Source organism: Canis lupus, chromosome 25 (assembly GCF_003254725.2).
Source record: "Canis lupus dingo isolate Sandy chromosome 25, ASM325472v2, whole genome shotgun sequence".
NCBI lineage: Eukaryota > Metazoa > Chordata > Mammalia > Carnivora > Canidae > Canis > Canis lupus.
Window position 1 is genome coordinate 37,246,120 of NC_064267.1, and position 71,345 is coordinate 37,317,464.

General features: G+C 47.7%; 2 protein-coding genes and 1 long non-coding RNA gene across 18 annotated transcripts in view; 2 read left to right on the forward strand and 1 right to left on the reverse strand.

Moving 5' to 3' along the window:
* The first annotated feature begins 23,724 nt into the window (after positions 1-23,724).
* On the forward strand, positions 23,725-31,128 carry LOC112669795 (uncharacterized). 5 transcript variants are annotated; one of them, XR_003142525.3, is made up of 4 exons: positions 23,741-24,199; positions 28,290-28,627; positions 28,877-28,976; positions 29,693-31,128. It is a non-coding gene; the product is annotated as an uncharacterized LOC112669795 (long non-coding RNA). The 5 variants fall into 5 exon arrangements; XR_003142527.3 differs by having other exon boundaries at positions 29,696-31,128; XR_007405836.1 differs by having other exon boundaries at positions 23,725-24,199; positions 28,290-28,976.
* Positions 31,129-53,317: 22,189 nt separating this feature from the next.
* LOC112670054 (uncharacterized) lies at positions 53,318-67,774 on the reverse strand. Its single transcript, XM_049101283.1, has 5 exons — positions 67,604-67,774; positions 60,921-60,997; positions 59,199-59,620; positions 55,084-55,208; positions 53,318-53,829 (listed from the first exon to the last, which is right to left on the reverse strand). The coding sequence occupies exons 1-5, from the start codon at positions 67,772-67,774 to the stop codon at positions 53,659-53,661; spliced, it is 966 nt and encodes a 321-aa protein (XP_048957240.1). The 3' UTR covers positions 53,318-53,658.
* ZNF596 (zinc finger protein 596) overlaps positions 59,104-71,345 on the forward strand; it is a 15,525-nt gene continuing 3,283 nt past the window's right edge. For 2 of the 12 annotated variants that reach the window (XM_025463207.3, XM_049101132.1), the window contains exons 1-3: positions 59,104-59,235; positions 67,723-67,805; positions 70,121-70,247. In XM_025463207.3, coding sequence (XP_025318992.3) covers positions 67,773-67,805; positions 70,121-70,247 — 160 coding nt within the window. In that variant the 5' untranslated portion in view covers positions 59,104-59,235; positions 67,723-67,772. Of the gene's footprint in view, positions 59,236-59,549; positions 60,060-61,372; positions 61,444-62,441; positions 62,486-67,722; positions 67,806-70,081; positions 70,248-71,345 lie in introns of those variants that run through there. The other 10 variants (XM_049101134.1, XM_049101126.1, XM_049101129.1 and 7 more) reach the window with 10 other exon arrangements.

Genomic DNA, 71,345 nt, shown 5'->3' on the forward strand with positions numbered 1-71,345 from the left:
GAGAGAGAGAGAGCGAGGCAGAGACATAGGCAGAGGGAGAAGCAGGCTCCATGCACCGGGAGCCCGACGTGGGATTCGATCCCGGGTCTCCAGGATCACGTCCTGGGCCAAAGGCAGGCGCCAAACCGCTGCGCCACCCAGGGATCCCTCTGAGTGATTTTTTTTAATGCTTTTAGTATCTGTGGTAGGGGGAAACTGAAGTCTTCCATTCTTCTCTCAAGCTCAGAGAGCATCCTTATGATTGTTGCTTTAAATTCTCCATCAGGCATATTCCTTATATTATTAATTTACACTGCCTGTGAACTTTTCTTGTTTCATTTAGTATGTGTCAAAGCATAAGGAAAGTGACATTCATTTAACTCTGAGAAACAAATCTGTGTAGAAATCACCTTTCAAATAACATCTTTTTAATGAAGATAGAAGTATTTTCAAATGTATATATGGGGGACGCTTGGGTGGCTTAGCGGTTTAGTGCCTGCCTTCAGCCTAAGGCATGATCCTGGATCCCTGAATCCAGTGCCATATCGGGCTCCCTGCATGGAACCTGCTTCTGCCTCTGCCTATGTCTCTGCCTCTCTTTATCTCTGTGTCTCTCATGAATAAATACATAAAATCTTTTTTTTAATGTATATATGGAAACTCGAGGAAAGTTCCGTGTACTAAACTCAAAGAAAGAACACTTTTTAGAAATTGACATTCAACTAACATCATCTTTCATGATGACTGAAGAGTTTTCAAACCTATGAGTGAAAGCATAAGGAAAGTACATATAGTTAAACATGAGAAACAATTCTATGAAGAAATCGTCCTTAAACAAAATCTTTCATGAAGACAAAAGCATTTTCAAATGTATGTGTGGAAGCAAAAGGAACCTGCCACATACCTTACTCTGAGAAACAAGTCTGCTTTCATCATATTTCAACTAATAACTTCATTCATTCATGAAGATGCAATTTCAAATGTATATTTGAAAGCATAAATATACTGTCACATACCTACTTCTGACAGTAAGTCTGTGTAGATAGCATCTTTCAGCTATCATATTCTTTAATGAAGATAGAAGATGTTTCTCAGATATGTATATAGCTATTTGCATATGGTTTGAAACATATATTTGAAAATGATTCCATCTTCACAAAAGAACATGTTAGTTGAAAGATGCTTTCTATACTTTTCTTTCTCAGAGTTAACTGTATGGAACTTTATGCCTTCAATCATACATTTGAAAAAGTTTCTATCTTCATAAAAGAAAATATTAGTTGAAAAATAGTTTCTATACATTGTTCTTTCTAAGAGTTAAGTATAAGACACTGTCTTTATGGTTCCACACATATATTTTAAAACGTTTCTATCTTTATGAAAGAAGATAGTTAAAAGATAGTTTGCATACGTGTTATTTTTTAAATACATGGCATTTTCCTTATTCTTCCTCACAATCACTTGAAAATGCTTCTGTATTCATGAAGGAAGATGTTAGTTGTAGATACTTTCTAAACAGACTCATTTCTCAAAGTTAAGTATGTGGTACCTTCCCGTATGCTTCCAGATACAATTGAAAACCATTCTAATTTCATGAAGGAAGATCTTAGTTAAAATATGCTTTCTGGGCAGCCCGGGTGGCTTAGCGGTTTAGTGCCGCCTGCAGCCCATGGCGTGCTCCTGGAGACCCAGGATGGAGTCCCACATCGGGCTCCCTGCATGGAGCCTGCTCCTCCCTTTGCCTGTGTGTGTGTGTGTGTGTGTGTGTGTGTGTGTGTGTGTCATGAATAAATAAAATCTTCAAAAAATATATGCTTTCTGGGGGTGCCTCGGTGGCTCAGCGGTTGAGAGTCTGCCTTTGGTGCAGGTCATGATCCCGGGGTCCTGGAATCAAATTCTGCATCAGACTCTCTGCAGGAAACCTGCTTCTCCCTCTGCCTATGTCTCTGCCTCTCTCTGTGTGTCTCTCATGAATAAATAAATAAAATATTTTTTTAAATTATGCTTTCTGCACAGACTTGTTTCTCAGAAATGTATATGGCACTTCCCTTATGGTTCCAAACATATATTTGAAAAAGATTCTATCTTCAAGAAAGATGTTAGTTGGAAGATGATTTCTACACAGATTTGTTTCACAGAGCAAAGTATATGGCAGTTTATTCATGCTTTCAGATGTATATTTGAAAAAGATTCTATCTTCATGAAAGAAGATATTGGTGGAAAGATGCTTTCTACACAGACTTTTTTCACACAGTTAAGTATATGGCACTTTTTATGCTCTCAAGTATACATTTGAAAAAGCTTCTATTCATCGGTGTGTGTTCATTGAAAGATGGTTTCTACCAGTGTTCTTTCATAGATGTAGTGTATGTCGCTATCGTCATGGTACCACTCACACATTTGAAAATGTGTGAATGTGCCATATACTTAATTTGAAATTAAGTATATGGCACATTCCATGGGCTTTCACACAAACGTTTGAAAAAACTACTACCTACATAAAAGAAGATGTTAGTTGAAAGATGCTTTCTACACAGACTTACTTCTCAGAGTTAAGTATTTGGCTTTTTCCTTAAAAGCCTACACATACATTACAGGATGCTTCTATCTTCATGAACAAGATGCTAGTTGAAAGATGTTATCTACATGGACCTGTTTCTTAGAGTTCGGTATATGACACTTTCCTTATGTTTCCAAACATACATTTGATAAGGCTTCCATCTTTCATGAAACAAAATGCTAGTTGAAAGATGCTTTCAACCCAGAATTGTTTCTCAGGGTTAGGTATATGGCATTTTACTTAGGCTTTCACACATACATTTGAAAATGCTTCTATCTGGATAAAGAAGATGTGGTTTATGTATACAATGGAATATTCCTCAGCCATTAGAAACAATAAATACCCACCATTTGCTTCGACGTGGATGGAACTGGAGGGTATTATGCTGAATGAAGTAAGTCAATCGGAGAAGGACAAACATTGTATGTTCTCATTCATTTGGGGAATATAAATAATAGTGAAAGGGAATATAAGGGAAGGGAGAAGAAATGGGTAGGAAATATCAGAAAGGGAGACAGAACATGAAGACTGGGAAACGAACTAGGGGTGGTGGAAGGGGAGGAGGGCGGGGGGTGGGGGTGAATGGGTGACGGGCACTGAGGGGGGCACTTGACGGGATGAGCACTGGGTGTTATTCTGTATTTTGGCAAATTGAACACCAATAAAAAATAAATTTATTATTTAAAAAAATGCTTCTATCTTCATGAAACAAGATTCTAGTTGAAAGATACTTTCTACACAGACTTGTTTCTCGGAGTTAAGTATAGGGCACTTTCCTTGCATTTCCATACTTTAAAAACGCTTCCAACACCATGACGTAAGATGTTAGTTGAAAGATGTTTTGTATGGACTTGATTGTCATTGTTAAGTATATGACATTTTTCTTATGTTTTAACACAGATATTTTAATATCTTTCTATCCATATGAAACAAGATGCTTATTGGAAAGTGTTTTATATACACACTTGTTTCACATAGTTAAGTATAGTACCCTCCTTATAATTCCACACATACATTAAAAACATTTCTAACTTTAGGAACAAGCTGCTATTTGAAAGACGCTTTCTACATAGAGTTGTTTCTCAGAGGAGACTATATGGCAGTCTCCTTATATTTCCACACATACATTTGAAAATGCTAACTTCATGTAACAAGATGCTAGTTGAAAGATGTTTTCTACACAGACTTGATTGTCAGTGTTAAGTATATGACACTTTCCTTATGCTTCCACATACACATTTGAAAAGGTATCTATCTTCATGAAACAAGGTGCTAGTTGAAAGATACTTTCAACACAGACTTGTTTTTCAGAGTTAAAAATATGACACTTTCCTTATGTTTGCATTTATACTTTTGTAAACACTTTTATCTGCATGAATCAAGATGCTAGTTGAAAGATGCTTTCTAAACAGACTTTTTTCTCAGACATGAGTATATGGCACTTTTCTTATTTTTCCACACATAGATTTAGAAAAACTTTTATCTTCGTGAAATAATGTGATCATTGAGGATGGTTTCTACAAAGACTTCTTTCTCGGTGTTAAGTGTTTGACACTTTCCTTAGACTTGCACACGTACATCTGAAAATGCTCTTATCTTCTTGAAACAGGATGGCTTTTGTGAGAAGCTTTCTGATTGGACTTGTTTCTCAAAGAGAAGTATACACAATGGAATATTACTCAGCTATCAGAAATGACAAATACCCACCATTTGCTTCAACGTGGATGGAACTGGAGGGTATTATGCTGAGTGAAGTAAGTCAGTCGGAGAAGGACAAACATTATATGTTCTCATTCATTTGGGGAATATAAATAATAGTGAAAGGGAATATAAGGGAATGGAGAAGAAATGTGTGGGAAATATCAGAAAGGGAGACAGAACGTAAAGACTGCTAACTCTGGGAAACGAACTAGGGGTGGTAGAAGGGGAGGAGGGCGGGGGGTGGGAGTGAATGGGTGACGGGCACTGGGTGTTATTCTGTATGTTAGTAAATTGAACACCAATAAAAAATAAATTAAAAAAAAAAAAAAAGAGAAGTATACAGCGCTTCACTTAGGTTTCAACACAAACATTTGAAAACGTTTCTACTTTCTTGAAAGAGTATACCTGTTGTAAGAAGCTTTCTGAACAGACTTGTTTCTCAGAGTTAAGTTTGTGACATCTTCCTTATGTTTCCAACATAAATTTGAAAATGCTTCAATTTACATGAAACAAGATGCTAGTTGAGAGCTGCTTTCTACACAGACTTGTTTCTCAGTTAAGTATATGGCACTTTCCTTACATTTCCACATCAGCTAGGTGAGATAATTCCATTGTGCCTTTAAGACTTAGGATTTTGGCCAGTAAGCACCACAGCCAGTGCTAGGGTTGGTTAGGCTTTTGGTTCTTGAGGAAGTAGGATCCTGTATGATGCCAGGGCAGAGAACTCCCCAGGATGCTGAATTGAGGACTCATTTTGGAGTGAGTCTCTGGATTCCTCTTTGGGCTCACAGAGATGCTGACAGTGTTGAAAATGTTTAGGTTTTTCACAAGAAACATGCTATCCTGCTTCATTCAGGGGGTTGCACGTGGCAGGGTTTCCATCTATATTCCTGCCTAAATAGTCTGGTAGTGGCCACCACTCCCAAATAAATTGTTCCCTCAGACTTAGTGTTCAGGAAAGGTGAGTGCTATAGGCAGACCTAGGGTTAAGGTTCCAGTGTAGGAGATGGTAGAGTCCTAACCAATGGCAGTGCAGAAACCTTCCCTGTGGGCTGAGCTGAGGAAATGCCTTAGAGGGATTCTATAGCTTTCCCTTTGGCCTCAGGGGAATACTGCTGTGTTGGAGATGTTTAGGTATTCCACTAGAATCATGCTCTCCTGATAAAATCTGGGAAATGCTCGTGGCACAAGTTCTTAATGTGCTCCTGAGGGAGTACTATGTCATCAGCCAGGTGGCCCAAATCCGTTGTGCCTTCAGACTTGGGCTTCAGGCCAAAGGAGGGCCACACCAAGGACTAGGGTCTGTGTTCCAGTTGAGGAGACATTAAGGTCTTATTCAATGGCAGAGAAGGGACATGATCTGGTGGCTGAGTTGAGAACTAGCTTAAGGGTGAGTCTCTAGGTTTCCCTTTGGCCTCGGAGAGATGCTGATTATTCATAAAGTTTAGGTTTTTTGCTAGAATCATCTTCTTCCCCTCCATTCTTGGGGTCATTGTGGCATGGGTTCCTTCTGTGCTCTTGCCTGAGTCATCTGACACAGGCCAGGTATGATAATCCCATTGTGCCATCAGGCTTAGGGTTTAGGCCAGGTCAGTGCCAGAGCCAGGGCAAGGGTTAGGGGTCTGCTGTGGGACACAGTAGGGTCCTATTCAATGGCAGTGAGGTAACCTGCCCTGAGGACTAATTTGAGGAGTAGCTTTAAGGTGAGAGTCCATCTTCCAGTTTTGCCTCAGTGGGATGGTGATTTTGGTGGTGAACATTCAGTTTTCACTAGAATTCTTCTCTCCTGCTACATTCCAGATCTGAAATGTGGCATGGTTTCCTCTGAATTCCTGCCAAGATAGTGTGGCATTGGCCTTGTGTCCCAAGTCCATTGCTCCCTCAGACCGAATGTACTGGCCAGGTCAATGCCAAAGCCAGGGTTAAAGTTAGGGTTCCTGTCCTGGGAATGGTAGGGTCTTAGCTGTTGGCAATGCAAAGACCTCTCCTGGGGACTGATAGGAGGACTTGCTTCAGAGGAAGTCTCTGGCTTCCCTTTTCTCCTCAGGGCAATGCTCACAGTGTTGTAAATGGTTAGGTTTCTCATTAGAATCTTGCTCTCCCACTCCATTCAGGGGGTTACATGTGGCAAGGTTTCCTCCTGTCTTCCTGCCTGAGTAGTCTTCATTGGGCAGGTGTCCCAAATCCATTGCTCCCTCAGATATTGTGTTCAGTCCAGGTCAGTGCCTCAGCCAGAGCTTGGTTTAAGGTCCCAGTCCAGGAAATTTAGGGGCCTACCTGATGGTACTGGAAAGACTTCCCCTGGAGTTGAGTTAAGGCCTCACTGTGGAGTTAGTCTCAGGCTTTCCCTTTAGCCTCAGGGAAATGCTGATGTGTTGGGAATGGTTAGATTTTTCCATAGATTCATGCTCTCATACTCAATTCTAGGAGATGTTTCTCTCATACTTTCCTTCTCTATTTCTATTTGTGTAGTCTGACATCACCCAAATGGCACAAATCCATTGTCCCCATAGACTTGGTGTTCGGGATAAGTGAGTGCTATGGTCAGGGTTAGGGTTTGATTTCTAGTTGAGGAGACTTTAGGGTCCTGTTCAATAGCAGTACAGAGACCTAACCTGGGGGCTCACTGGAGGACTAGGTTAAGGGTGAGTCTTCAGCTTCCCTTATGGATTCAGGAAGATGCTGATACTACTGTTAAAAATCAGGGGGTTTGGGATCCCTGGGTGGCGCAGCGGTTTGCGCCTGCCTTTGGCCCAGGGCGCGATCCTGGAGACCCAGGATCGAATCCCACATCAGGCTCCCGGTGCATGGAGCCTGCTTCTCCCTCTGCCTATGTCTCTGCCTCTCTCTCTCTCTGTGACTATCATAAATAAATAAAAAAATTTAAAAAAATTTTAAAAAAATTAAAAAAAAAAATCAGGGGGTTTTGCTACAATCATGCTCTCTGTCTCGACTCTGTGGTTGCATGTAACATGATTTCCTAATGTGTGAATCATCTGACGTGCTCCAGGTGTGACAAATCCATTGTACCATCAGATTTAGTGTTTAGGCCAAGTCAATACCATTACCAGGTCTGGGGTTAGAGTTCTGGTCTGGGAAGTAGTAGAGTCCTATCCGATGACATTGGAATAAACTTCCCTGTGGGTTGAGTTGAGGAGTAACTTTAGGGTGGAGCTTTGTCTCTAACTTTGCCTTAGTGGGATGATGAGGTTCACAGTGAAGGTTAGTTTTTGCTAGAACCCTGCTCTCTTGATCCATTCTGTGGCTTTTATGTGTCAATGTTTCCTTCTATATTCTTGTCTGGGTAGTGTGGCTTTGATGGTGTCCCACATCTATTGTTTCCTCAGATTTAGTGTTCAGGCCAGGTCAGTGCCACTCTTCATGAATGTAGACTTTCACACATACATCTGAAAATACTTCTATCTTCATCAGAGAAGATGTTTCTTTAAAGATACATCTATGCTGGGACGCCTGGGTGGTGCAGTAGTTGAGCATCTCTGCCTTTGGCTCAGGGCGTGATCCCAGTCCAGGGATCAAGTTCCGCATTGGGGTCCCCGCAGGGGACCTGCCTGCCTCTGCCTCTGCCTATGTCTCTGCCTCTCTCTCTATGTCTTTCATGAATAAATAAATAAAATCTTTATTTAAAAAAAGATACATCTATGCTGACTCCTTCTCAAAGTTAAATATATGGCACTTTGCTTAGGCTTTCACACATGCATTTATAAACACTTCTATTTTCATGATAGAAGATATTAGATGAAAGATATTTTCTACACATTTTTTCCTCAGAATTAAGCATATGGCAGTTTCCTTAGGCTTTAACACAGACATTTGAAAACAGTTAAATCTCCCTGAAAGAAGATGTTAGTTGAAAGATGCTTTCTACACAGACATGTTTCACACAGATAAATATAAGGCACTTTCTTTAGGCTTTCATACATATATTTGAAAACATTTCTATCTTCATGAGAGAAGTTGTTAGTTGAAAGATATTTTCTACACACAGTTATCAGAGTTAAGTATTTGGCATTTTCTTTAGGCTTTAAGTCATACTTTTGAAAACACTGATAACTTCCTGAAAGAAGATATTAGTTGAAAGAAGCTTTCCACATAGTCTTGTTTCTCAGAATTAAGTATATGGCACTTTCTTTAGGATTTCACACACACATACTTTAGAAAATACTTCTATCTTCATTAAATAAAATTTTTATTGTAAGATAGATATGTCCTACCAACACTTGTTTCTCAGAGTTAAGTATATGGCACTTTCCTTAGGCTTTCACGCATAAAAACACTTGTATCTTCCTGAAAGAAGATGTTATTTGAAAGATGCTTTGTACACACACTTGTTTCTCATAGTTAAGCATATGCCACTTTCCTTAGGCTTTCACACATAGATTTGAGAATGCTCTATTTCTGTGATAGAACATGTTAGATGAAAGATGCTTTCTACATAGATTTGATTCTCAGAGTTAAATACATCAGGGCTTCCCACATACATTTGAAAATGCTGCTATATCCCTGATAGAAGAGGTTAGATGAAAGATGCTTTCTCCACAGACTTATATCTGAGTTAAGTGTGTGGCACTCTCTTTAGGCTTTCACACATACATTTAAAATGCGTGTATCTTCCTGAAAGAAGGTATTAGTTGAAGATTATTTCTACACAGATATTTCTGAGTTAAGTATATCACCCTTTCCTTAGTCTTATCAGACTAAATGTTTTAGTTTTCCTCACAGACTTATTTTTCAGAATTATGTATATAGTAGTTTCCTCTGGCTCTCACACATACATTTGAAATCACTTGTATCTTCATGAAAGTATATGTAAGTTGAAAAATGGTTTTCTCCACAGACTTGTTTTTCAGAATTAAGTATATGGGACTTTCCTTATGCTTTCACACAGACATTTAAAAATGTGTGTATCAGAGGAGAGGCAAGATGGAGGAAGAATATTATTTCTTGTTTCATCTGGTCCACCAAATTTAGCTAGATAACTATCAAAGTGTTTTGAACACCTATGAATTCAACCTGAGATGTAAGGAAATAATGGCTGAAACTCTACAAATAGAAAAATGGCCACTTCTTGCAAAAGAAGTGTGGCCTCTTGGAACAAAGACCTCACACCACAAACTGCTTACACTGAGCCCTGCCACCTGGCAAGGGGAGATGCAACTCCACCCAGGCACAGACACCTGAGAATCAGCACAGCAGGCCCCTTCCCCAGAAGACCAACTGGAAGAACAGGGGAAAAGCAAGTTTACTAACCAAACAGGACTGGAAAAGTCCAAGACTAGGGGAAAATAGTATATAGAACTTGAGATTTTTTCTTATGATTCATTTATCTTTCAGGTTAAAATTTTCCGATATTCTTTTTGATCCCATCCTAACTATAATATTTTATCAACTCTTCATTTTTAAGTTTTTTCTTTTATAACTTCCATATTTTACAATTATGTGTTATAGATATATTCTCCATTTTTGGCTTCCTTTCACCATATTCAATTTTAGTTTTGTATGTATTTGGTATGAAGTTTTGCTTTTTTCTATAATTCTAGAATTTAGTACCTTTTAACATATAGACCAAAATACACTCAGAACCAAGTGGATCACTGTTTTGGTCCTGTCTGTGATACTACATTCTCTCTACGCCTCCATTCCCCCCTTTTTCTTTTTCTTTTTTGTTGTTGTATCTCTATATAAGTTTTGCTTTTTTCTATAATTTTGGAATTTAGTACCTTCTAGTATACAAACCAAAATATACTCAGAACCAAGTGGATCACCATCTTAGTCTACTTTATGAGATTATATTCTCTCTATCCCTCCATTCCCCCCTTTTTCTTTTTTGTTGTTATTGTTCCTCTATATAAGTTTTCCTTTTTATATAATTTTGGAATTTAGTACCTTCTAACATACAAACCAAAATGCACTCAGCATCAAGTGGATCATCGTTTTGGTTCACTCTGTGAAATTATATTGTCTGTCCCCCACCATCTCGCCCCCCCCCCTTTTTTTTCTTTTTTTTCCTTTCTCTTTTTTCTTTTATTTTTTGTTCCCTGACCTCCTTAGAATTGTCTAGTGTGTATTTTTGGGTCGTGGTTGATATTTTTTACTCTGCTCACTCATACAGCCATTCTGCACTGGACAAAATGACTAGAAGGAAGAACTCACCACAAAAGGAAGAACTAGGGGTATAACTCTCTGCCACAGAGCTAATTTAAGTAAATTTAAGTAAAATGGATTTAAGTAAAATGTTGAAGATAGAATTCAGGATTACACTTACAAAGTTACTATTTGAACTTGAAAAAAGCTTAAAAGACTCTACAGAATCTCTTAGTGCAGAAGTGAACTAATTTAGGTCAAAAATTAAAAATACTCTGTGCAAAAATTAAAAACTAATTTAGATCAAAAATTAAAAATAGGGCAGCCCCAGTGGCGCAGCGGTTTAGCGCCGCCTGCAGCCTGGGGTGTGATCCTGGAGACCCGGGATCGAGTCCCACATCAGGCTCCCTGCATGGAGCCTGCTTCTCTCTCTGCCTGTGTCTCTGCCTCTCTCTTCGCTCTCTCTGAATGAATGAATAAATAAATCTTAAAAAAAATTAAAATACTCTACTGAGGAGCAATCTAAACTGGATACCCTAGCACCTAAGGTAAATGAGGCAAAATAGAGAATAAGTGACATAGAAGACAAATTGATGAAAAGTAAGGAAGCTGAGGAAAAGAGAGAAAAACAACTAAGAGCCCACGAGAGGCTCCAAGAATTAAGTGACAGTTTGAAAAAAAATAACAGTCTTATTATTGGAATTTCAGAGGGCATGGAGAGGATCAGAAGGTATCACACTTAAAGCATCTATCCAACAAGAAGACCTAACAATTATGAATATTTATGCCCCTAAGGTGGGATCCACCAATTATATCAACCAACTAATAACCAAAGTAAGGAAACATATAGATAATAATATATTAAGAGTAGGAGACTTCAACACTCCACTCTCAGCAAAGGACAGATAATCTAAGCAGAAAATCAACAAAGAAACAAGGGCTTTGAATGACATACTTTGAATGACCAGATGGACTTCATGGATTTATACAGAACATTCTATACTAATGCAATAGAATACACATTCTTCTCAACTGTACTTGGAACTTTCTCCAGAATAGACCACATACGGGGTCACAAATCAGGTCTCAATGGATATCAAAAAAAATGGAATGTTCTCCACGTATTTTCAGACCACAATGCTTTGAAACTAGAACTCAGTCACAAGAAGAAATTTGGAAGGAACTCAAACACTTGGAGGTTAAAGAGCATCCTACTAAAAAGCAAATAGATCAACCATGAAATTAGAGAATTAAAAAGATTCATGTAAACTAACAAAAATGAAAGCACAACTGTTCAAAATCTTTGCGATACAGCAAAAGTGGTCCTAAGAGAGAAGTACCTTGCCATACAAGCCTCTTTCAAAAAATCGGAAAAATCTCAAACACACAAGCTAATCCCACACCTAAGGTAACTGAAGAAAGAACAGCAAATAAAGCCTAAACCAAGCAAGAGAATAGAATTAATAAAGATTACAGCAAAATTCAATGAAATAGAGACCAGAAGAACAGTAGAAGAGATCAATGAAACTATGAGCTGGTTCTCTGAAAGATTTAATAAGATAGATAAAACCCTAACCAGACTTATCTAAAACAAAAGACTCAAATTAACAAAATCATGATGAAAGTGGAGAGATCACAACCAACACTAAGGAAATATAAATGATTTTAGGAACCTATTATTAGCAACTGTCTGCCAAAAAATTAGGCAATCTGGAAGAAATGGATGCATTCCTGGAAACCAATAAATTACCAAAATTGAAACAGGAAGATATAGGATACCTGAACAGATCAATAACCAGCAAGGAAATTGAAGCAGTTATCAAAAGCTTCCCAAGAAACAGAAGTCCAGCACCAGAAGGCTTCCAGGGGAATTCTACGAAACATTTAAGGAAGAAATAATACTTATTATACTGAAGCTGTTTCAAAGGATAGAAATGGAAAGAAAACTTCCAAACCCATTCTATGAGGCCAGCATTACCTTGATCCCAAAACCAAAGACTCCATCAATCAAAACCACAATGAGATACCATCTCACACCAGTGAGAATGGTGAAAATTAACAAGACAGGAAACAACAAATGTTGGAGAAGATGTGGAGAAAGGGGAACCCTCTTGCACTGGTGGGAATGTGAACTGGTGCAGCCACTCTGGAAAACTGTGTGGAGGTTCCTCAAAGAGTTAAAAATAGATCTGCCCTACGACCCAGCAATTGCACTGCTGGGGATTTACCCCAAAGATACAGACGCAGTGAAAAACTGAGACACCTGCACCCCAATGTTTATAGCAGCAATGTGCACAATAGCCAAACTGTGGAAGGAGCCTCGGTGTCCATCGAAAGATGAGTGGATAAAGAAGATGTGGTCTGTTTATACAACGGAATAAATATTACTCAGCCATTAGAAAGGACAAATACCCACCATTTGCTTCAACGTGGATGGGACTGGAGGGTGTTATGCTGAGTGAAGTTAGTCAATTGGAGAAGGACAAACATTATATGGTCTCATTCATTTGAGGAATATAAAAAATAGTGAAAGGGATTATAGGGGAAAGGAGAGAAGTGAGTGGGAAATATCAAAGAGGGTGAGAGAGCATGAGAGACTCCTAACTCTGGGAAACGACACATTCAATTGAACCCTTATCAAAATACCATGGACTATCTTCACAGAGTTGGAACAAATAATCCTAAGATTTGTATGGAACCAGCAAAGACCCCCAAATAGCCATAGGAACGCTGAGAAAGGAAACCAAAGCTCGTAGTATCACAATGCCTGACTTCAAGCTATATTACAAAACTATGATCATCAAAAGAGTATGGTACTGGCACAAAAACAGACACATAAATCAATGGAACAGAATAGAGAACCTAGAAATGGACCTCAACTCTATGGCCAACTAATCTTTGACAAAGCCGGAAAGACTATCCAATGGTAAAAAGAAAAAAAGTCTCTTCAATGAATGGTTTTGAAAAAATTGGACAGCCACAGTCAGAAGAATGAAACTACACCACTTTCATACACCATACACAAAGATAAACTGAAAATGGATGAAAGATCTAAATGTGAGACAGTAATCCATCAAAATTCTCGAGGAGAAAACAGGCAGCAACCTCTGTGACCTGGCTAAAGCAACTTCTTGCTACACACATTGTTGGAAACATGAGGTCCCCCCATGGAGGACAGATATGATCCTCAAGCTCCTGGGCCCTTACCTAACCATGAAACCCGAGGGACTGACGACATATGAGGGACACCAGAAAGCTTGGCCATCCACCCAGGAGGATAGGGTACCATTTTTATGAAGGGCGGGTAAGAGGAGTCCGAGAAATCCGAAGGACTCCCTGAACCACTTAAAACGTTCAGGGCGCCTGTGTACATCAGCCAGGAGCCTGAGGCTCACACTAATATTCACCCTCAACCCAGTCCTTCGGAAAGGTCTCCCCCATGCCAACAGATAAGACCCTCTACACTCCTGGGCCTTAAACCTAACCCAAGATTGGGTTCTGACCCAACCCAGCCCCTGAGCCTGGACCCAAAACCTGAGAAACTGATGACACATACAAAACCAGAAAGCTCAGTCGCCCACCCAGGAGGAAATGGTACTATTTGGAAGACTGGAAGATAGCTAGAGCCCAAGAAATAGGAAGAGTCTCCTGAGCCTAGTCTCACATTCAGCCTCAACCTATACACCAGCTGTGCACCTAAGCCTCATGCTAAGATTTGGCTTCAACTCAGGCTTCGGGGGAGGCCTCTCCAATGGTGGCAGATACAACCCTCCAAGTTCCTGGGTGCTAACCAAAACTCTAGATTGGGCTATGACCTGACCCAGCCCCAGAGCCTGGCCCTGAAACCCAAGGGATTGATGACACATGAGCGACACCAGAAAGCTCTGCCACCCACCCAGAAGGAAATGGTGCCATTTTTATGAAGGGCTGATACCAGGAGCCAGAGAAATCCAAAAGGCTCCCTGACCCCCAGACAATGTTCAGGTACCCCACACCACTCAAAAGCCTGAGTCTCACGCTAAGCTTCATCTTCAACTCAACCCACCAAGGAGGTCTCCCCTAAGGTGCCAGTTAGGACCCTCCAAGCTCCTGGGCCCTAATCCCAACCCTAGATTGGGTTCTGACCCAATCCATCCCCAGAGCCTGGCCCTGAAACCCGAGGGACTGACGACACATGAACAACACCAGAAAGCTCGCCCACCCACCCAGGATGAAATGGTCTCATTTGGAAGACCAACAGATAGCTAGAGCCTCAACAATCCAAAGGGCTACCTGAGCCCAGAGCCCCGTTTGCTGCCACCCTGTCCTGCAGCCATGCACCTGAGCCTCACAATTAGCCTTGTCCTCACCTCAGCCCTCTGGAGATGAGGCAGCAGATAGGACCCTCCAAGCTCCTGGGCCCTAACCCTAACTTTATATTGGGTCCTCACCCAAACCAGCCCCAAAGCCTGGCCCAGAAACCCAAGGAACTAACAACAGGTGAGCAACACAAGAATTCTCGGCCACCTACCCAAAAGGAAATGGTGCCATTTGGAATTCCAGCAGATGCTTTCAGCCTGAAATATCCAAAGGGCCTCCTGATCCAACCCACATTTGTTACTCCCTTCCACATAAGCAAGCCCAAGGATCACACTGAGCCTTGGCCTCTCTTCAGACCTCCTACATGGTCTCCACCATGTGGACAGATAGGACCCTCCAAGTTCCTTGAGTTCTCACCTGACCCAGCCCCAGAGCCTGGTTCTTAAACCAAATGTTTCAGGACATGTGAATGGCACCAGAATGTTTGGCCATCCACCCAGGAAGTAATGGTAACCATTTGTAAGGGCAGATCCCTGGAGCCCATGAATATTGAAGGGCTTACTCAGCCTATCCAATCGTTCATCACACCCTTGAACAGTGCTGTGAACCTGAGCCTCAAGGTAAGCCTGACCCTCACATCCACCCTCTAAGAGTTCTCCACAGTGTCAGCAGATAGGACTCTCTAAGCTCAGCCAACCACCCAGTAGAAAATGGTACCTTTGGAAGGGTGGCCAGTAAGTAGAGCTAGAGAAATCCAAAAGTCCCCCTGAGCCCAACTGTATGTTCAGCATCCCACCACCAAACCCCTTCCCTGACCCTAAGCCTCAACTAAACCTGGCCCTCAACTTAGCCCTGAGGGCAATTCTCCACCTCCCGGCAGATAGGACCCTCCTAGCTTCTGGACCCTAACCCCAATTGTACTCATGTATCTGGAATTACCCACTCCCAAACCCAAGGTCTGAAAAACAAGGAATTTGGCACAACTGAGTGATGCCAGATTATTCAGTATGGAACATAGAAGGAAAGTGTGGTGTTTGCACCATCAGTAATAGACCTAGGTACTCTGGTTCTGAGATTAAAGCTAACCATAGCCTACAGCCTCAGCCTCTCTCTGATACCTAACCCTATGTCTGACCCTCATCTTAATTTTTTCCCTCAACTCAGTCCTTGGAATAGATCTCTGCACACCCTGTGGTTCCGCCCCTATCAGCATCTAAGCCTTCATGGTATCCATAGCTATAGCTGCAGCCAAAGCCAGGCCAAGGGCCTAGTTGTGAGATCAGTGTGGATCTGGACACTTGACCAACACAAGATGACCTAGCAAGCAACACTGAAGGAAGCGTGGCTTTATAAGACTGAATTGCAGCTGGAAGAGATGATTCTAAATAAAAACCTGACACTAACCCACACTAACATCTTCCCCACTGAACCCAAATCCTAAGGCTGAATTTCTCCCTAACCCTCACCCTCAACTCAGGATATCGGGTTGCTTGCTACCCTGCCAGTAGTTAGGCCCTTAAAAGCTCCCAAATCCTAACCCTAACCCTAGCCATGGCTGCAACCTTACATGGTCCCCATCACAACTTCTGTGGGAACAATGGATACGGAACACCTGAGCATGTCAGACTACTCAGCCATGAGGACAGAAGGAAATAATGTCATTTGCAAGGATCCAGATGGAGATAGACACAAAGCTTCTGAGTGAAAACCAAGCCTTAAACAGAGCATTAGCCTCCTCATGAGCCTTTAAGCCCAGCACTGACCAATCCCCTAGTAATATTATTTAGGGGAAGATAATTATGAGATAATACTTGTTTTAAGGTTTTATAGTTTGAGATATGAAGTTTGCAGAGATAAGAAGATTTTAATGAAAAACTTGAGAGAATTTTGGAAGAGTTTAGAAAATGAATGATATATGTGAGTGCTTGCTTCAGCAGCACATATTACTAAAAAAAGATATATGTAAGTGATGGCAATGGAAATAAAGAAGGAATTAATCAAAATTTTAGAAAAAGGGGCAGCCCCAGTGGTGCAGCGGTTTGGCGCCGCCTGCAGGCTGGGGTGTGATCATAGAGACTCAGGATCGAGTCCCATATCGGGCTCTCTGCATGGAGCCTGCTTCTCCCTCTGTCTGCGTCTCTGCCTCTCTCTCTGTGTGTCAATAAATAAATAAAATCTTTAAAAAAATAAAAAATAAATAAAAATTTTTTTAAAAACCACATACATACAGCCCTCCAGGGTGGTCCCCACACTGCTAGCAGATAGATCCCAAAGATCTCCCAGTCCCTGACCCTAACCCTAACCCTAATCCTACCCTGGCCCGAAACCTAGGTTTCAAGAACATTGAACATGTCATACCTGACCAACACTCGATGATGCATCCAGGAGCACAGAGGCAACCATGACATTTGAAAGGATCAAGTTGGAGCCAGAGAGAATCATTTCCAGCAAAAACCCAACACTAACCCTAATCATCGGCCACCCCCAGAATCTGAACCCTAAGCCTGACCCAGTGCCCTAACCAATGCTCTCAAATCAACCCACCTCAAAGATCTCTAAATGACAAGAAACAAACCCCTACCTGATCTCAGGCCCTAATCCTAACCGTAACCATGGCTCTGGCCCACCCAGGCCCCAACCCTAAGTCTGAGGAGCACAGAAGAGAACTGTGATGTTAGTAACAACCAGGATGGAGATAGACACAAAGTTTCAGAGTGAAAACCTAAACACATCATGAGCCTCACCCTGAAACTGCCCCCTAAGCCAGACACTCACCAAAACCCTGGCCCTCATCTCAGCCCTCTGGGGAAATCTCTGCACTGCAGGTGGATAGGCTCCCCCTCCTTCTCTGGCCCTAACCCCAATCCTAGTCATGGCTCTGGCTCTACCAGGGCCCAAAACCTAGGTTGAAGGAAACAAGTATTTGGGAGACCTGAACAACTGCCAGGAACACAGAAGGAAACTATGCCATTTCAACCACCAAGTAGCAGCTACAGAATATGTTCCTGAATGAAATACTGTGACCCACACCATTAGGACCCCCCTTCACCAGAACCCTAAGCCTGACCCTCACTGTACCACTCACTCTCAACTCTGCCCTCCAGAGTGGTCTCCACACTGCTGGCAAATAGGCCCCCTACCACCTCCCAAGTCCCAACCTCAGCCCCAGGCATGGCTCTGGCCCAACCTGGGACAGAATCCGAAGTCTGAGAATACAAAGGATTTGGACCACGTGACTGTTGCAGGGTTACTCAGCCAGGAACCCAGGAAACTGTGCCAATGGCAAGGATGGGATGGAGAGCAGGATTCTGAGCAATAAACTAACCCTAATCCACACATCAGCCTTATTTCAATCTTAAATTTATAGAGAATTGTTTTGTGCCACAACAGGTTATCATTCTTGGAAAAAGTTTCCTATGTATTTGAAAAGAGTGTGTATTTTGGTGGTTCGCAGTGAAGTATTCTGTAGAGATCTGTTAGGCCCATCTGTTCTAATGAGTCCTTCGAAGGCATCGTTTCCCCATGGAAACGATAGACTTCCTGTCTGGATGACGGATCCATTGATGTAAGCTGGGTGTTAAAAAGTCTCCTACTATTATTGTATTTCTGTCAATTTCTCCCTTTGTGTCTTTTACTATTTGCTTCATATGTTTAGGTGCCACTCCTGTGGATTCACAGAAGCTTACAATGGCTGTAGAATTTTGCTAGATGGATCCCTTGGTCTTGATGTAATGCCCTTATTTGTCTCTCATTGCAGTCTTCGTTTTAAAGTTTACCCCAAAGATAGAGATGCAGTGAAATGCCGGGACACCAGCACCCCAATGTTTTGTGGGTTTTTTTGTTTATTTGTTTTTTTTTTCAGCACCCCGATGTTTCTAGCAGCCAATGTCCACAATAGCCAAACTGTGGAAGGAGCCTCGGCGTCCATCGAAAGATGAATGGATAAAGAAGCTGTGGTCTATGTATACAATGGAATATTCCTCAGCCATTAGAAACGACAAATACCCAACATTTGCTTCAACGTGGATGGAACTGGAGGGTATTATGCTGAGTGAAGTAAGTCAATCAGAGAAGGACAAACATTATATGGTCTCATTCATTTGGGGAATATAAAAAATAGTGAAAGGGAATAGAGGGGAAAGGAGAAAAAATGAGTGGGAAATATCAGAAAGGGAGACAGAACATGAGAGACTCGTAACTCTGGGAAACGAACAAGGGGTGGTAGAAAGGGAGGTGGGTGGGGGGTGGGGGTGACTGGGTGATGGGCACTGAGAGGGGCACTTGACGGGATGAGCACTGGGTGTTATTCTGTATGTTGGCAAATTGAACATAGGCATTGACCCTCCTAATATGGAGCTATGTGCTATAATGACCATTGTCCTGAGACCAAAACTACAGGCTAATATCTCTGATGAACATAAATCTAAAAATTCTCAACAAAGTATTAGCAAACCCTATGCAACAATTCATTAAAAGAATCATTCCAGTTCATCAGGTGGGATTTATTTTGAGAAGGCAAAGTTGGTTCACTACCTGCACATCAATCAATTTGATACAGCACTTTAATAAAATGAAGGGGGAAGGGGATCCCTGGGTGGCTCAGCAGTTTGGCGCCTGCCTTTAGCCCAGGGCGTGATCCTGGAGTCCCAGGATCGAGTCCCGCATCGGGCTCCCTGCATGGAGCCTGCTTCTCCCTCTGCCTATGTCTCTGCCTCTCTCTCTCTCTCTCTCTCTGTCTCTGTCTCTCTCTCTCTCTCTCTTACTGATAAAAATCTTTTTAAAAAATGAAGGGGGAAAATCAAAGAATCACCTCTAAAGATGGAGAAGACATTTAACATCATTGAATATCAACTAATGATAAAAAGTCCCAACAAAATGGGCTCAGTGAAAACATACTTCAACATAATAAAGGCCATAAAGACATATATGTCAAGCCCACAGCAAACATCATACTCCATGGTGCAAAGTTGCATGCTTTTCTTTTAAGATTGGGAACAAGACAAAAAAACCTGAGTTGAGATCAAGAGTCAGAGACACTTAACCAACTGAGCCAGCCAGGTGCCCTAGAACCAGACTGTTTTAATTCTGTGACTCTGTAACATACTTTGAAATGGAAAGTGCTGTGTCCAGCTCTGTTCTTCGTCAATATTGTTTTTGCTGTCCAGGGTCATTTGTGGGGGCTTATGAATGTTAGGGTAGTTTTGTCTATTTTTAAAAACTGCCATGTGGCATGTCCTGGGACAGTAGCTGGGAGGGTGATCTGTAGGTGGGCGAGCTACACAGAATGGAGTGCCCGTGTGTATCCACCAGCCCAGCATGTCCCCCTCGGAGCTGTAGAATTGTCTCCATGCTCTGGGCAGACAGATGGGGATCTGCCAACAGGAAGCAGACAGACCCACGTGTTCTCTGAAGGTTTGCATGCAGTATCATAGTTGGATGTGTTTGGTTTGCAGCACCATGCAAGAGGAACTGGAGACCCTGCTGGCCTTGGAAAGGGCTGATATAATAGCCAAATACCATCAGGTGAGGCCCAGAGAGGTACCACAGATGCTAGAACACCCACTAGAGGTGGGGACCATACCTGCAAGAATAGGTGAGACCCAGTTGGGGATCAGAGTCAAGGATGAGCCAGGTCAGCCCAGACAAGGACCATATCATCAAGAACAAGTGAGACCCTGGGGACGGTCCTGGACATCAGTAGCAAGTGAGGGTCCATCCTGGATCATAGTCATCGGCAGTAGATGAGCCCAGGGATGGGGATCATAGTCACCAGGTCCAGGTGAGGCCCAGGCGGTGATCATAGCCAGGTATGTAGGAGCCGGTATGGCCCAAATGTTATCATAAGCAGCAACAGCAGTTACGTGCCAGGTGGGGATCATAGCCAGAGTCCAGCAGATGAGACCCAAGCGGGTATTGCTGCCAGTAGGAGCAGGTAAAGCCCAGGTGGGGATCATAGTCCTCAGAAGCACCCGATGTCCAGATGGGTGTTTTAGCCAGCAAGTGTAGGTGAGACCTAATCAGGGATCCGAATCTAAGCTGAGCAGGTAAGGCCCAGGCAGAAATGAAAACAGGAGGCGCAGAGCCTCAGGAAAATACTGGAGGCATCAGAGTCAAGTGAGACGCAGGTGGGGATCAGAGCCAAGGATGAGCCAGACAGTCCAGACAAGGACCATAGTCATCAGGAACACGTGAGACCCTGGGGACGGTCCTGGGCATCAGTAGCAAGTGAGGGTCCAGCCTGGATCATAGTCATCGGTAGCAGATGATCCCAGGTGGGGATCATGGGCAGAGGAGCAGCGAGGCCCAGGTGGGGACCACATTCACCAGGTCAGGTCAGGCCCAGGTGGGGATCGTCGCTGGTAGAAGCAGGTGAGGCTGTCAGGCTGCTCCCATTGGGCAGACAGGCCCTTCCTCTCGTGCCGGGCCAATCTCAGAGGGTCCTGGGCTCCCTCAGGATTCAGGGGAGAGAGGAGCCATTCTGTTCCCTCTTTTCCCCATGTCCCTAAATCTGACCGGTCCCCACCACGGGGCCCCGTCTGTTTCAGGCACGCCAAGCAGGTTTCCACGGGACTGTTGGGACGATGCTGACCTGTCACTGTGGAAGGCCACGGCTTTCTGCAGTGAGTCCCCTGGACACCCCTTCGTCCATCTCAGGGGTGGTTTGCATTTGCAAGAATGCCTCTCTGGAGGCTGACCCATCCCCCCAGGTCAGGATCTTGTCCCCTGGAACCCTCTGAGGGCCACGTCTTTGCTGGGCTGGAACTGAGGGACCCAGAAGGCAAACCCGGGAAGTGGGCAGGAATGGCGCTGGGCCCTGGGGCAGGCCCGTGGGCACTCAGAGGAGTGGCCTCCACGCCTGCTTCAGGGAGGGCCGGGTGTCTGCCTCCTGCATTCAGAGGGTGGGTCCAGTCCGTCCAGCAGGGGATCCAGAGGGTGAAGGGCACTGGGACAGTGGCTTCCTTTCCGTAGAAGGACAGTCTGGTCTGGGGCGAGGCCGGAGGGGTGCTCCTCACTGACACCCCCAGGCCAGGGCCTCCACAGTCCTGATGGCTTCTTCGGGGCTGCAGGTAGATGCCAGGGACAAGGCAAGATCAGGGAGGGAGGGCGCGCAGGCAGGAGGGAAGACGAAGAGGACGCTGCCCTGGGACGGGAACGAGGGAAGGGGGACAGCCCAGTGGCCTTGGTCAGAGGGAAGGAGGATGCGGGGTCGATGGCCCCAGAAGAACCTCGCCGAGGCCCGAGGCTGCGTGTGGGGCCAGCAGGGCAGCTCCTGGCCCCGTCAGTCCCTGCTCACTGCCCAGTGGCAAGGAGCTGCTTGGATGGGGCAGGCGTGGGTCGTGCTCAGGGACTCTGACAAGACAAGAGGTGAAAATGGGCCAGAGTGGTAGAGGTGACAGCAAGAGGGGTGGAGTCAGGGGACAGCCCAGGGGACGGCCAGGGTGCAGGGAGGGGCAGGCTGGATGCTGGGCAGTCAAGCCCTGGGAAGGCGGGGGGACCTCAGCCGGATGGTCACAGGGGTAGTGGCAGGTCACCTCCTGGGGGTGCTGAGGGGCCCAGCCCACCACCAGCAACAACCCTTCTCAGGCCCCCCCAGAACACTGCTCCCACCCAACCCCCAACCACAGCAGCTGGCAGCCCCTGCCCTCCCAGGGGCGTCCTCCCCTCCCGAGTCCCCTGGGCAGGGACATGGGGGCTGTGGGGCCGGGGGACTCTGCTTCTCTGGCCTTCCAGGGAGAGGAGCTGCCCAGCCCCAGCCCCCACGAGGCAAAGGTGGGAGCCCGTCCTGGGCACCGGGCAGGACGGGGTCCGTGGTCATGGGCCCAGCTGTGTGCAGACCAGGCCCCAGGACGTCCCCAGGGGCATCTCAGCAAACCCCAGTCCCAGCACCACCCGGAGCCGCCCGGCGTGAGCGGCCTGTGCCTTTCTGGCTCCTCGGAGTCCCCGCAGGGCGACTGGACACGGCATCCAGCACCGACTACCGCGGCTGGAGGCTCATCTGCTGCCCCCACTTGCCCTTTTCCAGAAACAACACCCGGAGACCCGGCAAGCAGATAAGTGGGTGATGGTGCTCAGGAAATGGGGCCAATGCCATCAGAGCGAGAAGGTGGGGCGCCGGGTGCTCCCCAAGGGCACTCTGTCCCAACGGGGGTGGGGTGGCGCCCACAGTCTCCTGCCTGGGGAGAGTCTGCTGCCAGAGCCAAAGCCTCCCCAGACCCAAGGATGGCAGCAGGGGGTGGGTCAGGTCAGGGACACAGTCCCCTGCTCCTTGTGGGGGACGGGACCCAGCTCTAGGGAGGCCCAGCTTCTCTGGAGACATCATGCAGCCAAAGCCAGAATCTTCTAGATGCCTCTGGCTCCCTGAGCTCCCTGGTGCCGCTCTGGGGCTCTCTCACCAGCACTGCCTTCCTTCCTGCAGCTGCGTCACCGGGCCTATAAGGGGGTCCTTCCCCAGGTGCGGGGACAGGTGTGGTTGCATTTGCTGGACATCGAGAAGGTTAAAGCCAGGAACCCGGGGAAATACCAGGTAGGGCCCTTGCACTCCCGGCAGAGCACGGTCCTTAGTGGAGGCCTGGGCAGGAGCTGAGGGGAACCCGTGGGGAGGGTGTGAGGTCACCTGCCTGGGGACCCAGGGTGGCCCCAGCATCTCCTGAAGCCTCTCCAACCTGAGGGCCCTGCCCACCTCTCTGCTGCCCCCACTGTCCCTGGAGCAGGTAGGCCAGGGTCCAGAGAGGGACAGCGCTGCAGGGCTCTGAGCCCCTCCTGGGCAGGGTGAGCTTCAGGGTGATGGGTGCTACCCTGGACAGGCCTGGAGCCCCAGCAGCCCTCCTGACCCTGGAGCCCAGAGTGGGGCTGAGCAGGTTGGCTGGTGTCAGGTTCCTGCTACATGAAGCAGAACGAGCTCTCGGGTGGGGACGGGAAGGGGAGGACAGCCGGCCCGTGTTGGCGGGAGTGTCTAGGACTCAGGACGGCACCAGGGGCAGAGGCCCTCCCACCCTCCCAGTCTCCCCAGGTGCCCTGAGATGGGCTGGCGCCCTGGGAGCAGGTTCCAGGGCAAGTCAGGGCCCAGCCTGGTGCTCAGTCCTGGACAAGCCCCTGTGCTGGGGGATGGGAGGAGCCTCAGGCTGACCCTCATGTCCCCTCCCTGCCCCAAGCTGACCTGAGTGTCTCTTTCCCATCCAGGACTGACCCTTGGTGTCCCCTCCCTGCCTGTGGCTGACCCCTGGGAGTCCCCTCCCTGCCCAGGGCCGCTGACCACAAGCCCTGACTGGGGCCCCACGGGCACGGAGGGCTCTTGTGCCTGTCCCTGGCTTCACAGGGGAGGGAAGGAGGTTCTGCAGGACACACTCACATGGGGGCCAGCAGTGCTCCCTGCTTAGAACGGCAGTTGGTGACAGTTAGGGGTCTGTGTTCCCAATGCTGGCTCCTCCTCCCTGGTACTTCCCACAGGAAATGAAGGAGGCCACTCAGGTCTCCTCCCAGGACATCAAGCAGATAGACTTGGACATGAACAGAACCTTCCGCAACCACATCATGTTCTGGGACCACTTATAGGGTCAGGTGAGACTGCTGGGCAAGCAGCGTTCCAGGGGCCCCAGGGACATTCCCGGCCAGAGAGGCCCAGGGGGCTCCTGGGTGGGGAACACGGGGTCTCTGGAGAGAGGGGGAATGAGGGCAGCAAACAAAATGCTGTCTTATGGTAGAGTGCCCCCCACCCTGGGGTCTCAGTGATGGAGAGGGCACAGGACAGGGCCTCCCATTGTCACTGTGTGAGCTGAACCCCAAGGTGGTGGGGAGCTCCTCCATGACAAGCAGTGGGCAGAGGGTGGGGACTGTGGGGGGCAGTAAGGGGACCTGGGGGCCAGGCAGCACAGCCACAGCTGGACCAGAACATGCATGGATCGAATGGGGGTTGCACAGGTCAAAGTGACACCCAACCTCAGTGTTTTTTGCATTTCTGAATTTTTTGCATTTTATTTTAGACAAATTGCACTGTTTGTAAACATACATAGTATGATGAACCCCAGATGCTGTCCCCAGTCCAGCCAGGGTCCTGTAGTGACCACACGGGTCCCCGGCACCAAATGTGTCACAGCAAACCCAGGACCTGGGATCGACTTTATCTGTAGATGTCTCCGGATGTGTCTCAGAAAACGGGGATGCCCTGTGTCTACATGCCCCCCACACCATCCCCTCTATACCATCAGCTCCCCCGCCATTGCCCCCTACCCATCCCCCCACATCATCCCACCCACACCATTGCCTCCACACCATCACGCCCCTACACCATCCCCCTGAGAGCAACCTGTCACACCATCGCCCCCCACACCATCACCCCCACATCATCACCCCCCACATCATCACCCCCATACCATCGTCCACACACCATCCTACCCACATCATCACCCCCCCACATCATCACTCCCCACACCATTGCCCCCACACCATCCCACCCACACCATGCCCCCCACACCATCACCCCCATGCCATGACCCCCACACCATCCCCCCTACACCATGCCCCCCACACCTTCCCCCCGACGCCATCCCCCCCACACCGCGTCCCACACACAATCACCCCCCTGCAAGGATGTGGTGTAGCTCGTAGTGTGGAGGTATGTTCACACCTCGGCGGGCACCTTAGGGTTCTCTGGAGGGTCTGTTCCCATCAGAAGCCCAGGTGTCCTGTAGAGTCCCCAGGGGCTGAGCGGGAGGGAGGGGAGTGCAGTGTGAGCCCCGGGACAGGGTGGGGTGCAGGTGGATGGAGGCAGAGGATGGAGCTCTGTCTGCGCAGCGTGCGGTGCCTGGCGGTGTGTGTCACCCACAGAGGCTGACCTGGAGGGCACCAGGGACAGGGCTGCCGGAGCCACTAGGCAGGGGTGCACTGGGGCTTCCCGGGGTCGCCCCTCAGACCATTTCACCACAAGACGTCAATGCTCCTGCATAGAGGGGAGGTGTCTTGTGCCCCTGAACCCGGTGACCCTTGTGTCGCCCTTGGCCCTCAGAGTGCAGCTGGGTCACGCAGACCTGGACCCCAGGCATGGGGGGCAGCGGGAGCTGGGGGTGCAGACTCCTGCAGCCGGGCGGGAGGGCAGGCGGGCGGCTTCTGGCAGGGCTGAGCGGGCCTCACCATATGCCCCAACGTGCTCGTAGATAGTGACCCAACTGGGTCAAACCTTTTATCCGTCTCAAACCCGCACGAGCATTCCCTGCTCTCTTCACGATGCCTCAAACCTGGAAGCACCCGAAATGCTCTGGGATGAGCGGGCACGAGAATCCCTAAAACAGAGTCCAGTTCAGGGCCACCTAGGAAGGCGCTGCGGACGCGCTCAGCGCCCTGGATGCACCTGCTGTGCTGGCTCAGGGCAGGCGGCCAGATGGTGGCCGGTGGCACCCAAGGGACACTGGGAACAAGCCACAGCAGGGAGAGAAGAGGCATCAGGGGCTGCCGGGAGCGAGTGCAGGGGAGCACCTGGCTCCCGGGGGGGGGGGGGGTTGAGGGTGGAGGGGCTGGCCCAGGGCTGGAAGGGGGAGCCCAGGAGCTGCACATCCCACAGCAGAAGCTCTCATGGAGGCAAACGGGAAACCCCAAAATGCAAATAACCTCCCAGCACGATGTATGTGGGAGATACTGCCTGTCACCGTGTACAGACCTGACCCCAGAGGAAGGTCCCCAATGAGGTGCCCTGAAGACCGCAGGGCCTGCGTGGCTGGGGCTGGTGTCAGCACCTCGCCGGACCCGCTGGGCCTGTGGCCAGACTGAGCAAACCACCCCGCTGTCCCCTCCTAGGCAGCAGGCCCCGTTCCACGTGCTGTCGGCCTATTCCGTGTACAGCACCGTGAGTGTCCCTGCCCCAGCCCTGCTCCCCACGGGTGTCCTTGCCTTGAGTGTTTGTGACCAAACAGGACACAGAGTTAGGACCCCAGCTTCCACTGTCCCACGATGCTCTCTCTCCTAGGACCCGGGCAGGGGGCTGGGGTGCAGACCTCCCCGAGAGGGAGGGAGGCCGCCTGACTGCCTGAGTGCCGGGGCTGCCCGGGGCTCTAGCGTGCACCCCTGCTGTCCTAAAACTCGGGTCTGGATTCTGAAGAGACGGTATTACTAATCAGAACCTGGGTGGCAGGAAGTCTCCTGTTCCCCTGAACTGCATAAGGCCGTGGTGGACCAGAAGGCTGCTCCCCTTCTATTGCACATTCCAGAAGGTTCTCCCTGAGGAGCACCAGCTCAGACACTCCACAGCTCCGTGGCGGTATCTTGGCCCTCCAGGTGCCAGAGTCAGGCCCCTGGACTGCGCTCATGGCGGGGTCTCCAGACCCGGCTGGTCCCCTTCAGCCTGGCACACCTCACGGAGGCCCCTCCTCCTGGTCTGAGGAAGGGGGCCCTGGCATGGTACCCGCAGAGCTTGGTAGCAGGGCTGCGTGGTGCTGGCGCCTGAGCTCTCCTCGCCCTCTGGGAGCCTGGGTTGTAGGGAAGCTGTCGGAACCTGACGCCCGAGACAGGGAGGGCTCCAGGTGGCCTTGGGGGCGGACACCATCCACGAGGGTCTGGCTCTTGCGGGAGGTGGGCTACTGCCAGGACACGAGCCAGATCGTGGCCGTCCTACTGATGTTTCTGACTGAGGAGGACGCCTTCTGGGCGCTGGCCCAGCTGATGACCAACGAGAGGCACACCATGCACCGTAGGGGCTGGACTGGCCGCCGGATGGGATTGGAGCTCAGGAGAGCCTCCCTGCAGGGCTGCCCAGCAGTGGGACAGGCGGGGGCCCCCACCCATCCTTCCCACCTGCCTCTCCAGGTGGCCTTCAGGGGCCTGGAGCCACAGCCACCGGCCCCACGATTTGCAGGCCAGTCTAGTACCCGCACGGCTCCTTCAGCCTCCTGTCGGGCTGCCTGCTTGCCCCCCAGGCCACCCACAGCCCACAGCCAGACGAAGCCCAGGTGCAACATCTCCAGCCTCCCGTGTGCCCCCGGACTGACTCCCAAGACCTAGAGAAGGCCATGCACACCCCATCACCCTCCCTGTGGCCGGCACCCCCTGCCTTCGTTGCTGGCGACCCACCTGCCCCCACTGTGGCCACTGCAGGAAAGAGGGTGCTGGGTCTGACGGGCCTGGTCCTCAGCCCAGGGCGCACACCCAGCGGGGTCTCTGTGAGGATGAGGGTCCTCTGGCCCTGCCCACCCCCGGCCTGGAAGGGGGTCCCGCTCCCTGGGAAGAGCGAGTCCAGTCAGGGCTCAGGAGGGCTGCAGGCACACACCGGGGTCAGGGCATGGGGGAGGAGGCACCTGCCACAACTCACTCCCCTAACTGCGTGGGGGAAAAGGCCCTGATTGTTGGGGGCCTGGGGCCTTCTCAGGCTTCTTCATTCCAGGGTTTCCCAAACTGGCCCCTCACGAGAACCTTCTCAACAAAGCTCTCCCAAAGCTGAAGAAGCACTCGGTGACTAGAAGCTCCCCAGAGGCACTGTCCCCGAGGCCTGGGGCGGGGGTAGAGGCTGGCAGAGCCCTTCTGAGCTGGCCGGAGTTTGGTGTCATGTTCCTCCTCCTGGAGGGCCCGGGGGTGCCCTCGGGGCTGAGCAGGGCCATGGGGACCGTGTCCATCTGGCTCCACAGGGCTGCTGGGTGGTCCTGAGCACTTTCTGCCCTTCCGCCAGGACGAGGAACAGATGTGCACCAGCATTTACACGCCCAAGTGGTTCCTTCAGTGTTTCATCAATTGAGTGAAGCCACCCAAGGACACCTGCTCCCTGACCTGCTCCCTGACCTCGGGAAGGGCCGAGCTCAGCCCCACCCTCCAGACAAGCCAGGCCTGACCTCGGGGCCCTAGGGCTGCGGCTGGCAGCCCAGATCCATCCTGGAGAAGCCCAGAGGGCTCCTTGAGAAGGTTCTGGGGGATGCTGTCTCTGCCTCAGTTCCCCCAGTAAGGCCAGGTCAGCCTGGGGTGTGGACAAGGCCTCGGCCTATTCTGCCGCCAGCCTGGAGTCCTCTCCAGGTGAGTAGCCACCAAGTGGGGGCAGAGTCTGTTACCTCCCAGGTTTTCGGGTGGTGCTGGCCAGGGTTGGAACCTGGAGTGGCCTGGAGCCCTGATCTCCTGGGCGGAGTGCACGCACAGGAGGGGCTGTAGGGCCTCATCTTATGCAGACGGGGCAGCAGGGGCTGTGGGCAGATGGCAGTCCCTAGTCAGAGCTGAGACCCCCAGTGGCCCTGCTCAGGCCGCTCCTCCCACCCCGCTGTCCCCTAGGCCCCCTTCTCGCTCCCCCTGAAGCTCAGGGACTCCTACATCCTGGACGGGGAGCGCATGCTCACAGCCGTGGCTTACACCATCCTCAAGGTGCACAGCAGTAAGTGAGCCCCTGGGAGCCCAGGTGTGCCCGGGGAGAGAGGAAGGCAGGGGTGTCACCCCACTGCTCTGAGCAGCACCCAGGCCTGGGGCGAAGGGGGTTGAATGGGGCCCCCTGAGACGAGCAGCAGCATGAGGCCTTGGCCATGGCACGGCTCACAGTGCTCCTGGCCACAGCTGGGCCCCTTCCACTGCCCCTGGAGGCACCCTGGGGCCACAGGGTGGGCCCCTCTGGGTCTGACACACACCTACTGCCCAGAACACCTCCTGAAGCTGCCCTTGGAAGGTCTTTGGGAGTTTCTGCAGGACTCGCTGGCCCAGCCCTGGGCCCTGGAGGATGAGGTGGTGCTCAGACACCTTCGGGCCTCCATGGCCCAGCTCCGAAGGATGAAGTATGATCTGCCCCCACCAAGTGGGCTCAGGGCCCAGTCCCCTCCCAATTCAGCCTTCTGGGGCACCCACAGTGGACAGAGTCCCTGGCGCCTTCCTCCTCATCTCTAGGCCTCTCCTCTTCTGCTCCAACCTCAGGGAAACCAGGCCAGGGCTGGGCATGCGGGCACTCACTGCAGGGGCTGGGCACCAGCAGCATGAAGGGCTATGATCAGGGTCAGGCCAGGTAGCCACTCAGGGAGACCTGAGGACACCTGGAGCCCCCCCCCCCCCCCAGCTGGGACACACAGCCTGCTTGAGATGCTAACCCAGTCTGCCTCTTTCCAGCAGGACCTGAAGAGTTCCCCATGATGCCCCTGGGCCTGGAGCAAGTGTCCCCAGAACCCAGGCCTCTCCACCCTTCTCCTAGCATTGAGTAGCTGCCAAGCGTAGATAAACTGGCCCTGCGGCCAGCCACGCAACCTGAGCAGCCTGGACCCCTTCCTGGCCAGGCCGTCCTCAAGGCCGAGGAGCTGCTGCAGGAGGGAAGCTCCCCAGAGTCCATGGCTGCACACCTGTGTCTGGGAACATCAGGGGCTCTAGTTCTGGCCCGGCTGCCCCCAGCCCAGACTACTCACTGGCTTGGCTGCCCCCACAGCGATGACATTCCCTCCCCGTGCTCCCAGTGAACCAGGAGGGTGAAGGCAGGTGGCCCCTGGACATGGGCTTGAAGCCAGAACACTGGGTCCCCTTCCCTTCAGCACCTGCCTGGGCCACCCCAGAAGCCACACGACAGACCAGGCCCTGGAACCCCCCAGGGGCTTCCAACATGGGGTTCACCCAGTCCACTAAAGATGATGCTATAGGGACCAGGACACCCTTCCTACCCTGTGGCCACTGCAGCTCATGCCCCTCGCTGGGCAGTGACTGTCACAGCCAAGACAGAGCCAGGGCAACGCTGAGCCAGCTGCCCCAAGCCCTGCACATGCCTGGGACCCTCTGATCTCTGTATCCACAGGAAAGCTCAATGCTCACCAGCTTCTGGAGCAGAGTGTGATAGTGAGTGTGGGGCCTCTGAGGCTCTGGCCAGCCAGCACCATGCCCTACCTCGTGGCACCATCCTTCCTGGAGGGTGGCAGCACCCAACAGGACACAAGTCCCTGACCCAGAGGGGCTTGGGCTGGCCTGGCAGCACAGATGACACAAGCCCCACCCCGGGCCAGAATGAAGACAGATGGGATCTAGCCCCCTGGTGGTCCTGGCCAATCCTGGATTCTGCTCCAAGGCTGGGCAAGCCCCCTCAGAGCAGTTTGTGGCCACCTGGGACCAGGGCGTTCCCCACAGATCCTGGTTGCCGACCTAGGACAACTGGGAATAACAGGACACCCCGGCTAAGGGATAAGCAGGGGCAGGCAGGTGGGCCCCACCCTCACCCACACTAGGAGGCGGCTCCTCCACATGCTGGGTCTCGAGCAGTCACCTGGCACCAATATGCCAGAGGCCAGGGTCCAGCAGACTTGCTGGGACCCGCCCCAGGAACCCAAAAGCTGCAGGTCCAGGTCAGGTCTGCTGTCCTCAGAACTGCCTCTCCTGGCCCAAACTCAGGAAATGTGCCCCCACCCGGAGTCACACCGGCTCCAAGGTGGGGAACTCTAGACCCACACCCCCGTGTGATTTCGGCATTCCCCTAAAGGACAAGGTCTCCCTCCCCAGGGGAAGGCACGCACCCTTGGCTCTGAGTCCCTGTTTGCCTTTGAAAGTTCAATAAAGTGTTAAAATGCAAAGCCAGCCTGTCTCTGTGGCTCCAGAGCCCTGTACAAGCAGCGCTGGAAAGACCCCCAGAAAGGAGGAGGGTGGCACCGCCCAGGCCCCCTGACCTGTCCCTGCAGAGGGGCGGCCAGGGAGACAAAGCTGATGTTCCCACGTGCCTTCCAGTGTCAGCCAGACGCCAGGGGCAGGACCATCAAAGAATTTACTGCGACTCAGCCTGTGCCCCGCAGGCCAGGACGGGGCTGGGAGACAGTGACAGCCAGGAGGCCAATGGGGACAGTTCACGACAGTCTATGCAAAGCGTCCTGGGAGGTCTGTGGTCTCTCTGTCCAGGGAACCTGGGCTGGCCGGACTCCAGTGGCGCTTCCCTCCTTCCTCGCCCCATGCCTGTACTCCTGGGGCACAGCCAGCCAGGACGGGACGACAGGACAGCAGGCACTTGCAGCTCATGCAACCTGGGCCACCCTCATCAGGTGGGCTCTCCTTTCCCACCCTGTGCTTCTGGATCTCTCACACCAGCGTGTGGAAGGCATCCTCCACGTCCTAGCAAGAAGGGGCTGGGTCAGAGTGGGGCTCAGCCTGGGGGCCTGGCAGCGGAGGGGACCCAGGGACCCTGGCCTCTTCTCCAACCCCTCCCCACCCGACTCCCACACACAGGCAGTCCCAGGGCTAGGCCCATCGGGTAGCTTGTCCCTCAGGAGCTCCCCCATAGGGCAGCCCCGAGGTCTGGCTCCCAGCTTGAGAGGCAACCAGGAGAAGAGAAGCAGCCGGCGCCCAGCTGGAACCAAATCCCAAACACATGAATGTAGCCAAGGGGACCTTCAAACTCAGCTGACGCTCCAGCGGAAACCACTGCTTGAGCGAGCCCAGGGTCGACCAGTAGAACCCAACTAGCCACCCTACACCGCACCAGAAATGATAAGTGCTGTTTCTAGTCATTTCAGTGCTAGGATGATACAGCTCGAGGATCAGATAGCTGCACAGCAATAGAATCACACACATACCCCCCCCAAAAAAAACAAAAGTCAGAATCCCCCTGAATGTTGTCAAACAGCAGCAGAATGGTTAAATACACAATGTTCTAGTCACACAATAGAATAGATCAGAGATGCTACAATTTACGACTGCAGAGGGGTGCTGGGGCGTGGGAATGTGCTTGCTGGATTCCGACAATTAGTGAAGAGCGGTAGGAAACATTTTACAGAGGTGGGGCTCTCTCTTAGGAAAGGACACGATCATTTCGAAGGCTACAGATGGTGAAATCTGTCATTCTCTCAACTGCTGTTTTTCCCCCTACTTTGTTCTTCATAATTCTAACTCAGCCTCTTCCCTTCATTCAAGCCAATGACAATACAGGCTTTTTTTTTAATAATAAATTTTTTATTGGCATTCAATTTGCCAACATACAGAATAACACCCAGTGCTCATCCCATCAAGTGCCCCCCTCAGTGCCCGCCACCCAGTCACCCCCACCCCCTGCCCTCCTCCCCTTCCACCACCCCTAGTTCATTTCCCAGAATTAGGAGTCTTCATGTTCTGTCGCCCTTTCTGATATTTCCTACCCATTTCTTCTCCCTCCCCCTCTATTCCCTTTCACTATTATTTATATTCCCCAAATGAATGAGACCATATAATGTTTGTCCTTCTCCGATTGACTTACTTCACTCAGCATAACACCCTCCAGTTCCATCCACATCGAAGCAAATGGTGGGTATTTGTCATTTCTAATAGCTGAGGAATATTCCATTGTATACATAGACCACATCTTCTTTATCCATTCATCTTTCGATGGACACCGAGGCTCCTTCCACAGTTTGGCTATTGTGGACATTGCTGCTAGAAACATCGGGGTGCAGGAGTCCCGGCGTTTCACTGCATCTGTATCTTTGGGGTAAATCCCCAGCAGTGCAATTGCTGGGTCGTAGGGCAGATCTATTTTTAACTCTTTGAGGAACCTCCACACAGTTTTCCAGAGTGGCTGCACCAGTTCACATTCCCAATACAGGCTTTTTATTTTTTTTATTTTTTTTATTTTTTTTTTAATTTTTTATTTTTTTTTTAATTTATTTTATGATAGTCACAGAGAGAGAGAGAGGCAGAGACACAGGCAGAGGGAGAAGCAGGCTCCATGCACCGGGAGCCCGACGTGGGATTCGATCCCAGGTCTCCAGGATCGTGCCCTGGGCCAAAGGCAGGTGCCAAACCGCTGCGCCACCCAGGGATCCCCAATACAGGCTTTTTAAAGACATTGGAGGACACCTGGGTGGCTCAGCGGTTGAGGCTCAGGACCTGATCCCGGGATCCTGGGCTCGAGTCCCACATCAGGCTCCCTACATGGAGCCTGCTTCTCCCTCTGCATGTGTCTCTGTGTCTCTCTGTCTCTCATGAATAAATACATAAAATTTTTTAAAAAATAAATAAAGACATTGGGTCCTAAAAGGAGGCAGAGCTTTGGCTACTGGTTTCAGGAATGATAATTGCCTAGATTTATAGTGATCCACCTAACTCATGCCTTCAGAGCTCTTCTCTCCCTGCAGAACAAGGGGGAACATGGGTCTTACAATGAAAGAAGCCCACTCCACTCAGGTGGGACCGTCATTTATGGACAACATCATCTGGGCAAAGTAGTGAAAGCAGGGCTGATAAAGCATAGGTTGCAGGTTAGACATATTCCGTTTCACTTTTTTTTTTTTCTGAAGCAAGCACTTACCTTTGATGCCATGTCTTATTTGTTTATCCATTTATTATTTTTTAAATATTTTATTTTTATGTAATCTCTATACCCAGCATGGGGCTCAAACTCACAACCCCGAGCTCAAGAGTTGCACACTCAACCGACCAAGCCAGCCAGATGCCCCAATGCCATGTTTTATATCTCTTTGCTTGCTTGTCTATCTCTGAGTCCAACTAGAACATTAAATCCATGAGGGGGGAGCTTTAGCTATCTCCAAATCATAGAACGTTCTTACTATATCCCAATCTGAGAACAACGTTTGCCACTGAATAGCACTTTAATTAATCATCAGTTAAATAAACACTGGTAAAGGAAATTGTCAACTTTTAATGTGTGTGGGCCCTGCTCCCTGGGCTCCTGTGCACGATATGCTTTCTTTAACATTTATCAAGGTCTAAATGACTCCATAAAACTTCAAAGTTGGGCTCAATTTCTGCCCTGAAACATGCTGCATGGCTGGTTCAATTTATATATATATATATATATATATATATATATATATATATATATATATATATATATCTCAAAGGTAGCCTGGCTGGCTTAGTGTGGTTGGTAAGAGCATGCACCTCTTGATCTTGGGGTAGTGAGTTCAAGCCCCACCTTGAGTGTAGAGATTACAGAGAAACAAGGTCTTTAAAAAAAATCAATCAGTTGATCTGGGGGAAATACAGCCCCACATCACGCAGGGCCAGGGAGCTAGCTTATGGGGTCTACGCACAGTACCATAAGCAGCAGAGCACAAAATAGGAACTTTCAGAAGTCTGCTAGAGTGGGGGACACACCTGCCTTAACGGTGCTTGGGTGGCGCAGTCAGGGGGAGCCCCAGGAGCGACAGGGTGGGCTCAGGAACCCCCAGGGTCACAAGAACAGTGGCACCAACTCTTCCCAGGCACAGGAGTGGGGAAACAAGCTGAGAGCAGCGGCTCTAGGGGCCAGCTTTCTGCTCTGTGTTGCCATAAACTGCAAACCCCTGGGCAGTCACGGCACCGCTTTCCTGGGACAGACCAGTAAAGGGCAGAAATGGGAGGAGACCCTCCCTGGGAGGAAGAGCACCGGCCTCCACCACTGGAGTCCCTAAAATTGGGAGTTTTGAAACTCAGTCACTTGTCTGAGATAAAAACAATAAATAAATAAAAGCTCAGGGATCCCTGGGTGGCGCAGCGGTTTAGCGCCTGCCTTTGGCCCAGGGCGCGATCCTGGAGACCCGGGATCGAATCCCACGTCGGGCTCCCGGTGCGTGGAGCCTGCTTCTCCCTCTGCCTGTGTCTCTGCCTCTCTCTCTCTCTCTCTCTCTCTCTCTCTCTCTCTGTGACTATCATAAATAAATAAAAATTAAAAAAAAAAAAAGCTCAGACACAGGCAGGGTGAATGCAGGGTTCTGACAGAAACTGTGGAGACAAGAGTGCTTGATGGCTCTTCTGTGAAGGCTCACTGCAGACTGGGAGGCGGGATGATGAGCTCCAGGGCCACAGAAGCAGGTACCCCCATATTCATCTTGCCTGTCCGCATTGAGTCTTCAGGGAGCACGACAGTGCTGCCTCGTTGCGGCTGGAGGCTCTTACACTCTGCCTCTGGGTGCTGCAGGTGCATTTCCACTAAGACGGGGGCCCCTTATGATCAGAGCAACAGGCCCTCCCCCAGAAGACCCACGCAGACAACTCGCTCCCACCCAGCTTACTGATCACAGAGGGCTACAAAGCTTCAGCTCTAGGGGGAAAGTAGGATCTAGTTTCCTTTATACTTTTATTCTTTATTATTTATTCATTTATTTTCCTCAATTCTTTTTTATTAAATTTTTAATTTTATTTTTTATGTGTATGCCTTTTTTGTTTATTTTCATTGTACTTTCTTTTTTTCTTTCTTATTTTGGGATCTAGATTCTTTCAACAAGCAGGACAAAACACACTAGATTGGGGGGTTCTTGTTATTGTTATTGTTATTGTTTTTCTTGTGCATTCTTCTTTCTTTTCTGGACAAAATAACGAGATGGAGAAATTCACTCCCAAAAGAGAACACAAGGTAGTACTCACAACTAGGGAGTTAATCAATACAGTATAAGTAAGATGCCTGAGTTAGAATTGAAAACAATGATTATAAGGATAGTAGCTGGGCTGGAAAAAAGGACAGAAGACACTAGAGAATCCCTTCCTGTAGAGATAAAAGAATTAAAATATAGTCAGGACGACATTAAAAATGCTATAACTGAGATGCAGTCCCAAGGGGAAGCCATAAAAACAAGAAAGGTAATGGATCACAGAGGCAGACTTAGGGAACTCAGTAACTTACTAAACAACAACATTCATATCATAGGAGTCCCAGAAGATGAAAAGAGTGAAAAGTGGGCAGAAGTTTTATTTGAACAAATTATTAAAGTTGTCTAATCTGAGGAAGGACACAGACATTGAAACCAAGAGCACAACATGGAACTTTCTCCAGAATAGACCACATACTGGGTCACAAATCGGGTCTGAACCGATACCAAAAGATTGGGATCGTCCCCTGCATATTCTCAGACCATAATGCCTTGAAATTAGAACTAAATCACAACAAGAAGTTTGGAAGGACCTCAAACACGTGGAGGTTAAGGACCATCCTGCTAAAAGATGAAAGGGTCAACCAGGAAATTAAGGAAGAATTAAAAAGATTCATGGAAACTAATGAGAATGAAGATACAACCGTTCAAAATCTTTGGGATGCAGCAAAAGCAGTCCTGAGGGGGAAATACATCGCAATACAAGCATCCATTCAAAAACTGGAAAGAACTCAAATACAAAAGCTAACCTTACACATAAAGGAGCTAGAGAAAAAACAGCAGATGGACCCTACGCCCAGCAGAAGAAGAGAGTTAATTAAAATTCAAGCAGAACTCAACAAAATCGAGACCAGAAGAACTGTAGAACAGATCAACAGAACCAGGAGTTGGTTCTTTGAAAGAATTAATAAGATAGATAAACCATTAGCCAACCTTATTAAAAAGAAGAGAGAGGCGACTCAAATTAATAAAATCATGAACGAGAAAGGAGAGATCACTACCAACACCAAGGAAATACAAACGATTTTAAAAACGTATTATGAACAGCTATACGCCAATAAATTAGGCAATCTAGAAGAAATGGATGCATTCCTGGAAAGCCACAAACTACCAAAACTGGAACAGGAAGAAATAGAAAACCTGAACAGGCCAATAATCAGGGAGGAAATTGAAGCAGTCATCAAAAACCTCCCAAGACACAAGAGTCCAGGGCCAGATGGCTTCCCAGGGGAATTCTATCAAACGTTTAAAGAAGAAATCATACCTATCTACTAAAGCTGTTAGGAAAGATAGAAAGAGATGGAGTACTTCCAAATTCGTTCTATGAGGCCAGCATCACCTTAATTCCAAAACCAGACAAAGACCCCACCAAAAAGGAGAATTACAGACCAATATCCCTGATGAACATGGATGCAAAAATTCTCAACAAGATACTAGCCAATAGGATCCAATAACACATTAAGAAAATTATTCACCATGACCAAGTAGGATTTATCCCCGGGACACAAGGCTGGTTCAACACTCGTAAAACAATCAATGTGATTCATCATATTAGCAAGAGAAAAACCAAGAACCATATGATCCTCTCATTAGATGCAGAGAAAGCATTTGACAAAATACAGCATCCATTCCTGATCAAAACTCTTCGGAGTGTAGGGATAGAGGGAACATTCCTCAACATCTTAAAAGCCATCTACGAAAAGCCCACAGCAAATATCATTCTCAATGGGGAAGCACTGGGAGCCTTTCCCCTAAGATCAGGAACAAGACAGGGATGTCCACTCTCACCACTGCTATTCAACATAGTACTGGAAGTCCTAGCCTCAGCAATCAGACAACAAAAAGACATGAAAGGCATTCAAATTGGCAAAGAAGTCAAACTCTCCCTCTTCGCTGATGACATGATACTCTACCTAGAAAACCCAAAAGCCTCCACCCCAAGATTGCTAGAACTCATACAGCAATTCGGTAGCGTGGCAGGATACAAAATCAATGCCCAGAAGTCAGTGGCATTTCTATACACTAACAATGAGACTGAAGAAAGAGAAATTAAGGAGTCCATCCCATTTACAATTGCACCCAAAAGCATAAGATACCTAGGAATAAACCTAACCAAAGATGTAAAGGATCTATACCCACAAAACTATAGAACACTTCTGAAAGAAATTGAGGAAGACACAAAGAGATGGAAAAATATTCCATGCTCATGGATTGGCAGAATTAATATTGTGAAAATGTCAATGCTACCCAGGGCAATTTACACGTTTAATGCAATCCCTATCAAAATACCATGGACTAAAAAAAAAAAAAAAAAAAAAAAAAAAAAAAATACCATGGACTTTCTTCAGAGAGTTAGAACAAATTATTTTAAGATTTGTGTGGAATCAGAAAAGACCCCGAATAGCCAGGGGAATTTTAAAAAAGAAAACCATATCTGGGGGCATCACAATGCCAGATTTCAGGTTGTACTACAAAGCTGTGGTCATCAAGACAGTGTGGTACTGGCACAAAAACAGACACATAGATCAATGGAACAGAATAGAGAACCCAGAAGTGGACCCTGAACTTTATGGTCAACTAATATTCGATAAAGGAGGAAAGACAATCCATTGGAAGAAAGACAGTCTCTTCAATAAATGGTGCTGGGAAAATTGGACATCCACATGCAGAAGAATGAAACTAGACCACTCTCTTGCACCATACACAAAGATAAACTCAAAATGGATGAAAGATCTAAATGTGAGACAAGATTCCATCAAAATCCTAGAGGAGAACACAGGCAACACCCTTTTTGAACTCGGCCACAGTAACTTCTTGCAAGATACATCCATGAAGGCAAAAGAAACAAAAGCAAAAATGAACTATTGGGACTTCATCAAGATAAGAAGCTTTTGCACAGCAAAGGATACAGTCAACAAAACTCAAAGACAACCTACAGAATGGGAGAAGATATTTGCAAATGACGTATCAGATAAAGGGCTAGTTTCCAAAATCTATAAAGAACTTATTAAACTCAACACCAAAGAAACAAACAATCCAATCATGAAATGGGCAAAAGACATGAAGAGAAATCTCACAGAGGAAGACATAGACATGGCCAACATGCACATGAGAAAATGCTCTGCATCACTTGCCATCAGGGAAATACAAATCAAAACCACAATGAGATCCCACCTCACACCAGTGAGAATGGGGAAAATTAACAGGACAGGAAACAACATTTGTTGGAGAGGATGCGGAGAAAAGGGAACCCTCTTACACTGTTGGTGGGAATGTGAACTGGTGCAGCCACTCTGGGAAACTGTGGAGGTTCCTCAAAGAGTTAAAAATAGACCTGCCCTACGACCCAGCAATTGCACTGATGGGGATTTACCCCAAAGATACAGATGCAATGGAACACCGGGACACCTGCACCCCAATGTTTCTAGCAGCAATGTCCACAATAGCCAAACTGTGGAAGGAGCCTCGGTGTCCATCGAAAGATGAATGGATAAAGAAGATGTGGTTTATGTATACAATGGAATATTCCTCAGCCATTAGAAACGACAAATACCCACCATTTGCTTCAACGTGGATGGAACTGGAGGGTATTATGCTGAGTGAAGTAAGTCAATCAGAGGACAAACAGTGTATGTTTTCATTCATTTGGGGAATATAAATAATAGTGAAAGGGAATATAAGGGAAGGGAGAAGAAATGTGTGGGAAATATCAGAAAGGGAGACAGAACTTAAAGACTCCTAACTCTGGGAAATGAACTAGGGGTGGTGGAAGGGGAGGAGGGCGGGGGGTGGGGGTGAATGGGTGATGGGCACTGAGGGGGACACTTGACGGGATGAGCACTGGGTGTTATTCTGCATGTTGGTAAATTGAACACCAATAAAAAATTAATTTATTAAAAAAAAAAAGAAACCAAGAGCACAGAGAACTTCCACTAAATTCAGCAGAAGCCGACCATCACCAAGGCACATCATAGTCAAATCCACAAAATACACACACAAGAATCCTGAAAGCAGCTGGGGGTGCGGGGGTGGGGGTGGGAGTCCTTAACTACAAGGGAAGACGGATCTGGTTCACAGCAGATCTGTCCAGAGAGACTTGGCAGGCCAGAAAAGAGTGGAAAGAAATATTCAATATGCTGAATGGGAAAAACAGGCAGCCAAGAATTCTTTATCCAGCAAGGCTGTCATTCAGAATAGAAGGAGAGATAAAGAGTTGCCCAATCAGACAAAAAATAAAGGAGTTCATGACCACTAAACCAGCCCAGCAAGAAATTTTAAAGGGAACTCTTTTAGTGGAGACAAAAGAGACCAAAAGCAACAAAGACTAGAAAGGACCAGAGAACATCACCAGAAACACCAGCTCTACTGGTAACACAAAGGCACTAAATTCATATCTTTCAATAATCACTCTGAATGTAGATGAACTAAATGTTCCAATCAAAACATATGGGGTATCAGAATGGATTACATAATAAGATCCACATATATGCTGCCTACAAGAAACTCATTTTAGTCATACAGCGACTAGCAGATTAAACATCAGAGGATGGAAAATCATCTCTCATGCTAATGGACATCAAAAGAAAGCTGGAGGAAAATAAATAAAATCTTTAAAAAAAAGAAAGCTGGAGGAGCCAGCTTTGTCTGTTTATATTAGACAAACTAGATTTTTTTTAATTTTTATTTATTTATGATAGTCACAGAGAGAGAGAGAGGCGCAGAGACACAGGCAGAGGGAGAAGCAGGCTCCATTCCCCGGAGCCCGACACGGGATTCGATCCCGGGTCTACCAGGATCGCGCCCTGGGCCAAAGGCAGGCGCCAAACCGCTGCGCCACCCAGGGATCCCTAGATTTTTTTAAAAGAGTTTATTTATTTATTCATGAGACACAGAGGGAGAGAGAGAGGGGCAGGGACATAGGCAGAGGGAGCAGCAGGCTCCATGCAAGGAGCCTGATGTGGGACTCGATCCCGGGACTCCAGGATCACACCCTGGGCCGAAGGCAGGCACTAAACTGCTGAGCCACCCAGGGATCCCCACTAGATTTTTTTTTGTTTTAATATTTTATTTATTTGTTCATGAAAGACACAGACAGAGGCAGAGACATAGGCAGAGGGAGAAGCAGGCTCCCCTTGGGGAGCCAAGGTGGGACCTGATCCCAGGACCCCAGGATCACAACCTGAGCCAAAGACAGATGCTCAACCACTGAGCCACCCAGGTGCCCCCAGACAAACTAGATTTGAAACCAGAGACTGTAACAAGAGATGAAGAAGGGTGGGACACCTGGGTGGCTCAGCAGTTGGGTGTCTGCCTTCAGTCCAGAGCGTGACCCTGAAGTCCTGGGATCAAGTCCCATATCGGACTCCTTGCATGGAACCTGCTTCTCCCTCTGCCTGTGTCTCTGCCACTCTCTCTCTCTTTCCCTGTGTCTCTCATGAATAAATAAATAAAATCTTAGGGAAAAAAAGTAAGAAGACCATCCGTCAAGAAGATCAAAGAATTGTAAATATTTATGCCCTCAACTTGGGAGTACCTAAATATATAAACCAATTAATTAATAACAAATGTACAGAAACTCATTGATAATAATACAATCATAGTAGGGGATTTTAACACCCACTACAGCATCAGACAGGTCATCTAAGAAAATCAACAGGGAAACAATGGCTTGGATTGACACAACTGGAACAGATGGACTCAACAGATATATTCACAACATTTCATCCTAAAGCAGCAGAATACACGTCCCTTTCAAGTGCACATGGGACATTCTCCAGAACAGATCACATAATGGGTCAAAAATCAGCCCTCAAGAGGTAAAAGAAAATTGAGGTCACACCATGTACATTTTCAAACCACAACACTATGAATCTTGAAGTCAACCCCAAGAAAAAAGTTTGGAAAGACCACAAATACATGGAGATTAAAGAATATCCTACTACAGAATGAATGGGGTAACCAGGAAATTAAAAAAGAAATTTTTTAAATATATGAAAACAAATGAAAATGAAAACATGTTTGTCCAAACCTCTGAGATGCAGCAAAGGCAGTCCTAAGAGGGAAGTACATATCAATACAGGCCTACCTCAAGAAACAAGAAAAGTCTCAAATGCACAACTTAACCTTACACCTAAAGGAGCTAGAAAAGGAACAGCAAATAAAGCCTAAAGCCGGGGATCCCTGGGTAGCGCAGCGGTTTGGCGCCTGCCTTTGGCCCAGGGCGCGATCCTGGAGACCCGGGATCGAATCCCACGTCGGGCGCCCGGTGCATGGAGCCTGCTTCTCCCTCTGCCTATGTCTCTGCCTCTCTCTCTCTCTCTCTGTGACTATCATAAATAAATAAAAATTTAAATAAATAAATAAATAAATAAAGCCTAAAGCCTGCAGAAGAAGGAAAATAATAAAGATTAGAGCAGAAGTAAATGATATAAAAACAACAAAAAACAATATAATGAAATAACAAAACTAAGAGCAGGTTCTTCAAAATAATTAATAAAATTGATAAACCCCTAGACAGATTTATCAAAAAGAAAAAAGACCCAAATAAATAAAATCACAAATGAAAGAGGAGAGATCACAATCAACACCACAACATAAAACAATTATAAGACAATACTATGAAAAGGTATATGCCAAAAACTGGGAAACCTGAATAAATGTACAAATCCCTAGACACCTACAAATTACTAAAACTGAAACAGGAAGAAATAGAAAATGTGAAGAGACTCATGACTAGCAAAGAAATTGAATCAGTGGAGCACCTGGGTGTCCCAGTGGTGGAGTGTCTGCCTTTGGCTCAGGTCATGATCCTGGGGTTCTGGGATGGAGTCCTGTATCACGCTCCCTATAAGAAGTCTGCTTCTCCCTCTACCTACATCTCTGGCTCTCTCTGTGTCTCTCATGAATAAACAAATAAAATCTTTTTTAAAAATTGAATCAGCAATCAAAAATCTCCTAACAAATGAAAGTCCAGGGCCAGATGGCTTCCCAGGGCAATAATACCAGAATTTAAAGAAGAGTGAATACCTATTCTTCTCAAACTTTTCCAGAAAATAGAAAAGGAAGGAAAACTTCTAAGCTCATTCTATAAATCCAGCATTACCTTTATCCCAAAACCAGACAAAGACCCCACTTAAAAGAATTACAGACCAATACCCCTGATGAACATGGATGCAAAATTTCTCAGTAAAATACTAGCAAATCAAATTCAGCAGTACATTAAAAGAACTATTCACTGCAATCAAGTGGGATTTATTCCTGGGCTGCAAGGGTGGTTCAACATTCACAAATCAATCAACGTGATACACTACGTTAATAAAAGAAAGGGTAAGAACCATATGATCTGTTAATAGATGCAGAAAAAGCATTTGACAAAATACAGCATCTTTCCCTGATTAAAAAAATAAATAAAAAACTCTCAGCAAAGTAGGGATAGAAGGAACATACCTCAGCATCATAAAGGCCATATACCAAAGACCCACAGCTAATATCATGCTCAGTAGGGGAAAACTGAGAGTCTTTCCCCAACAGTCAGGAACAAGACAAGGATGTCCATGCTCACCATTCCTATTTAACATAGTACTGGAAGTTTCAGCTTCAGTAATCAGACAACAAAAAGAAATAAAAGGGATCCAAACTGACAAGGAAGAAGTCAAACTTTCACTATTTGCAGACAACATAATATTCTATGTAGAAAACCCAAAAGACTCGACAAAAAAATTGCTAGAATTGAAACATGAATTTGGAAAAGTTGCAGGATATAAAATCAATGTGCTGAAATCTGTTGCATTTCTATACACCAATAACAAAGAGCAGAAAAAGATATAAAGGAACTCATCTCATTTGCAATTGCACCCAAAACTACAAGATATCTAGAAATAAGCCTAACTATAGAGATAAAAGATTTATATTCTGAAAACTATAGAACACTCATGAAAGAATGTGAAGAGGACACAAAGAAATGGAAAAGCAAAAAAAAAAAAAAAAAAAGAAATGGAAAAGCAGGGCAGCCTGGCGGGCTCAGCAGTTTAGCACCGCTGTCAGCCCCCAGGGCGTGATCCTGGAGACCCAGGATCGAGTCCCATGTCAGGCTCCCTGCATGGAGCCTGCTTCTCCCTCTGCCTGTGTCTTTGCCTCTCTCTCTCTCTCTCTCTCTCTCAGTGTCTCATGAATAAATAAATTAAAATCTTAAAAAAAAAAAAGAACTGTTGTTAAAAAAAAAATGGAAAAGCATTCCAAGCTCATTGACTGGAAGAACAAATACTGTTAAACTATCTATGCTATCCAAAACAATCTATACATTTAACAAAATCCCTATCAAAATACCACAGCATTTTTCACACAGAACGAATGATCCTAAAATATGCATGGAGCCAAAAAAGACCCTAAATAACCAAAGGAATGTTGAAAAAGAAAACTAAAGCTGGAGGCATAACAATGCTGGACTTCAGGTTATATTACAAGCTGTAGTCATCAAGACAGTACGGTACTGGCACAAAAACTGACACATAGATCAATGGAACAGAATAGAGAAACCAGAAATTCAACTCTATAATCATCTAATCTTCAACACAGCAGAATGAATATGCAATGGAAAAAAGGACAGTCTCCGCAACAAATGCTGTTGGGAAAATTGGACAGCCACATACAGAAGAATGAAACTTGACCACTCTCTTACATCATACACAAAAATAAATTTAAAATGAAAGACCTAAATGTGAAACAGGAACCCATCAAAATCATAGAGAACACAGGCTGAAACCCCCTGACTTTGGCTATAGCTCTTCTTATTAGAGATGTTGTTAGAGGCAAGGGAAACAAAAACAAAAATGAACTACTGGGACTTCATCAGGATAAAAACTTCTACACAGCAACAGAAACAGTCGACAAAACCAAAAGATGACCTACAGAGGCACCTGGGTGGCTCAGTGGTTGGGTGTTTGGCTTTGGCTTGTGATCCTGGGGTCGTGGGGTCGAGTCCCGCATCAGGCTCCCCTGAGGAAGCCTGCTTCCCCTTCTGCCTATGTTTCTGCCTCTCTCTGTCTCTCATGAATAAATAAATAAAATCTTTTTTAAAAAAAGACAACCTACAGATGGGAGAAGATACTTGCATATGTTTTATTAGTAAAGGGCTAGTATCCAAGATCTATAAAGATTTTATCAAACTCAACACCCAAAAAACAAACAATCCAGTCAAGAAATGGGCAGAAGACATGAACAGACATTTATCCAAAAAAAGTCATATAAATGGGTAACAGACACATGAAAAGATGCTCCATATCACTTGACATCAGGCAAATACAAATCAAAACCACAATGAGAGACCACCTCACACCTGTCAGAATGACTAAGATTAACAACACAAGAAACAACAGGTATTGATAAGGATGGGGAGAAAGGGGAACCCTCTTGCACTGTTGGTGGGAATGCAAGCTCGTGCAGCTACTGTGGAAAACAGTGTGGAGATTTCTCAGAAGTTAAAAATAAAGCTGCCCTACAACCCAGCAACTGCACTACTGGGTATTTACCCCAAAGATACAGATGCAGTGATCTGAATGGGACACCTGCACCCCAATGTTCATAGCAGCAATGTTAACAATAGCCAAACTGTGGAAAGTGCCTAGATGTCCATGGACAGATGAATGGATAAAGATGTAGTATATCATATAATGGAATATTACTCAGCCACCAAAAAAAAAAAAAAATCACTAAACCCTAGCCCTGAAACTAATACACTATATGTTAATTGAATTTAAATTTAAAAAAAAAAAGAAGCATTCTCATTTGATAACTATCCTGTAGAGCATTTGATATCAAGAGAAATTGCACCTTCCAAAAGGATTCTACACTTCCAGGGGATCCCTGGGTGGTGCAGGGGTTTAGCACCTGCCTTTGGCCCAGGACGCGATCCTAGAGACCAGGGATCGAGTCCCACGTCGGGCCCCCGGTGCATGGAGCCTGCTTCTCTTTCTGCCTATGTCTCTGCCTCTCTCTCTCTCTCTCTCTCTCTCTCTCTTTCTATCATGAATAAATAAATAAAATCTCAAAAAATAAAAATAAAAGGATTCTACGCTTCCAGAATTTGTGAAGAAGGAGCTCTTCTTAACCAAGTTCCTGTGAATCAAGCAGTGACTATTCAGCTGATCCTGGGTAGCCACAGAACATCCATGACCTGCTTCACAGAATTTACAATCAGTTAGAAAAGATAACCCCACAGGAATGGGGCCTTGATCACCAGTGATTCCAGAACCCGAAATGTGTCAACAAAAGGCGAAGTGGAGGAGGGAAGCAAGGTGGTTCAGGCCACACCTGCTCATGAGGGGGCAACAGAGGGGCATGAGATACACCAGGTAACAACAGGACACACCCAGGTGAGCCAGCTCAGGGCCCGTCACGGGAACCAGAAGACATCCTACTTCCTGTCCTGGAAATAGGACATGTCCAAGTAACCCTGCTGGGCCATTTTGTGGGGACAGAGGAATCAGACAGGCTCAAGTGAGCCAGCTCAGGTAACATTTATGTGGGTAAAAGGACAGGAGATGTGCAGGAGAGCCAGCCTGGGGACAGAGTATACACCCTGGTGAGTCTGGATAGCCCGTGCTCTCTCAAATGTCAGCTGGCACCGTCTGTCCAGCCCCTCACTGGCCCTCTCCTTTTCTAGTGGAGGATGAACAGGTCCAAATCTGGGCTTCCTCACCACCCATTAGCAGGGGTCTTCCACCCGCACATGTCCCTTTGTGGCTTCTTCCTGCCCATCTGCTCTCCCTCTCCACCAGGAGGCCTGGTCTCTGCCCCCTACAGGCCACATGCTGTGGCAGCACGCCATGTGGATGCCACCGCGTGGGCCCTGAGCAGCCGGCTGTCACCTGCCAGGGAGCTGGTGCGCCGCAGGCTGTACATGGCCAAGTCGCTGAGCCCGCTGAGCACGTCGATCAAGGTCCCTGAGGTGCCTCACAGGACTGGAGAGTGCATGTGCTGCAGGAGCAGTGCTGTGAGCTTTCAGAAATCGGCCCCAAACCTCTTCCGGAGGGGTCCTCACCTGACCACGGGGTCAAAGTCATTTTGCTGCATTTAAAGACAGAACACATGAGCAGCCCGGGTGGCTCAGCGGTTTAGCGGTTTATGCCCAGGGCCTGATCCTGGAGTCCCGGGATCAAGTCCCGCATCAGGGTCCCTGCATGGAGCCTGCTTCTCCCTCTGCCTGTGTCTCTGCCCGCCCCCCTCTCTCTCTCTGCGTGTCTTTCATGAATAAATAAATAAATCTTTAAAAAAATAAATAAAGATAGAACACAGGGAGATGTCCTGAGGTGCCACACAGGCCCTGCGCCCATCCCAGAATCACCCTTATGTAGCTCTGCTTGTCAACAAGTGTCCCAGGCAATGTCACCATGTCCTCCTGAACCTGGTCCTTGGGAACACCCCACACATCATCAGCCTCAGTGAGGTGATTGCTCCACGGGACTGTCACAGCCCTGACGCTGTGTCCCCTGCGGGCTTTCCGCCTTCTCAGGAACCCACTCCAGGGGGTCTGCAGTACACAGGATCCTATTTCAGGCAGCAGAGATGGTCCAACAAGAAGCCCCCTCCCCCAAATAGCAGGAAGTCCCCAAGTGAATCTCCATGTAGAAACCAGTGTTCCCAGGTCAAACACCTGTGAGGTAGAGACAAGGACCCAGGGAGCACAGGGCTGATGGGCAGGTCAGGTGCTCAGGCACCTGCTTCGTGTTCACACCCTCACTACACTGAGGTTCTTCACACATAAAACATGCATTGCTTTAAGACTGAGTCTAGGGCAGTCCCGGTGGCCCAGTGGTTTAGCGCTGCCTTCAGCCCAGGGCGTGATCCTGGAGACCCAGGATCAAGTCCCACATCAGGCTGTGTGGAGCCTGCTTCTCCCTCTGCCTGTGTCTCTGTTTCTCTGTCTGTCTGTCTGTCTCTCTCTCTGTCTCTAATAAATAAATAAAATCTTAAAAAAAAAAAAAAAAAGCCTGAGTCTACACTTCCAAATGCCTGGTTGCTAAATGCCACAGGGCTCCACTTATATGGGAAGCCTGGACTCCCAAGTTCAGAGATACAAAGTGGGTGGTGACACCAGCAGCTGGGGAGGCAGGTGGGGACTGAATGTTCAGGGGGTGTGGAACTTCAGCTTTGCAAGATGAAAACGTTTCTGCAGACAGTGCTGATGGCTGCACACACAGGTGAATATGCCTAAGGCTGTGGAGCTGTGCGCCTAAAGGTGGCAGGTGAGATGTGCATTTTATTACAATTATACTTAAAAAGTAAGTAAATTGTTAAAATGATGATTTGCTAATGGCGACTCCAATTCAAGTCCCCTTTGTCAGGAATGTGAGAGAAGCCAGGACAGTCCCAGGAACAGTTGCGTAGACCTCCCCCCAGAGCAGATGGAATGGACCAGGTCCTGCTGTGTCACAAAGTCTGCAGGAGACCCCAAGGGGAGATGAACCCTACAGGGGTCAAGGTTGCAGATGGAAGCTCAGGGCAGCTTGCAGGCCCAGGGTGCCCAGGTGATGTTTGGGGGCAGGTACTCAGCCAGCATTGTGCTCCATGTGCTCTGCTAGCCCCCCAATGCCCACACCCCCATGCACAGCCCTCGGTGCCCCTGCTTCAAGTCCCCACCTTGATAAACTGCTGTCATAAACACCGACCCCCAGACTATACACAGAGACCCCCATGCCCCACAGCCCTCCCCAGACACCAGGACCCCATGGCCACATCCCCTGCACCTCACTTTGCTCCCGATCCCTGCCAGGAGCACCTCACACCCTTGCCAAGACTGGTGACACACATGGGGTCTTCACATGGTTACCCACACCGGGCGACCTCGGCCATACACCCCAGACCTCAAAGCACTGACATCTGGACCCTGGCTGTGGTTGCACAGCTCCCCACACTCAGACTAGGCCTCTGAGGTCTATCCTGAAACTCCCAGGACTGAGGCCAGGCAGGAGGGTCTCTCATCAAGTTTCCAGCTCTGTCCTCAGGCTCCAGACTCCCACCATATTTTGTGAGGACAGTCCACACCTTCACTGTCAAGCTGGACATGTCACCTGGTTTGGACTGGTGAGATGTTAAGGAATTAACAGCATGAGGAACACCTAGAGAAGCACGGCCTCCACAACACCTGCAAGCTGTTGCACTGGAGGCCAGCCATCCAGTGCCCTAGAACAGGCCCTGTTCCAACTCATGTCCACACAGGATGCAAAAGGCTGGAGAAACCCTGACTGGTTGGGGTCATTTCAACTGTGAGCATTAAAAAAACATTTAGAGTTAAAGCAGGGTACACAGCACACGGTCAGACGTGAAGGTGCCAGGGTAGACAACATGGTTGGGTCTAAATATCTCAGTGTAGACAGAACAGGGTCAGGTCTAAATATCCCAGTGTCTACAAAACAGAGTCAGGTCTAAATATTTCGGTGTAAGGGATCCCTGGGTGGCTCAGCGGTTTAGCACCTGCCTCCAGCCCAGGGCATGATCCTGGAAACCCGGGATCGAGTCCCACGTTGGGCTCCCTGCATGGAGCCTGCTTCTCCCTCTGCCTGTGTTTCTGCCTCTCTCTCTCTCCCTCACGAATTAATAAATAAAATCTTTTTTAAAAATAAATAATAAATAACTCGGTGTAGACAAAACAGACTCAGGTCTAAATATCCCAGTATAGACAGAACATAGTCAAGTCTAAATGTCCCAGTGTAGACAAAAAAGGGTCAGGTCTAAATATCCCAGTATAAAAAAAATAAAAAAAAATAAAAAAATAAAATAAAAAATAAATATCCCAGTATAGACAGAACACAATCAAGTCTAAGTGTCCCAGTATAGACAAAACAGTCAGATCTAAACATCCCCATGTAAACAGAACAAGGCAAGATATTAATGTGCCAAGTGAGGACAGAACAGTAACAGGTCTAAATAAACTCACTTCTGCAGAACTTGTGAGGTCTAATTGTCCCATTGTAGACAGACCCTGTGTGGTTTAAATGTTTTCATTTGAAACAGAACCCTGTCGGATCTAAACACACTCAGTGTAGACCGAGCATAGTCAGGTAGATGTCCCAGGGTAGACTAGACTCAGAAGCACTCATGCGCTCAGTGTAGACAGGACAGGGGGGCGATCCACTCCCTATAGACAGGACGCAGGGAGCCCTAGATCAACTGTGTCTGCAGAACGTGGTCAGGTCCGCCAGCTTTGCACTGCTGTCCCCAGGAGCATCTCACATGCACCTGTTTGGTCTCCTACGCCCAGGAGCTCGCCGTGTGCCAGGAAGTAGGACATCAGCCACACTGAGGTTACATCAACATCGGGCTCCACGTGTCACCCTTGCCAGGAAACTACTCGAACCATCCCGTTTTTAAGCATTTCGAAATGTGACACAAGTGTTACCAATGCCTGTGGCCACCTGATGGTCAGGCTCCAGGGGCCAACCAGAAACCTCTTGTAGTACAGCCCGCTCTCCAGCAAGGATGGATGAGAAGTGGTGATGTCAGGGGTTCCCGGGCACCCGGAGGAGCCCCGCTAGGACAGGCTGGGGCAGCACCGGGTGCTGGGAGCTGGTGTCCGTCCTCCCCGGAGGGCCAAGCCCCGTGGGCAGAGGGGGGGCTGCTTCAGGGCAGCCGACAGCACGCACAGCCTGCCTCTCCTGCAGGAGGCCGCATCCACCTTCATGTCCGTGTCCTCGGGTGGGGTGGGGACAGACTGCGTGTGCGGCGCACAGGCCCTTCGTGTACACGGGCTGACACCTGGAATGTGCGCCGTGATGTCTTTGGAGGCGAGGGCAGGGCAAAGACACAGCACAGACGCCGTCTGAGCAGAGGAGCAGGAGTGTTTGAGCTCCTCATGACCCCCTTCTCCGAGCGTGTCACCCTGCCACTGTGGGACCTGCTCCATGACACTGTCGCCCTGATGTGTCCAGGTACCTGCTATCTGAGAACACAGTCTCCCCTGAGGGAGATGGGCTGGGGGGCTGAGGTGGGGGGAAACTGAAGGGGACCCCAAATGGGCAACGGGGGCACCCCAAGGAAAGAGGCCCAATCCGAGTCAGGGCCACGCTGAGTGACCCCAAAGAAGAAGCAAAGTCCAAGGATATGGAAGCCAGAGACAAAGCAGGGGTGCCTCCATGACTGCGGGCCCGGGCTCCCCAAGTTGCCAACCTTCTTGCTTAAAGGGAACCAGGCACTGGAAGGCTAAATGGCACATGGGGTCCTCAGCTGGACCCTGAATGGAAGATAAAGCATGGAGGACATTCCTGAGACATGCATGACCATGTGCACAGACTCTTCTCAAGGACATCATCCTCCAACCACTTCAAGTGTCCCAGAGCAAAGACTGTGGTGCGGTCACACAGCAGCGTTGGCAAGAGTGGGTGCAGATACAACAAGGGTGCAACTCCACGTGCAGCCAGCCTGCAAGTGTTTCTGGTGAACACATGCCGCTGCACACACAGCTGAGCACACACCTATGCACACATGCAGCTACATACACACCTATGCATGCAGAGCTGCACACATGCATATACACACACATGCACACACCCAGCTGCACAGACGCTGGTGTACAGCACACGTATGCACAGAATAAAGTGAACACAGCAGACCATTAACTGCTGAACACACGTCAAGTTTCTGAATTCTCCTTTTTCCTAAGTTTCACTTTTTCAAAATAAAAAGTTAAAGAAAAAAGTTAAAAAGTTAATGGTAAATGACTTGATTCATGGGACTTTCTGAAGAGATACCATAAATATTTTTTTAAAGATTTTATTTATTCATGAGAGACACAGAGAGAGAGGCAGAGACACAGGCAGAGGGAGAAGCAGGCTCCATGCAGGGAGCCCGACATGGGACTCGATCCTGGGTCGCCAGGATCACACGCTGGGCTGAAGGTGGCCTAAACCGCTGAGCCACCCGGGCTGCTCAATATTTTTTAAATTTATTTATTTATTCATGAGAGACACAGACTGAGAGAGAGAGGCAGAGACACAGGCAGAGGGAGAAGCAGGCTCCTCGCAGGAAGCCTGATCCTCGATTCTGGATCCCAGGATCACAACCTAAGCCAAAGGCAGGCACCCAACCACTGAGCCACCCAGGCATCCTGATACCATAAATATTTTAAGATGCGAGGAATTGGGGCAGCCCAGGTGGCTCAGCGGTTTAGCACCGCCTTCGGCTCAAGGCGTGATCCTGGAGATTCAGGATTGAGTCTCACATCAGGCTCCCTGCATGGAACCTGTGTTTCCCTCTGCCTGTGTCTCTGACTCTCTCTCTCTCTCTGTCTCTCTCTCTCTTTCTCTCTCTCTCTCTCTGTCTCTCATGAATAAATAAATAAAATCTTAAAAAAAAGATGTGAGGAATTAATGCAGATATTGCATCTATTGATGGATGAGTGGATCAGCACACTGCAGTCCATCCTGCCACCACATGGAGGAGCCTTGAGGATGCTGCGCTCCCAAGAAGGCAGACGCTGTGTGATTCCACCGCGTACACAAATCCAGAGACACAGGAAGGAGGGCGGTGGATGCTGGGGCTGCGGATGGGGAGGGGGAGCTAGTGTTTAATGGGGACAAAGTTCCAGTTTTACAAAACAGAAAAAGGCTCTGGAGAGGATGGTAAGGGTAGGTGCACTCCGCTGTGAATGTGCTGGATGTCACTCCACAGTGTACTTAAAAACAGCTAACATTGCACATTCTTTGCTATGTTTATTTTCCCACAACTATTTTCTTAAAAAAAAAAAAAAAGAGGAAGCAGTCTTACATTATTACACTTTATAAAAATTATATTAAAAATTGCATCCAGGGCAGCCCGGGTGGCTCAGCGGTTTAGCGCCCCCTTCGGCCCAGGGCCTGATCCTGGAGACCCGGGGTCGAGTCCCGTGTCGGGCTCCCTGCGTGGAGCCTGCTTCTCCCTCTGCCTGTGTCTCTGCCTCTCTCTCTCTCTCTCTCTCTCTCTCTCTCTCATTCTGGGTCTCTCATGAATAAATAAATGAAATCTTTTTTAAAAATAAAATAAATAAAATAAACCTCAGTGCTGTCTTGTGTACTCAAGAACGCTACAACCACCCCCACATCTGTTTTAGAAAGCCCTCATAACCCAACCCTTTGGTGGCCCCCGTCCCCCAGGAGCCACGGACTCGCCTTCTGTCCATGCATTTGCCTGCCCTGCACATTTTGCATGCACGGAATGATACCCTCCCCTTGGATCTGGCTTCTCTCGTGTTTTCCGGGGTCATCTACACGGTGGCATCGGGGCTTTGCTCCTGTTTATCGCTGAATAATACTCCCTCTCACCACTTCTAACTAGTAACTGTGACTCCAGCCCCCATTCCAGACAGCTGCTGGGAAGTTTGCCTTCGGCCACTCTGGCAAGATAACTTGCACTTTTTTTTTTTAAGATTTTATTTATTTATTCATGAGAGATACAGAGAGGCAGAGACCCAGGCAGAGGGAGAAACAGGCTTCCTGTGGGGAGCCCGATGCAGGACTCGATCCCAGAATTCTAGGATCACACCCTAAGCTGAAGACACTCAACCACTGAGCCACCCAGGTGTCCCTAACTTGCACTCTTAATCAGCACCCAAAGGCCCCCCATGGAGGCTGAAAACCCAGCTCCCCTTGGCCCCAGAGACACCCTATGCTGACTGGAACCCAAGAGAAGGTTGTGATGGTAGAGCAAGCGTGGGTGTCCAGTGCCGCGCAGTCTCCTATAAGCCAGCATGCTGGTGAGCATCCTGTGGGAGCGGCTCCCAGCCACCACGCAGGGGACACGGAGCCCTCAGGGACCACAGCCCTGCCCCCACCGTGGCAGCTCCCCACTTTGAAAGTGCTGAGACTCCAGAGGAGGGTCCTTCCTGATTCCTTCGGTTTCTGGAGGCTTCAGGGATCCCCTGGGTTTGGCTGTGTCTCTTCCATCATGGCTTTTCCCATGTCTGTGTCTCTCTTCTTTCTACAAGGTCACAAGTCATGCAGGATTAGGGTCACCCTAATGACTCATGTTACCTACTTACATCTGCAAAGGTCCTGGGGTCAGGACATGGACCCATCACTCTTTGGGGGCACCATCTGCCCTTCACTCTAAGATAACAGATAACATTGCTCAGAAAAGAAGAGAGTTCTACTTAAACCAGCCCCTACAAAAAGCCCAAGTCCGGACACCTGGGTGGCTCAGTTGTTGAGCATCTGCCTCAGGCTCAGGGCATAATCCCAGGTCTGGGGATTGAGTCCCTCATTGGGCTCCCTGCAAGGAGCTTGCTCCTCCCTCTGCCTTTGTCTCTGCATCTCACTCTGTGTCTTTCATGAATAAATAAATAATATCTTTAAAAAAAAAAAAGGGGGGGATCCCTGGGTGGCGCAGTGGTTTGGCGCCTGCCTTTGGCCCAGGGCGCGATCCTGGAGACCCAGGATCGAATCCCACGTCGGGCTCCAGGTGCATGGAGCCTGCCTCTCCCTCTGCCTGTGTCTCTGCCTCTCTCTCTCTCTCACTGCGTGCCTATCATAAATAAATAAAAAAAAAATTTTTTTTAAATAAAAATCAAAATAAAAAAAATAAAAATAAAAAAGAAAAGGCCCAAGTTGGCCCAGTCTCTTAAAAACCCACGCGGGCAGGAGAGTGAGGCCCAGCAGGCCCGAACATGAAAGACACCCGGAAGTCTACGGATTTCCTCTTGGCCTGTTGGGCTCAGGCTAGCTCCCCTGGACCTACACATCCCAAGGTCAAGACCACCTACTCCCCCAAATTCTCTCAAAGGTGGCAGCTTGAAACTGGCCAGAGACAGACTCCTCTTGGGCTACAGGCCTCACTGGGCCCAGGGATGCTCCAACACCCAAGACTCCCAGGGGTCTGTGTTTGGTGGGTCCCCCACACAATCCCACAAAGGCCCATCCAGGGGGGCTGACCGGATTCCTCCCACTCTGCCCTCAGACCAAGATCCAATGATGATAATGAGGCAGAGACTTCATACCCTCAACCACCCGCTCACAACACCTGCCTTAGCCCTAGGTCTCTGGGTCCGTGTTGCACAACTCTCTCATCACCCACCACTTCTACTGCCCGAGGGCAACAGAGCCAACCAGGGCCCCCAGGCCTCGGGGACCTCGAATGGATCTCAAACCACCTAGACACCCTCCAGGGCAGAAGGTACCCTCCCCTACAAAATGTTTCTGAGTCAACATTCAATCCCCAACACAACTGGCTACCCACCTGAAGGGGTCGCAGGCTCCCCAGGTGTCTCTTAGGAATGGATACCCCGACAGCCACATAGGTCCTGTTTGGCCACAGCAGTCCCCACTCCTCCAGCTTTACCTCTGGGGGAAACATGGGCTTATCTGTGTAGCACAGAGCTGGGAATTAGGCAGAGGACTTGGACAGCCAAAGATCCACTGGATCTTGCATCCTCTTCTGGTCCCTGGCTGCCTACAACCGTATGCCTAGCTACGCCCTCACCTGTCTCTCCCTGCTGGCAGAGCTCTGCTCACACCCCAACGACCCATGGGACCTCTAGGACAGAGGGATCCCACCCCCAAAAAATGTCTCAGAGCGGGCAGTTTGAAAGCAGAGCCAGCAGTCCCCATCCAGCCCACCTGGCTGATGGGGTACCCAGCTTCATCAGCACTCAAGGCTCCCAGGGCTCTTTTGTGGGAGGACACACCAGCCAGGTGGCCTCTCGGCCAGTGCTGACACAGGAGTCCAACTGTTTCCAGCTCGGCCTCCCGTGGAAATACGTGCATCTGTGTCAGCCAAGACTTCCCCATGACACGGCCTCTTCCTATAACCGCCCTGTTCCAGGTCCCTGGCTGCCCCGACCGGCACGGCCTGTGGATGCACCACGTGCACCCTGCCAGCCCAGCTTGGCCTCCAGTCCTGTGGAGCTCCACATTGACCCCAGAGCATCAGAATGGCATTAGGGTGGAGGGAGCCCAAACAATCTTTCTGATGCAGCAGGTTGAACCTGGTGGCAGTCATCCCCAGATGGACTGGCTGCTTGAGGGGTCCCAGGCTTCCCCAACAAAGGAGGCTCCCAAGGGTCCTTCTAGAGGGCAGCCTGAGTGTCCCACCAGACCCTCCCTGCCAAGTCAGCCCAGATTCCTCCAGCCCAGCCTTCAGGGATGCCATGTACAATTCTGTGGAATATAGCCTCGATTCTGCACATGCCACGTACCACCAGGAGCTTGCGCCCAGGCCTAGGCTCTGCTTATGGCAGTTTCTTTAAGGTCCAGACCATCCGGGGCCTGTGGCAGCCAGGTCATGGGCAGTCAGACCCCCATCAGCGGCCTCCCACTGTGCATGCGTGCTTGGTAGTGGCCAAACCACCTTGCCAATCACGGCCATGGCTGGAGTCTGTTGGGGTCAAACCAGTTTCTTAGAAGGATGCACCAGGGCTGGGGCTCTCTACCTATGGTCTCCCGTGTCAAGTCCAGGCCTCCCCTCAGGCCTGAGCAGCCTGGGCATGTGCAGTCAGCCCTCCTCATCCACCCCCCCCAACTTTGTTGGCCAAGCCCTCCATGGAATGTTGGGTGCAGGCCAATGCTCCAAACTGCACTGCGCCCCCTCCCCTCCAGGGTGCAGAGTGGTTTCTCCCTGAAACTCTTTCAAAGGCAGCAGCTTCACGAGTTCCAGGGCTTTTCAAACAACCCGTGCTCCCTGGGGTCTGTGTTGAGGTCAGAGGGGTCCATCCATAGCCTGCTCCAGGGCCCAGAATCTCCAACCCTCCTACTCAATTCTTCCTTTCCACACATTCCTCAGGCCTGGGCTGCCTGTCCGTGCCCAGTGAGACACCTCTCAGCCAGCCTCTGGCTGTGCATGTATACTGGGTCCCACCAGGGGCAAGTGGGTTCTCCCTGAGATGCTATCAAATGTGGCAGCTTGAAGCTGGCCACAGACAGACCCCTGTAGGACTGGATGCCCCACTGAACCCAGGATCCTCCAACACCCAAGGCTCCCAGAGGTGTGTATTTGGAGGTTTCCCCAGAACAGGCCACACCACCCCCAGCAGGGCTGACTGGAATCATCCAGCTCTTCCCTTAGAGCAAATATGTTCCATGGTCCTGATCACTGATGAAATGAGGCAGATAACCTCCTGCTCCTAGCGGGCCACTCTCTACAGCTGCCTTGTGCCACAGGGCTGGCTCTGCTCATGGATATAGAGTCTGCTATGTCTTCCACCTCCAGGTCACTGGCACATGCCTGGCTCTGTGGCCACCCCAACACCCTCCAGGGCAGAAGGAGCCTTCACATCCCAAAGTACTTCTTAGGTGTCAATCCTCATTTCATTTTTTTAATGACTTTTATTTATTTATTCATGAGAGACACAGAGAGAGGCAGAGACACAGGCAGAGGCAGAAGCAGGCTCCCTGTGGGGAGCCCAACACAGGACTCCATCCGGGGATCCCAGGATCACCCACTGAGCCAAAGGCAGACACTCAACCGCTGAGCCACCCAGGCGTCCCTCAATCCTCACTTCCACTGAGTGGCTTCTTGTAGGGTCCCGGGCTTACAGGGAATCAAGTCTCCCAGTTGTCCTAGTGAAGAACACCTTAGCAGCCACACAGTCCTGTGCAGAAAAGGCAGTCCAGGGACTCCCAGGGGGCTCAGTGGTTGAGTATCTGCCTTTGGCTCAGGTCGTGATCCTGAGATCCCAGATCGAGTCCCACATCAGGCTGCTCACGGGGAGCCTCTTCCTCCCTCTGCCTATGTCTCTGCCTCTCTCTCTGTGTCTCCATGAATAAATAAATAAAATCTTTGGAAAAAAAAAAAAGAAAGAAAGAAAAGGCAGTCCGCATAGCTTTAGCACGACATTCTAGGGGGAAATACATAAGTTTTTCTAACACAGTAATATGACTTGGGCAGATTTGGGGGACAGTCCTGAAACACTTCCACATTAATACTCCTCGTCTATGTGTACAACATCCAGCTGGAAGTCCACTGAAAATCATTCTGCGGTGGCAACCTTCAACTGGCAGTTGAAACAGTCACTCGCCCTTCAGACAGGCTACACCACAGGGTCCAGGCTTTCCCCGGACTTGAGGCTCTCGGCCGCATTCCACCCGTCCAGGGGGCGGGCCCTGGGCTTGCATGGCCATTCGCTCTTCCCGGTTGCCCTAAGGAGGGAGAGGCTGGACTATGTAGGTTAAGCCTTGGAAAAAGGCAGATGCCGTGAACCGCCCTCCCCAACAATTTCCTCCTGTCACGCAGCCTGGCCAGATGGTGCCCAGGTCCGGGTCCTCACCCACCCGTGCACAGTCCACACCCGGGAAGCAGGCCCCGGGCTGCGGGGAGGTCAGGGTGCGGGGACCCACACTCTGAACAGCCTCATGAGGCTTCTTGTGACACGAAGGGCTGCCCATCCCCTTGGGCTCTGACCCCATGGGCCCCTGGGCTTCCCCGGCTGTCCTTGGAGGCCTCCTGGAAGCGCTGTTAGTCCAGAAAGAGGAAATGACCCTTCTCTTGCGAGCTGAATGACTCGGTCCTCCTATTTAGAGCCAGAAAATCTACTGAAGCCCTCTATCAAAAACATCAGTCACTATAAAGCCAAGTTAAAAGAACCAATCCTTCAGCTCCATCCGCTCTGGGCATTCCTCATAGTTCCTCCTGGGCGCTGCTCTTCCCGGGGCCCCCAGCTGCCACCCCACTCCCAGCACAGTCCACTGCAAAATCCCATCGCCGTCCCTACGGCAGCCGTGGAAGGGCCCCATTCCCTGAATGAAGCAACCCCAACTAGGCTTCAGCACGCGGCATTATTCCTTTCTCCTAAACCATACACAGTTGGGCCCGGCGCCGACGTCGGAACACGCAAAGCTGCAGTAATTCGAGACTTCACGACCTAACCGGGCTCCCGGACGCCCTTCCCGAGGGCCCCGCCCCCTAGTCCAGGCCCCGGCCCCGCCCCCGCTGGCGTCCGGGCCTCGGCCCCGCCCCTCCGCTGGCCTCCAACCCTGGCCCCGCCCCTCCGCTGGCGTCCGAGCCCCGGCCCCGCCCCTCCGCTGGCCTCCAGCCTCGGCCCCGCCCCTCCGCTGGCGTCCGAGCCTCGGCCCCGCCCCTCCGCTGGCCTCCAACCCTGGCCCCGCCCCTCCGCTAGCGTCGCGGCCTCGGCCCTGTTCCCAACTGGCGCCACAGCCCCGGCCGGCCCCGCCCCCACGGTGACGTCCCGGCCCCGGCCCCGCCTCTCCGCTGACGCCCAGGCCCCGCAACCCGTGGACGTCTAGGCCCCGCCCCTCCGCTGCCGCCCCGTCCTAGCTCGCCCTCCCCAGGCCCCGCCCCACGTTGGCCTCGCCACTCACGGACAAAGGCCCCGCCCTCTTACGTAACTTCCTACTAACCCGGAAGGAGATTTCCGGAAGCGAAGGTCGCGCTCTGGTAAGTGAATTCTGGTCTTTGAGGTTTAAAGCCGGGCTCCTGTGCCCCTTCCCGGCTCCGTTCTTCGCCCGAGGCCCGAGGGTCCCTGCGGGGGTCACAGGCCCCGCGCCCGGCCGTCACGCCCGCGGGGAGACGCTCGGGGCGCGGGTCCCGGAGTCGCCCGCAGGCCCTCCCTAGCCCCCGGTCCGCTCCGGACACGGTGTCGCCGTGGTCCCCGGACTGGGGGAGGAGAGCGGCCGGTTCCTGCCCCCGCGCTGTGGGGCGGGGTGTGGGGGGGCGGGCGGCGGCGGTCACCGCGGCCCGGTGAGGGGCGGGCGGCCAGGGGGCCGGGCGCTGCGACGGCGGGGTCACCGCCGGGGTCACGGCCGGGTCCCCGTGCGTTTCCCTGTGGATGGATAAGTAACGGCCCGCAATACCCTGTGTGCGGTGTTGGGCGTGCTCTTGTCTTCCACTCAAAACCAAGTTTAAACCCTCTCCTACTTTTATGTGATTTTTTAAAAAACATTGGAGAGAGGGAGCGAGCGCGCGCATGATCGGGAGGAGGAGCAAGGGCGAAGCGGACCCCGCTGAGCAGGGAGCCCCTGTGGCGCTCGACCCCGGGACCCCCGGGGATTGTGGCCTGAGCCGGGGCTCGACCCCGGGACCCTGGCCTGACCTGAGCCGCCCAACCGCGCCCTTTTATGTGATCTTTTGCTAATAGGATCTGAAAGCTGAAGTTTCCGGCTAAGTTTATGATTTCTTCAGATTTCTTCTGTCCCGCCCCGGGTTGTTGTGGAACTTTGTCCTAACGTCTCATCTGATCCTAATAAATACGTTGCTGAAAGGTACTTCCGTTCCTGATTTTGTCTGTTTTCCCCTGCCAATAATAGGGTCTGTTTTCCCCTGCCAATAATCTCAACAGGAAATTTTTTGATGTACTGATGTGATGTTTTGGGGGGGGGGGAAAAAAGACAAAAGCTTTTGATCAGTGTGAGTAAAACCATGAGATAGAGGCGCGCCAGTTGCTCAAGAGGATGCACTGTGGGCTGGAGTCTTCAGGAGCAGGGGTGAGAAGGGCGGGCCTCACCAGGATTGAAACCACCTCACGTGCAAAGCAGGATGGTGGACTCCAGGAGCCTCTCCTTTCACATCTCTGCCTGGCCCCAAACACACAGCACAAGGCAGCTGGAAAGGGGAAGACCCAGAATTGTTGAAATAAGTGCAGAACAAATGCATCTGTCCGCCAAGGAATAAGACTTGTCTCAGCGAGGGCGGCGTATTAGTGGGCAGACCAGAGAGGAGGGCATCCTCCCTCCAGCAATCCTCTGTTCGGCATACACTGGGAGACTGCAAGGTGGGGGTCACATACACTCCCTCATCCTGAATGCCAGGGGACACGCAGCTTCCCGGGGTTCCCCTCTGTCTGCAGGTATATTATCCCCTGGTGGTTGAGTAGCCAGCGGAGGATACAGATGCCACACGCTCATCTCCTCCCCATGTGCGTGCCTGTAGCCTAGCAATGGCACATTTCTCCAAACCAGGCAGTGGCATCTCAGGACTGATGGTGCCGAGAGTTGCACAGAGCGGAAGGAAGGTGATGACACAGGAAGGTCTCTTTCTCTGCAAAAGTTCATTTATCTGTTGATGATGCTCCTCTACTACTCTCGGGGTCTCAGCTGTCTTGCCTGACACATTTCCTCACTCACCCTGGCTTCTTCTCTCCTACTCTCCGGCCTCCAAACCAGTTCCATCTCTGAACCACGACATGGAACTTGTGAAGTGGCTGCGTTTAGGGGACCTTTACGGGAAGTGCTTCATGCCCGGACTCAGATTAGGGACCAGGACTGGGCACCATGGTATCAATAATGTTTGCCAGTAGGTACCGTCTGAGGGCCAAATCTGGATGTACTGTTGTGAATCTCAGAAATACCTAAAAAATCCTGGAGAAGAATACCAGTAAAGGGAAATGGCTTCACAAAGTAAATGTGTGCATCTGACCTAGAAATAGTCATAATTTGCAGTAGAAGGGAGAGATAATAAACAGAACTGTGAGAAATTGAGGTGGTACCTTAACACACAATGAGTATTTTATTCACTAATTGCTATTTAAAATCAACCTAAATGTTTAACATAAAGAGGATTTTAAAATTGTTCACAGCACAACGCTCCCAACAAGACATTAGTGTTCGTGGATCTGTAAAGAATCGACTCTCCTGCAGATATCTGAGGGTAAGGTGGAGTTTGCTGGGCCACGAGATGTCACCTTTCATGTTGTGATATATGCCAGTCTCATTGTCCCCCCAAATTGCAAAAAAATCTTTATCCATGACCAACTCATGAGGTTCCCCCTGCAGAAGCCAGGATTCATAATATACATACATACATACGTATAGATTTGGATGAAATGACAAGTCTTTATTACCATTTTACTAAATACGTAAGAGACTGAATATATTTTATTTTTATAAACATGTATTAAATGTTTTTCTAATTCATTTTTGATGTACATTTACATACTGTTTTTATTTTTGTAGCTCATGTATACACAGGCACATACTTTGTTCTTATAATTTTAATGCAGTGAAACCAAAATCCTTTCTTTATGCCCTTTGCTTCTTATTTTTCCTGTGGAAGGCATCCCCTATTTCACATTAAAAAGTGATGGCAGGGACGCCTGAGTGGCTAAGTGGTTGAGCGTCTGCCTTTGGCCCAGAGCGTGATCCTGGAGTCCCGGGATCGAGTCCCATGTCAGGCTCCCTGCATGGAGCCTGCTTCTCCCTCTGCCTGTGTCTCTGCCGCTGCTATCTCTCATGAATGAATAAATAAAATCTTTTAAAAAAATAAAAATAAAAAATAAAAAGTGATGGCATTCCATTTAGTTCTAATATTGTATCACTAAATATTGTGTAACTACTTAATTTTAATTGTGTTAAGTTTGAGATAATGTATCTTCAGATATAATTTCACCAAGCTTATTTTTTTTTTCTGCTCCAAATTGTTTTGGCTATATCCTGACCCAAAATCAAATTTGACACAAAAATGACTTTTAAGATAATTCTCAGTTTTTATGTGAAATACCATGTGTTACTTTTAAATCTGGATTGCACCAAATTTCTATAGTCCCCAAGGTTTTTATGTCATAGTGTCCTCTAGTTTAAGGATTGGTTGGGTAGGCTTCATTCTTGTCATTTTTTGTCCTCAAAAGTTTTAAAAATATTTTTACACAGGTCTACCATATGATTTCAGATGGAAGCCATAATATTTTGCTATTGTAAGTAGAGACTTTTTTTAATGTGTCTAATTTTTAAACTACTGTAACTAAAGAAAGTATTGATTTCAGTATATTAAGCATAGATTTGTCCACTTCTTAAAATATTTTTATTAGGTATGACCATTAAAAAGGATTCTCCTGGGATCCCTGGGTGGCGCAGCGGTTTGGCGCCTGCCTTTGGCCCAGGGCACGATCCTGGAGACCCGGGATCGAATCCCACGTCGGGCTCCCGGTGCATGGAGCCTGCTTCTCCCTCTGCCTGTGTCTCTGCCTCTCTCTCTCTCTCTCTCTCTCTGACTATCATAAATAAATAAAAATTTAAAAAAAAAAAAAATAAAATAAAAATAAAAAGGATTCTCCTGTTTGTTAGAATTTGAAATCCTGTCTTCTGAGAATAGCTACCGTTCCATTTCTTTACTGGCTGTTTCTGACACAGGCATCCTGGGCCATAGCAGCAGCCCTAACCAGCCCCTGTCCACAGCCTTAACTTTAGTGGGACTGCTTCTTTGTCTGCCACTGAGTATGCTTACTAAGTTTCTCTGGATTAACAAGAAATATTCCCCAGTATTTAACATGAATTTTAAATATTTCTAATTATTTTGAAAGGTCAGATGTTTTACTAAGGGTCTGCTGATGTGATCTAATTATTGGGGTATTTAAATTTTTTTACTGAAGTGACACCTAGGTGGCTCAGTGGTTGAGCATCTCTGCCTTTGGCTCAGGTTGTGATCCCGGAGTCCTGTGTCAGGCTCCCTGTAATGGAGCCTACTTCTCCCTGTGCCTACGTTTCTGCTTCTCTCTCTGGGACTCTCATGAATAAATAAATAATCTTTTTAAAAATAAAAATAACTGATAAATTTTTAAATTTGTTATTATGTTTATGCTTTTCTTTTGCTCTCACACACTTACATCTGCCTCACCAGTTTCACTGTCAACACCTTATGCCAGGCAAGTATCTTCTTTTTAAAATTAATCAAACCCTTCTTGTTTTACTGCATTCCTCAGCAAAAGACTCATTTACTAACACAAATCTAATCTATTCCTGTTTCTTGCTTTCAATTCTCCAGTAGATCCCCATTACCTTTAAATTTTTTTTTTTTTTTTTTTTTTTTTTATGATAGTCACAGAGAGAGAGAGAGAGAGAGGCAGAGATATAGGCAGAGGGAGAAGCAGGCTCCATGCACCGGGAGCCCGACGTGGGATTCGATCCTGGGTCTCCAGGATCGCGCCCTGGGCCAAAGGCAGGCGCCAAACCGCTGCGCCAACCAGGGATCCCTAAAAATTATTTTATAAGATTTTATTTATTCATGGGAATACACAGAGAGGAGAGAGAGGCAGAGACACAGGCAGAGGGAGAAGCAGGCTCCATGCCGGGAGCCCAACGCGGGACTCGATCCCGGGACTCCAGGATCACGCCCTGGTCCAAAGGCAGGCACCAAACCACTGAGCCACCCAGGGATCCCCTAAATAAATAAAATCTTAAAAAAAAAAAAAAAAAAAGTTAAAAACCAATCTAATTACAATGACCTTGGTTCCTGAAATCTGCTTGTTTGCCACCATGTCAAGTTCATCCCATTACTCCATTACCTTCCAGTGTGTTTTCACTTCCTGGGGCACAGCAGGTTCTGCTTGTGTCCACAGTGTTCTACTTGCTTCCTGTCTTTACTAAACTTTCTGAGGCTTTCCCCTTTAAATTTTTAAGGTGTCAGATAAATTATACATACATTTTAATAGTATTTCCCCAAATGAAACACAAATGAAATGCTTTAGTATTTGAATATCTTTGTCATTATTTCTTTAAATAATCTCTTCTAAACTAGACTTAATTCCACAAGGGCAGATGATCTCTCTCATTTATTCATCCATGGATTTCACTGTCTGGTACAGTCTTTTCTCTGAGTTGACTTGAAATTTTTATTTATTAATGACAAAAGGAGATCATTACTTGTTCTCAAATGACTCAAAGGTTGTAGTAAGTAGATTAAAAAGACAACATGTCAAAGGTACATGAAAATCAAAAAGTTCATCAACTAAAATAAACATACGATCTTTTACTGTCAGAAGATTGAAATATTATTAAAGAAAATGACAAAGCATTTCTTAATGCATCCTACCTAAAAGGAAAATATATTGCATGATTCTTCTTCAAAAATAATATATTCTGTAAAGAAATGTCTTAAGATTTTAAAATTTATATTCTTTTACCATCAGTTTAAAACAGAACACTATTTAGAGAAAGTAAAAATTCCATGGTTGGGCAGCCCCAGTGGCGCAGCGGTTTAGCGCCGCCTGCCACCTGGGGCATGATCTGGAGACCCGGGATCGATTCCCATGTCAGGCTCCCTGCATGGAGCCTGCTTCTCCCTCTACCTGTGTCTCTGCCTCCTCTCTCTCTCTCTCTCTCTCTCTCTCTCTCTCTGTCTCTATGAATAAATAAATAAATCTAAAAAAAAAAAGTCCATGATCTTTAAAAAAAAAAAATTCCATGGTTATCAGAGGGTGAGATGGTGAAGAGGAATGGGAGTTGTTTAGGCACAAGTTTCAGATTTAAAAGATGGAAAGAGTTCTGGAGATAGTGGTGACAATTGCACATGATGAATGTATCAACATCATTGGACTGTACACTTAAAAATGATGAGGATTGGGGCGCCTGGTGGGCTCAGTCAGTTGAGCATGCAACTCTTGATCTTAGGGTTGTTAAGTTCAAGCCCCATGTTGGATGTAGAGATCACTTAAAAAATAAAATCTGAGGGTGCCTAAGTGGCTCATTTGGTTAGGCAGCTACCTTTGCCTCGGGTCATGATCCCCGGGTCCTGGGATCCAGCCCCATGTTGGGCTCCCTGCCAGCAGAGAGTCTGTTCTCCCTCTGTCCCTCCCCCTGGCTTGGGCTTGCTCTCTCTCAAACACATATAAAGTCTTTTTAAAACAAATTTTTTAAAATAAAATCTTAAAAGATTAGAATGGTAAATGTTTTACTACAAAAAGAATAAAATGGAAAAATGTCCTATTTATAGTAAGATCAATGCTTAGTGATCATTCACTCTGGAAATAACCTGTCAAGCTATATAATTCCTTTACTTAGTAGGAAAAAATCTCATTTTTAGAAAGTGAAGGGAGAAATAAATCAATGTGCGAGTTTAAAGGCATGAAGAAGGTTTGAAATGTTTAAGAAGATGGAAGATTAGTCACCAAATAAGAATGATGTTACCAGATATACTTGGAGGTCACTATGAGTTGTGACTTTACATATAAAAGAGAGGCAAGGGCAGCCTGGGTGGCTCAGCAGTTTAGCGCTGCCTTCAGCCCAGGGTGTCGGTGTGGGTGACCCGGGGATAGAGTCCCACATCAGGCTCCCTGCATGGAGCCTGCTTCTCCCTCTGCCTGTGTCTTTGCCTCTCTCTCTCTCTCTCTCTCTCTCTGTCTCTCATGAATAAATAAATAAAATCTTAAAAAAAAAAAAAAGGTGGGGGGGAGGCAATATTTTCATCCTGTGTTGCCACATACAGTCATGGAATAGGCAGGTATTTGGAGTCACTTTCTGTTGAAGCCTTGGTCAGCAGACATAGTAAAGAGACAAATAACATTAGTAAACATCTATTGAAATGAGTAAATTAAACTGGTCCGTTAAAATGACGAGGGCTGGAGACTGACATTTGGGAATTGGGGCAATGCTGTGTTTCCGTGAAATAGAAAACATGGACACAGGAGCTAATTTTGTGAAAAAGCATGGACAGTAGGTTGTAAAAACAGAGAGGGGCCTCTGTAATGTTAGGGATACTCTTCCAGGTAAAATCCAGGTATGATGTGGAACCTTTAAAATTTGAGATTAGGAGGCAGGCAAAGGAAAATTCAAACTTTACCTGTAACACTTTTCTAATGTATGCTTATGTGCCACTGTATGCTGGTATGCATGAAGCTTTGTCATGTTACTAAAGTTGCTTGAACCTATGATGATGGCACTTACTAAATTAATAACGAAATCTTTTTTTTTTAATTAATTTATTTGTGATAGTCACAGAGAGAGGGAGAGAGAGAGGCAGAGACACAGGCAGAGGGAGAAGCAGGCTCCATGCAGGGAGCCCGACATGGGACTCGATCCCGGGTCTCCAGGATCGCGCCCTGGGCCAAAGGCAGGCGCCAAACCGCTGCACCACCCAGGGATCCCTAATAACGAAATCTTAATTAGAATTCTTTTGAAGCAAAATGAACAAATGTATGTGTATCTCCCAAGCACAGTCACATAAAATAAAATCTTGTTATCTGTTCTTGACATGAGATACAAATGGGTGAGTTAAACCTTCTGTTTATGACTCATTAGAAATATACTTACTTACTATGGATGTTTTAAGGGAGGATTTACAATTTATGCTTTCAAAGATACAAATACAAAATCAAACAATGAAATTCAGGGAAGTTGCAGCCAATACAATTTGCTAAAAACTTTAGCTGGAGTAAATAAATGTCCTAAAATCCTTTCATTCTGTAATTTCTGGAAGTACTACTCTGTAAAGATTGATGGACATGACAGTAGGCTCTAACCCACATATTCCTGTGATTCTCTGATGCAGGGAATTTTAAGGGGTAAATTTGTAAGATGGATGTCCTTGAACCCTCAAAATGAAGTCACTAAATTAATTTTACCATAAAATGCATTCTTTTCTTAGAGATTTTTTTATTTATTCATTAGAGCATGAGCAGGGGAAGGGCAGAGGGAGAAGCAGACTCCCCACTGAGCAGGGCACCTGACGAAGACAACCAACTCAGCCACCCAGACACCCCCATAAAGTGCATTCTTACTAATCATGTTTCATAACAAAACCCATTCAAAACAAATCTAAAGGTCAGCGTTGGAGTGATACTGCTGGAGACCCTTCTTGGAGAAGACGATGCTGATACGTGTATTCAGAGGGCTGAGAAGTTGGGGAAATAGTACATGAACAGATACCCAATTCTGAGAACTTTCACAATGCTTCCATGAGTGGCAGGTGCCAGAAATCCTGTTTAGAAATCGGGAGGGAATTGGCTTTTCATATTCTTCCTAAATTGAGGGTCCTTCTACCATCTCTCCAAGCAACCATAGTCAGAGCCTCAACTTTGGAGAGCTGTCTCCCTCCCCACTTTCTTTGGAGCACAGGACATGTTCCTATCGGTTCTGCTGGGGATTAGTTCCAGGTGAAGGACTGGACCTCGTAACAAGTGGGCAGCGAGAGTTTCATGGCTCCTTTCCCCTTCCTCAGCTTTGCCACCCGTTGCTGACACTGTGTACGAGTGACAACTCCGAAGAGACATGGCAACGGAGCAACTAAGGATGGAATCACAAGTGAGTAGGGAGTTCTTCTTTCTACTGAAATAGCATGTCTGTCACCATCTGGTGGACATATAATCATTCATGTTCTAAGTACACTCAACTTTCCAAGAACTGGAATGCTCATCATCTCCCAATGTTATGTTAACACATCTCAGCCCCAGTTAATGCCCTGTATTTCCAAGAGAGAAAGTTTTTTGTCTGTTTGTTTTTTTCATATCCATCACATGCCCTAGTTGGTGCCAAAAATTCACTCATTAACCATTTTATTGACTGTAAGGACTTAGGATTCAGGTCAATGCAGGTGATAAAGATGAATAAGGAGCAAAACTTCACAGCCCTGTAGGAAAGCAGATGTTCTTACATGTGAGCTCAGTCAATCCAGTATTATATGTGCTGGGCAGGGAAGGGAGTGCTAATTAATATTAAGGGAAAAATGAATAATGGTCATGCCAGAGAAGCCAATGAGTTGTCATTCTTTTTTTTTTCCTCCAAATTTAAACCTAAATTTGATAGAATGTATTTGTACTTTTTGAAACTTATAAAAGAAAACTAACTCATTACTTCTTCGTCCCAAATCCATATTTAACCCCCTCATTGTAATTTACCTTTGTTCAAATTTGGTAGCTGGAAACAATGTATAGGGAGGTATAGTTTCCTTAATTTTTACTGTAATTCAGGAGAAGGAGTATAGGAGGTAAAATAAAACTTAGGGACCCGAGCAGCCCTGGTGGCTCAGCAGTTTAGCGCCGTCTTCGGCCTAGGGTGTGATCCTGGAGACCTGGGATGGAGTCCCACATCAGGCTCCCTGCATGGAACATGCTTTCCCCTCTGCCTGTGTCTCGGTCTCTTTCTCTCATGAATAAATAAATAAATCTAAAAAAAAAAAAAAATTAAGGACCCTTAGAATTTTTTTTTTTTTTTTTTTTTTTTTTTTTTTTTATGACAGTCACAGAGAGAGAGAGAGAGAGGCAGAGACACAGGCAGAGGGAGAAGCAGGCTCCATGCACCGGGAGCCCGACGTGGGATTCGATCCCGGGTCTCCAGGATCGCGCTCTGGGCCAAAGGCAGGCGCTAAACCGCTGCGCCACCCAGGGATCCCCCCTTAGAAATTTTTGATGAGCTGGAGAGACAAGAACAATAAAGTGGATTTAAGTAAGCTTGAACAGAGACCAGATAAAAGCATAATGATAACTGATATGTGGAAGGCCGCAGGCCACAGGAAGGGTCAGGATAATACTATCCTTCATTACAAAAGTCTCAGAGCCTCTGAAATATGCTCATGAATCATTTAGCCTTATATTTTATAATAAACGCTTAAATTGGGTGGCCCGGGTGGCTCCGTGGTTTAGCACTGCCTTCAGCCCAGAGTGTGATCCTGGAGACCTGGGATCGAGTCCCATGTTGGGCTCTCTACAAGGAGCCTGCTTCTCCTTCTGCCTGTCTCTCTCTCTCTCTCTCTCTCTCTTTCTCATTAATAAGTAAAATCTTTTAAAAAAATAAATTATGTGAAGGTAAAAGGATGTGCTATTGATCTCCTATCCTGTACAAATGGTTAAGTTTTGCAGAACTATGGACATTGCTTCAGTACTCTCTGACATTTATTGAATAAAACTAGAAATTGTATTTAAGAAATGTTTGCTAGGGGATCCCTGGGTGGCCCAGGGCATGATCCTGGAGACCCAGGATGGAGTCCCATGTCAGGCTGCCTGCATGGAGCCTGCTTCTCCCTCTGCCTGTGTCTGTGCCTCTCTCTCTGTGTGTGTCTCTCATGAATAAATAAATAAAATAGTTTTTAAAAATGCTAGTTAGTATTTACTACATCATTGGATCTTTAAGAAGTCATAAAAGGTCAGTACACTTGTGGATAACAAAACTGAGGTCATAAAGGGGAACAATCTAATCCTAGTACTTACAAAGTAGAAGAGTGTGTAATGAGCCCATAGATTGACTTGAAATTGGAGAAAAGTGTTTTTTGTTTGTTTGTTTTTTTTGTGTGTGTTTTGTGGAGAAAAGTGTTTTAAAGTTTTCAAAAGAAACTTTTATACTCATCCTCTGGCAGTCTTAATTACAAGTTTATCGGGAAATCCAGATTATACATCTCATTCGATCTCTTTATAATGAAATTTATGTGTTTACAATGTGTGTCTGGGTATATCTTAAAGCCAGATACCCAGGTGTGCACTGTAAATAATGACCAAACCCAACATCCTGTTTGAGCTATGCGTACATGCATGCCTCATGCTTCCTTAGTGCTGTCACCTGTACCATCCTCCTCTGACTATTGGCAGAGATGTTCCTGTCTGAAAACAACATCCATAATCTTCTAGGAATCCGTGACCTTTGCAGATGTAGCTGTAGACTTTACTCAAGAAGAGTGGACCCTGCTAGACAGGTCCCAGAGACAACTCTTCAGAGATGTGATGCTGGAGAATATCAGTCACCTGGTCTCAATTGGTGAGTCTCTTATATTATGTATGTATATATCCATTCACTCATTCATTCAACAGCTGTATAGAAAAGATTCCTCATTTCTCACTGAAGACTGTCTTGATTCTTAATTTTCAAAACTACTTTATCACAATCTTCTTCACATTTTACTTTTGTCATCCACTAGAAGGCAAATCTTCTCACACAATTTCATGTCTTTCATGCTACTCAATCTCCACAACACCCAAACAGTGGTGGGAAATCATTATTTTTGAATTGGTAAGTAAATATATTGACTTTTAAAAAAATACATTTTTTTCGTGTAGGTACTGACCAACCACAGTATTAAAACAAAAATAAAGGGATCCCTGGGTGGCACAGCGGTTTGGCGCCTGCCTTTGGCCCAGGGCGCGATCCTGGAGACCCGGGATCGAATCCCACGTCAGGCTCCCGGTGCATGGAGCCTGCTTCTTCTGCCTATGTCTCTGCCTCTCTCTCTCTCTCTCTCTCTGTGTGACTATCATAAATAAATAAAAATTAAAAAAATAAAAATAAAAATAAAACAAAAATAAAAAAATAAAAAATAAAAATTAAAATAAAACAAAAAGAGGGGCAGCCCATGTGGCTCAGTGGTTTAGTGCCGCCTTCGGTCCAGAGTGTGGTCCTGGGACCCGGGATTGAGTCCCATGTCAGGCTCCCTGCGTGGAGCCTGCCTCTCCCTCTGCCTGTGTCTCTGTCTCTCTCTCTGTCTCTCATGAATAAATAAATTAAACCTTTTAAAAGATAAAGCAATAAAAAATAATAAGAAAAAGAAAAACTAAAAAAAAAAAAAAAAAAAGAAAAAGAAAAACTAACCAGGGGCACCTGGGAGATGCTATCAGTTGAGCATCCAACTTTTGGTTTAAGTTTGTGATCTCAGGGTCATGGGATTGAGCCCTGCGTTGGGCTCCATGCTCAATGCAGAGTCTGCTTAAGTTTTTCTCTCGCACTTCTTTGGCTCCTCTCCCTGGCACTCTCCCCCTCAAATTAATATTTTAAAAGAGGGGGTGTAGGGTACCTGGTGGCTCAGTGGTTGAACATCTGCCTTAGGCTCAGGTCATGGTCCTGGGTCCTGGAATGGAGTCC

What these genes read in the sequence shown, in the direction of transcription:
- LOC112670054 (XM_049101283.1), bottom strand. Translation starts at nt 67,774, where the DNA reads ATGTCTCTTCGGAGTTGTCACTCGTACACAGTGTCAGCAACGGGTGGC. An exon ending in GTAGGAGAGAAGAAGCCAGG is followed by an intron (nt 59,621 to 60,920) that starts GTGAGTGAGGAA and finishes ATCCATCCACAG; the next exon opens with GGAAACGCACGGGGACCCGG. An exon ending in TTCCGGAAATCTCCTTCCGG is followed by an intron (nt 55,209 to 59,198) that starts GTTAGTAGGAAG and finishes TGTGCTACACAG; the next exon opens with ATAAGCCCATGTTTCCCCCA.